At 32.7% G+C, this 72,089-nt stretch overlaps 2 protein-coding genes across 2 annotated transcripts in view; one reads left to right on the top strand and one right to left on the bottom strand.

The window, feature by feature from the left end:
• LOC133323412 (membrane-bound alkaline phosphatase-like) overlaps positions 1 to 1,634 on the bottom strand; it is a 1,659-nt gene extending 25 nt beyond the window's left edge. The window contains exons 1-2 of the mRNA XM_061532340.1: positions 390 to 1,634; positions 1 to 326 (exon numbers count right to left, since the gene is read on the bottom strand). The exon at positions 1 to 326 is cut by the window's left edge and continues 25 nt beyond it. Coding sequence (XP_061388324.1) covers positions 1 to 326; positions 390 to 1,634 — 1,571 coding nt within the window. The remainder of the gene's footprint in view (positions 327 to 389) is intronic.
• A 10,261-nt stretch (positions 1,635 to 11,895) lies between these two features.
• LOC133323410 (sodium/calcium exchanger 1-like) lies at positions 11,896 to 65,416 on the top strand. The gene is made up of 9 exons (XM_061532339.1): positions 11,896 to 11,915; positions 13,999 to 14,090; positions 24,722 to 24,769; positions 43,850 to 43,998; positions 58,963 to 59,062; positions 59,219 to 59,341; positions 62,794 to 62,952; positions 64,977 to 65,148; positions 65,212 to 65,416. Exons 1-9 carry the CDS (start codon positions 11,896 to 11,898, stop codon positions 65,414 to 65,416), a joined length of 1,068 nt encoding a protein of 355 aa, XP_061388323.1.
• Positions 65,417 to 72,089: the final 6,673 nt, after the last annotated feature.

The raw sequence follows: 72,089 nt of genomic DNA, 5'->3' as shown, positions 1-72,089 counted from the left end.
GTAAAACCGGAACCCAAACAGGCAGCATAACCCATCATATGTGGTATGGCATTTTGTTCATAGACACCGGTAAACAAATGTGACCATGGACCCGAAGCATACACGCCAACATCTTCACCACCATGGGTCTCATCTTCCAGAGGCAAGGTGGAGGGGAAACGATCATAACGATCTCCCTTTATTACAGTTGTGGGATCGACGCGTTCACCCTTCTCAACATCAAAGAACTGTTCATAACTGGGGCCATTGGCATAACTCAAGGTCATATAGGGCATCATGTCGTCGGGAGTGTTGGGTGTCTTGCCGAAGACATCATTGCCACGACGCTGGGGAAAAAGCAATGACTTTAATAATTTAATTCCTAATAAAATTCAAAATTCTAAGATTACCGGATATCCATTATAGGAAAATGAATGTGAATGATCGGCAGTAACCACAATCAAGGTGTCTTCCTCACTTGTCAATTCCCGGGCGGCAGCAATGGCTTTGGAAAATTCCACAGTCTCATCCAACGCCATACGTGCATAATTCTGATGATGGGCCAAATCGATGCGTCCACCCTCAATGAAAATGAAGTAGCCCTGTTCATTTTGTGATAAAAATTCAATGGCCTTGCGGGTCATCTCCTCCAATGTCGGTTGATTGGTGGTCTCATTCGTTTCCAAATGATACAACATATGATCATCTTGGTATAGACCAAATACACGATCGTAACTCTTCAAATCGGCCGCCATTAATTCATCACGTGTCTCAACATAGAGATTACGCGATCCAGCTTGATTTTTATATTGTTCCACGAGATTCAGACCATCACCACGGCGACCATTGTCATAGAGTTTCGAATCGATGAAATGTTTTTTACCACCACCCATAACGAAATTCAATTTACTACCAACTTCGCCATTTATTAGCTGATAGGCAATATCCTCGATATCCTTGCCAGCACCGCAAGCCTCCTTCACTTCTTGATCATTTTCCCAATCACGATGGGCAATGTGGGCATAAACACCCGAAGGTGAGGCATGGGTAATGCGTGTGGTGGTCACAACACCAGTACTTTTGCCAACATCCTGAGCCCATTTACCAATGGAATATACCCATTTGCTCTTATCTTGACCCTTTTCACAGCTGCCATATTCCACATCACCATTGACGCCAATGGTACCTTCTTGGGCCTTGACACCACACAAATACGCCGTAGCAGTACAGGCGGAATCGGGTACAATTTTATCCACAGAATAAGTCTTCGAAAGGCCAGTATAAGGGAAGTCATTAAAGGACAATTGTTTCTCCTCACCACCCAATAGATTGCGAGCTGCAGCCACCGTGGTCAGGCCCATACCATCACCCAAAAACATGATCACATTTTTGGCACGATTCTGATTGAAGGTTTGCGATAATTTCTTCTCAATGTGTTGTTTGCTCAAATTACGCCAATAATCGTTGGTATCTTCTCCAGTCACAGCACGTTTTCCACCCAACTGAGCAGATTCAGGCAAATCCGGATGCATATTGCGATCTTTACATTCTTCATCGTCCGCCTGGCATCTTGGTAGAGCATGAATATTTTGTACCAATATCACTGAAATGATTAGCCAAATGGCTAATTGGCGAACACCTGCCAACCGACACATGTTTATGAATTCAAGACCCCAGACTAACTGATCTAAGTGGGCTTTGTTAACACCATACGGAAAATCGAAAAGAAGTTATCTTTAGACTTTCTGTAGAATTGCATGGACAGGTCATAAACTATACACAACAATGGAAATCTCAATGCGATTGATTAGATTAAAGACCTTCGCGGTTCGATAATCGTTTACTACTTATCGGACGGGCGTGTGTGTGGTGGTCAAATGTGGTTACACTGTTTCCAAAAGGTGAGAAGTTTTTGGAAATGTCTAACAAAATTAAACATGGAGGAGAATCTATAAACAAAATCTCATCATCTCTTCTTGACTTCGCTTCTATTGGTCCATTGAAAAAATATTTTTAAAAAAATCCACGCCTCTATTGGCTTCTTGAAAAAATATGTTTTAAAAAATTCACGCCTCTATTGGTCCCTTGAAAAAATATTAAAAAAAAAATCACGCCTCTGTTGGCTTCTTGAAAAAATATTTAAAAAAAATCACGCCTCTATTGGCTTCTTGAAAAAATATTTTTTAAAAAAATCCACGCCGCTATTGGTCCCTTGAAAAAATATTTTTTTAAAAAAATCCACGCCTCTATTGGTCCCTTGAAAAAATATAGTTTAAAAAATCCACGCCTCTATTGGTCCCTTGAAAAAATATAGTTTAAAAAATCCACGCCTCTTTTGGTCCCTTGAAAGAAATATTTAAAAAAAAAATCCACGCTTCTGTTGGTCCCTTGAAAAAATATTGTTTAAAAAACCCACCCCTCTATTGGTCCCTTGAAAAAATATTGTTTAAAAAATCCACGCCTCTATTGGTCCCTTGAAAAAATATAGTTTAAAAAATCCACGCCTCTTTTGGTCCCTTGAAAGAAATATTTTTTAAAAAATCCACGCATCTTTTGGTCCCTTGAAAGAAATATTAAAAAAAATATCCACGCCTCTGTTGGTCCCTTGAAAAAATATTGTTTACAAAACCCACACCTCTATTGGTCCCTTGAAAAAATATTTTTAAAAAATCCACGCCTCTGTTGGTCCCTTGAAAAAAATATAGTTTAAAAAATCCACGCCTCTTTTGGTCCCTTGAAAGAAATATTTTTTAAAAAATCCACGCATCTTTTGGTCCCTTGAAAGAAATATTTAAAAAAAAAAATCCACGCCTCTGTTGGTCCCTTGAAAAAATATTGTTTAAAAAACCCACACCTCTATTGGTCCCTTGAAAAAATATTGTTTAAAAAATCCACGCCTCTGTTGGTCCCTTGAAAGAAATATTTTTAAAAAAAAATCCACGCCTCTGTTGGTCCCTTGAAAAAATATTGTTTAAAAAATCCACACCTCTGTTGGTCCCTTGAAAAAATATTGTTTAAAAAACCCACGCCTCTGTTGGTCCCTTGAAACAATATTGTTTAAAAAATTCACGCCTCTATTGGTCCCTTGAAAAAATATTGTTTAAAAAATCCACGCCTCTTTTGGTCCCTTGAAAGAAATATTTTTTAAAAAATCCACGCATCTTTTGGTCCCTTGAAAGAAATATTTAAAAAAAAATCCACGCCTCTGTTGGTCCCTTGAAAAAATATTGTTTAAAAAACCCACACCTCTATTGGTCCCTTGAAAAAATATTGTTTAAAAAATCCACGCCTCTATTGGTCCCTTGAAAGAAATATTGTTTAAAAAATCCACGCCTCTTTTGGTCCCTTGAAAGAAATATTTTTTAAAAAATCCACGCATCTTTTGGTCCCTTGAAAGAAATATTTAAAAAAAAATCCACGCCTCTGTTGGTCCCTTGAAAAAATATTGTTTAAAAAACCCACACCTCTATTGGTCCCTTGAAAAAATATTGTTTAAAAAATCCACGCCTCTATTGGTCCCTTGAAAGAAATATTGTTTAAAAAATCCACGCCTCTTTTGGTCCCTTGAAAGAAATATTTTTTTAAAAAATCCACGCCTCTTTTGGTCCTTGAAAGAAATATTTTTTTAAAAAATCCACGCCTCTTTTGGTCCCTTGAAAGAAATATTTTTTTAAAAAATCCACGCCTCTTTTGGTCCCTTGAAAGAAATATTTTTTAAAAAATCCACGCATCTTTTGGTCCCTTGAAAGAAATATTTAAAAAAAAAATCCACGCCTCTGTTGGTCCCTTGAAAGAAATATTTAAAAAAAAATCCACGCCTCTGTTGGTCCCTTGAAAAAATATTGTTTAAAAATATTGTTTAAAAAATCCACGCCTCTGTTGGTGCCTTGAAAAAATATTGTTTAAAAAACCCACACCTCTATTGGTCCCTTGAAAAAATATTGTTTAAAAAATCCACACCTCTATTGGTCCCTTGAAAAAATATTGTTTAAAAAATCCACGCCTCTATTGGTCCCTTGAAAGAAATATTGTTTAAAAAATCCACGCCTCTTTTGGTCCCTTGAAAGAAATATTTTTTTAAAAAATCCACGCCTCTTTTGGTCCTTGAAAGAAATATTTTTTTAAAAAATCCACGCCTCTTTTGGTCCCTTGAAAGAAATATTTTTTTAAAAAATCCACGCCTCTTTTGGTCCCTTGAAAGAAATATTTTTTAAAAAATCCACGCATCTTTTGGTCCCTTGAAAGAAATATTTAAAAAAAAAAATCCACGCCTCTGTTGGTCCCTTGAAAGAAATATTTAAAAAAAAATCCACGCCTCTGTTGGTCCCTTGAAAAAATATTGTTTAAAAATATTGTTTAAAAAATCCACGCCTCTGTTGGTGCCTTGAAAAAATATTGTTTAAAAAACCCACACCTCTATTGGTCCCTTGAAAAAATATTGTTTAAAAATATTGTTTAAAAAATCCACGCCTCTGTTGGTGCCTTGAAAAAATATTGTTTAAAAAACCCACACCTCTATTGGTCCCTTGAAAAAATATTGTTTAAAAAATCCACGCCTCTATTGGTCCCTTGAAAGAAATATTGTTTAAAAAACCCACGCCTCTATTGGTCCCTTGAAAAAATATTGTTTAAAAAATCCACGCCTCTATTGGTCCCTTGAAAGAAATATTGTTTAAAAAATCCACGCCTCTTTTGGTCCCTTGAAAGAAATATTTTTTTAAAAAATCCACGCCTCTTTTGGTCCTTGAAAGAAATATTTTTTTAAAAAATCCACGCCTCTTTTGGTCCCTTGAAAGAAATATTTTTTTAAAAAATCCACGCCTCTTTTGGTCCCTTGAAAGAAATATTTTTTTAAAAAATCCACGCCTCTTTTGGTCCCTTGAAAGAAATATTTTTTTAAAAAATCCACGTCTCTTTTGGTCCCTTGAAAGAAATATTTTTTTTAAAAAATCCACGCCTCTTTTGGTCCCTTGAAAGAAATATTTTTTTAAAAAATCCACGCCTGTTTTGGTCCCTTGAAAGAAATATTTTTTTAAAAAATCCACGCCTCTTTTGGTCCTTGAAAGAAATATTTTTTTAAAAAATCCACGCCACTATTGGTCCCTTGAAAAAATATTTTTTTTAAAAAACACCACACCTCTATTTTTTAAAATATCCACGCCAAAAAGGTCTACCAATTTTTTTTTTAGATCCACGCCTCATCTGGTCTACCAAAAAATTTTAGATCCACGCCTCTTCTGGTCTACCAAACATATTGTTTTTTAAATCCACGCTTGTTCTTGTCTACCAAAAAAAATTAGATCCACGCCTCTTCTGGTCTACCAAAAATATTATTTTTTAAATCCACGCTTGTTCTTGCCTACCAAAAAAAATTAGATCCACGCCTCTTCTGGTCTACCAAAAAAAAATTTTAGATCCACGCCTCTTCTGGTCTACCAAAAATATTGTTTTTTAAATCCACGCTTGTTCTTGTCTACCAAAAAAAAATTAGATCCACGCCTCTTCTGGTCTACCAAAAAAAAAATTTAGATCCACGCCTCTTCTGGTCTACCAAAAATATTATTTTTTAAATCCACGCTTGTTCTTGTCTACCACAAAAAAAAATAGATCCACGCCTCTTCTGGTCTACCAAAAATATTTTTTTTAAATACACGCTTCTTCTTGTCTACCAAAAAATTTTTTTTATAATCCACGCCTCTTCTGGTCTACCGACATGGATATTTAAAATATCCACACCTCCTCTGACAGAAAATGTAGTTGACGTTGGGCGCCAACTGCAATACTTGAATCAATTAGTTTGGACAATATTTTTTTCCAGTGTTCCAAACAAATCACTTCATATCTATGATAACTTTATTACATACCATAAAACCGATTATTACCTACCGATTTAATGGTTATCGCCCAACATGGCAAACGAAAATTATTGATTGAAACAAAGGTTGTAAAGAATATAGAAATATTGTTTAGGAATTTATCTAAATGTGGACTTAATAAAAAATGTTTTTTGCGACTATTATGTATACTAAAAATATATTTTATCACAAATATTTTTAAGTTTTTTAATTTATTATCTTCTAATACCAATTTTATTTCATTTATGTATGTGTTCCATTAAAATATAATCAAATCCCATTAAGACCCTTAAAAATGAAATCATTTACACCATCACGAAGTTATCTTCAAAAACAGACATTTGGATTTAATAAATCAATGATTATGCCTGTGATTATTATTTTTATACATAAACCCCATTCTGTTGACACATGTCAGATATTTGTTTCTTTATTCTATTCCAAATTATAACAACAATATTGACCATTGATTGTCATAAATTATTAATCACACCGTATGTACTGTATTTCTATTTCATGATTTTTGTGGTAGGGTGGTAGTTCTCGATTTATTTAACTTTGATAATAACTGATAATACGTTTTTTATTTAATTCACTGTTGTTTTTTTTCATATTATCTTTAACTGACAATAATCTACTGTTCATAATTCACACCATACAAAAAACGTAAAATAGAGTTGTTCACAACAATTAATGGACACAGTGGAACAGAATTTTTAAAGAATGACAAGATATTCTTTAAAAAATCCATGCCTCTAATGGTCTCTTAGATTTGGTTGACTGAAAAAAATTTTTTTTAAAAAAATCCACGCCTCTTTTGGTTGACTGAATTTTTTTTTTTTTTTTAAAATCCACGCCTCTTTTGTTTGACTGAATTTTTTTTTTTTTTTTTAAATCCACGCCTCTTTTGTTTGACTGAAAAAAATTTTTTTAAAAAATCCACGCCTCTTTTGGTTGACTGAAAAAAAATTTTTTAAAAAATCCACGCCTCTTTTGGTTGACTGAATTTTTTTTTTTTTACAAAATCCACCCTCTTTTGGTTGACTGATTTTTTTTTTTTTTTAAAAAAAATCCACGCCTCTTTTGGTCGACTGAGAAAAATATTCTTTAAAAAATCCACGCCTCTTTTGGTTGACTGAAAAAAAATTCTTTAAAAAATCCACGCCTCTTTTGGTTGACTGAAAAAATATTCTTTAAAAAATCCACGCCTCTTTTGGTTGACTGAAAAAATATTCTTTAAAAATCCACGCCTCTTTTGGTGTATGAAAAAATATTCTTTTAAAAATCCACGCCTCTTTTGGTTGACTGAAAAAATATTCTTTAAAAAAATCCACGCCTCCTTTGTTGTTCCGCCGTGTCCTAATTTGAAATACATACATTCTGATTGAGAAAATCAAGAGACGTATTGTATTGGATTTTTGTTTTGTCTGTGAATAAATTAATTGTGAATTGTGTGTGTGTGTTTCGTATTTGTTCTTATCGAGAATACTTGAAGAGTCATAGACTTCAAATTTATGACTAGAATAAAATTTCGTCGACAATAGCCAGCATCTTAAGTGTTCTCGACAATTTGTTATTGAATATGAAATGAGACAAATAAATTTCAGAATAAAATAATAATACGGATATGCGATTACAATTTATTAAATTTTCCAAATGAGAAATATTACTTCAAGTATTTAAATTTTTTAGTGATATTTCATAATTCTAAGCGAAGTAATAAATATGGTTCCATTATCGAAAAAAAAGGCTCCCAATGACATATCAATATAATCATGGTGATAGACGACCTCTTTGCTATTTATTTTCCAGCATATTTTACCCAACCTTGTTAACTACCTACATCCATTAGTCCCCACCGTTATAATCCCTTTCACATAAATTGTAAAAGTTTATGCCCCAAAATTTCTGTCAACCCTTATCAATGTCATCTGCAAACTCATAACCAGCCTCCACCAGGCTTTATAAAGTTAAATTGCAAAAAATTTAAGTTTTTAGATTTGTTTTCATATTTGCCCATTTTCATTTTTTGGAACAAACCACAACAACATGGCTAGCTCATATTCGGACAGAATATGTTAAATACATAAATTTATCAATTTATGTACGAATCCTTTTGATTATCCTGTTGTTGAGGCCACACACATAAACATCGCCAACACATTGAAAGTTCAACAACATCTGTGACCACATCCATATTTATATCCGTATCCGCATGATGTTGTGTATCATTAAACCATTTTGGTAAATCATTACATGCACACACACACATATGTATGTATATATCCTGAGGTTAAATTCACTTTAGCATATCGAACATGATTTCCTATTAATGAAATTAATACCATCAACATAATGAAGTGAATAAACATGCATACACATATACATACGTTGGTTGATGTAATGAAATTCAATTGGGAACAATTTTGGGTATTAAAATTACAAAAATGGTCCTTCGAGCAAATATTCTTAAAAAAAATCCACGCCTCTTTGGATCCACGCCTTTGTGGGATGCTTGAAAAAATATTTTTAAAAAATCCACGCCTCTTTTGGTCTCTTAGAAAAAGATTCTTTAAAAAATCCACGCCTCTATTGGTCTCTTAGAAAAAGATTCTTTGGTGCCTTAGAAAAATATTTTTTAAACAATCCACGCTTCTTTTGGTGCCTTGAAAAATATTCTTTAAAAAATCCACGCCTCTTTTGGTGCCTTAGAAAAATATTTTTTTAACAAACCACGCTTCTTTTGGTGCCGTAGAAAAATATTTTTTAAACAATCCACGCTTCTTTTGGTGCCTTGAAAAATATTCTTTAAAAAATCCACGCCTCTTTTGGTGCATTAGAAAAATATTCTTTAAAAAATCCAAGCCTCTATTGGTGCCTTAGAAAAATATTTTTTTAAACAATCCACGCCTCTATTAGTGCCTTAGAAAAATATTTTTTAAACAATCCACGCTTCTTTTGGTGCCTTAGAAAAATATTTAAAAAAAAATCCACTCTTCTTTTGGTGCCTTGGAAAAATATTCTTTAAAAAATCCACGCCTCTTTTGGTGTCTTAGAAAAATATTCCTTAAAAAATCCACTCCTTTTTTGGTCCGTTAGAAAAATATTCTTTAAAAATCCACGCCTCTTTTGGTCCTTTGAAAATATTCTTTAAAAAACCACGCCTTTTTTCGTCCGTTAGAAGAATATTCTTTAAAAATCCACGCCTCTTTTGGTCTCTTAGAAAAATATTCTTTTAAAAATCCACGCCTCTATTGGTGTCTTAGAAAAAAATATTCTTTAAAGAAATTTAAATTTTTAAAAATTCGACACCTCTCTTGGTCTCTTAAAAATAATTGGTACTATAAAAAATATATTTTTTAATACGCGCCACTTTTGGTATTTTGAAAAATATTTGTTAAAAATGCACGCTTCTTTTGGTTGTTGGAAATAAATCCAAGTCTTTTTTTAAATCCTTGCCTCCTTTCTTCCAATGAAAAATTAAAATTTCTATCCTGCACTTCATAAATCACTTTAAGTGTCTTCATTATATCGCCTCAATCCAAAATTTGTCAAAATATTGTAATTATCATATATTTCAACAGTTTGATTTATTAATCATTGAATATGTCAAATTATAATATTTGAGCGGTAATTTTTGTAAATTTATTGCTTACGCCATTGACAAATCTTGAACTTTAATTATGTAGCAATTAATCACTTGTGTTGAAATTTTAAATACCCTGATGAGATTAATTGTCAAAGGGATGGGTGAAAATTTATAAAAATATAAAATTTATTAGATTTAATTTGGATTTAATATCGCCGCAAAATACCAAAAAAATTTGGAGTACTGATGTTATATCAAAACGAGGTCAGATAGAGATAATTTTTGATAGGAAGATTTGACACCCAATGAGAATCTTAAACATCAAATATAAGCCAATTCGATGAAAATAATACCCAAAATATCGAATTATTGGAGGGTGGATATCCAGTAACTCTGGTCAATGTTGCTACTGTTTGATAGGAAATTTTTCTATCCAATATGAATTCAGGAAAAACAGCATTTTAGGAATTTCAAGTTAAAGGAAACTATACTCTACGATAAATTTCCTAAAAAATCTCCCCAAATAAATTGCATGCAAAATTAATATATAGCATCTAAAAGTTAGTTTCAATTTTGCTATAAAAAATAAACTCAAAATCTCCCTTTTAACACCCCTTTAAATAGTCGCTTAAATATTAACACTAGATTGCCGAAGGCGGTCATTTTGACCGCTTTTCAATTTCAAGTACAAAAACAACTGTGCATATAATAACATTTTTTTTTAAATTTGGTGACTTTTTGTACCACATAGAATTACGTTTATTATAAAAAAAGTCAACAAATTTTAAAAAGCTGGTCATTATATACACAGTTGCTTTTGTACTTGAAATTGAAAACCGGTCAAAATGACCGTCTTTGGCAATCTAGTGTTAAGGGCGAAAATATTCGACATCGAATATCCATGTAGATCATGTAACAAAAATGTACTCTAGGATTCATATATTCCTTTGAAAAAATGCTTTAACATTTGGTAAAAAACAACAAAATTAATTTTGCATTCGATAATTAGCTAAAATTTCCCAATTAACGTTCCTTTAAAAAAATCTACTATATATCACTGCATATAAGTATGGTGTAGAACTAATACGCTACCTGCGAAGATCCGATCCGAAACAAAAAAAAATATTTGGATTAATTTATACTGTATTCAGTTGAGAGCCAAATCTCGCATAAAACACCACTTTTCGAACATTATATTAAAGGAAAAATTACTCTACATCAAATTTCAAAAATGCTCTCCAAATATAAATATTTTGTAGTGCTAATAATTATCAACTAAAATCAGTATCAAGTTTAATATAAAAACAGATTACTTCTCCGAGAAAACTTCACTTTACGAAGTTGGTTTCACTATAGGTCGAAGAAGAAATCAAGACTCTAAAAATTATATATATATCTTTAAAATATCAGTAACGAAACTCGACTATGTTTTCTTTTGAACGATATTGTACCGTACAAATAAAAATAATATATGTTGGCCGATTTTGTATTAATTTCGGCTTGGGCCAAAATCTCCCATTAAACACTACCTTAGGGGGTTGGTATCAATGGAAAAAAATATTCCAAATCGAATTTTATTATGAATCGCAGAACAACAAAAACTTTTATATTAAAAATATATTCACAAAATTACAACAACAAATTTTAATATAAGAAGAAAATTACATATTTGGTATTTTCTGTCTAAATTAGTACCTCTCGTAGAATTGTGTTAAATTCTACCCTAGGTCACTGAATGCAAGTATTGTATAGAACTAATAGTTCTCCACGAAAAATCCGTATTAATTTTAGTATATAACCAAAAAAAAAACTTGATTTTGGAAGATTTTGCATTGTTTCGGTTATGGGTCAAAATCTCCTATAAATCACCACCCTAGGATTTTGATATTAATTGACAAAATATTTTACATAATATTCTAGTATAGGTCCCAGATTATAAATATTATACAAAATTAATATATCACCTCCAAAAAGAATTATCAATTTTCATCTACAAACCAAAAAATAATTTATGATAAATTTTGTATGATTTTATTATGGTCCAAAATCACCCATAGACCATTACTTTAGGAGGTTGGTACCAATGGAGAAAATATTTAGCATCACATTTTACTGAAATTCCCAGAACAACAAAAACATCCAAACATATCCACAAAAGTACAACAACAATTTAAAATATAATAAGCAAAATATATTTTTTGCATTCATTGGTTAAATTTGTATTCTTCTTGAAACTTAGCTAAAATCTCCACGAAAACAACACTTTACGAAGTTGGTGTCAATGAAAAAAATATTTTATATCTAATTTCACTATAGATTTGGGAATAAATCAAAACTCTATAAACAAAATATACATTCAAATTATAGGCAACGATAAACGAATATGAAAAATATTTATTCTTTTTATTTAATGACTTAATGTGTACTTTTTTCGCTATAGGTAGTAAACAAATCAAAACTTTATTTTTCGATATGAGCTTAGTGTTAACTGAGTGAGTGACTGACAGATCATCGCCCAGACGAAACGGCTGAAGCTAGAAGCTTGAAATTTTGAGTGTGAGTTGTTGTTGGTGTGTAGGTGTGAGATAAGGCTGGGTTTTTGGAAATTCAAATATGGTACCCTTGGTATTAGGCGAATGGGAAGAGCTAGAATTCTGATATTTGGAATGTGGGTCACAGATGGAAAGTTAGAAAGATGTGCAAAATGGTTTTTGGAAATTCGACCTATAAGTGTACTAAAAGTACTAAAATTTAGTTCCAATTGTATATACATATATTGAACATATATAGCTAGAATCTTAAGATTTTAAATGGAATACAGGCTGAGAAGTGGTGTTGATGCACGGAAATGGTTTATTTGCATTCAGTTGATTGTGTTGAGATGGAATCCTGATAATGGGAATTAGGACTACTATTGGAGTACAGGATTGAGGTAGCCTTAATAAATCGTACTTATTTGTACGAAAAGTACTAAATTGTACTAAATTTGGTGTAAGATGGATTTAGGTGAACAGATAAAGCTGGAGTCTTCAAATTGGGAATTAAAATGACTGTTGGAGTGTAGGACTGAGGTAGATTATGAAATTCGTAATTCTTGGTACGAAAGGTACTATATAGTACTAAATTTAGTACAATTTGGAAGGATAGAACCGAAAACCTGAAATTTGGAATTGAGACTTCTGTCGAAGATTGAGCTATAGATACATGTTTGTAAACTCGTATCTAAACGGCACTAGATTTGGTACAATTTGGATTTGGTTGAACGGAAAGAGCTGGAAACCTAAAATTTGGACTAATGGTTGATGTTGGAATATAGAATTGAGATATGGAAGCATAGTATTGGAATTTCGTACTTATGGATACGAGAAGCACAAAATGGTACTAAAAATGGTACAATTCGTTTTGTGTGAGCTGGAATCCTAAAATTGGAGTTAGTTTTAAAAATGCGTAATTATGTGTAATAACTGGTACGAAGTTTAGTACAATTTAGATTTGAGAGAACGGATAGAGATGGATGGATTTGAAAATAAAATTACTCTTATAGCAAAGAATTGAGACAGTGTTGGAAATTCGAACTCATAAGTACTACATGGTTCTAAATATGGTACAAGTTGGATCTATGTGAACGGATAGGGCTGTTATCCTGAAATTTATGACTAAAATTACTGTTTCAGTGTGGAATTGAGGCAGTTTTAGAAACTCGTATTTACGTCTACGAAAAGTAATAAATGGTACTAAAATTGTTGGTAAACGGATAGAGCTAGAATCTTTAAATGTATAATTTAGTGAACAGATAGATCTGAAATTCTTAAATTTGGACGTACGATTGAAAGCATGTTTGGAATATTGAGAGGTATATGGGCACGAAAATTACAGAATGGTACCAAATCTGGTATAATTTGGTTATTAATGAACAGACAGAGCTGGAAGTATTGAGGTACATTTGGAAATTTGAACTTATGAGTAAGTAAGTAAGATTACTTTTAGAGTGTAGGATTGATGTAGTATTGAGCTATGGAGACAACTTTGGAAACTCGGAGTTTTGTGTACCAGTAGTAAATAGAATAGAAAATTCACTAAATTTTGAACAATTTGGAATTGGGTAACGGAGAGAGCTGGAAACCTAAAATTTAGAATGTTCGTCACTGACAGAGAGTTAGAAAAAAAGACCAAGGGTTTTTGGTACTAATGAGTACTAAATTTAGTGGTGGTTTTGAAAATTTATATTCATGTGTTCGAAAAGTTCTAAATGGAATTACATGTGGAACCTGAACGTTTTTACTAAAGTGTGTAATGGAAATACGATATTTCGGAACATAGTGCTTATGTGTATGAAGAGTACTTAATGGTAATAAACTTGATATTAAATATAGGAATAGAGCTGGAATTCCGAACTGTAGTACAACAAATTATACAGTATTCACGATGAATCCCAGTTATTTGTTTTTTTATATTTATTATTTATACGCCAATAAATATGAGTCCAAACTTTGGTATATCTGCATTTTTCTTCAATAATTATTTTAATTATTTTTTTTACTTATTTATTTATTTTTTTTTCTTCTTGCTTTCCAGAAAAACCATAACGATAGGCATTATTGAGGAAGGCAGCTATGAGAAGGATGTTCTATTCTATGTCAACATTGGTGAACCCATTATGGCACCAGGTAAGCTTACAATTATTCCATATTATCAAAACGAAACAAAAAAAGCTAGTTTTTATAATGCTGTACAATATTTTCCAATATATATGTATATGTATTTATATGTTTATCACAAAAACAGTACAACAACTAGTTAGTATTTATTAATTTATATATATAAACATACAACAAATTTTTACTATATATAAACAAATTACTGCTAAATTGTTTTAATTTGATTTTTTTTCGAATTTATTTATTTTATGACAAACAAAAAGTCTTCTAAACATAAATATAGATTTTTTTGAGTACAAATACAACAACAACAAAAACATTCATAGGGATTATATATATATTTTTTTAATTTTTATATATATTTACATTTCCATCACACATACATACATTCATTATACATACATATAAAATTAGGTACACAACACATACATACAACACAATTACATTTTTTATTTAGCAAACAAACAACAACGAAATTCTCATCATTTTTCTCAATTCATTTTATATCCAAGTAAATCTGATCCCAAATTATCCTTAAATCCCATTATATATTGAAAAGAAAAAATAAAATAAAAGGAAATACCAATAGGGAAAAAAACTTTATAAGTTAGGCTAGTTTTTTTTTTATCTAGACAAAAAACCAGAATAAATTATATATTTTTATTCATTTCAATTTCCTCTTTTCCGTTACTCCCATTTCCGTATCTCCTTTAGACCATTGTGTTAAGTGATTTCTGTTTCTTATTTCTATGCCTTATTTTCCTGCCACCCCATCCCCCATCCTTCCTTTGCACAGCCCCAATTCAATACACATCACTTTTGAATCGTTATGTAATAGGAATACATGAAAAAAGAAAATTTGAATAATTTTCCATTGATTGGTTTGAAAAAACAAAAATTCATCTCTTCTCTTTTTTGCTCTCTTTTTTCTTTATATATTTTTTGGCTCTTACACCTATCCTGCTAAAAACCCGCCCTACTGCTGCTGCTGCTCCATATATTTTAATTTGCCCCTAAATAAATAAACCAAAAAAAAATAATTTTATAAAATTTAGCTTCCACCATGAATTTCAGTAAAAATTTAAATTTTCAAAATTCAAAAAAAAAAGTTTTTTTTATTAATCAAAAAAATAACTCCAAAAAAGTTTATTTTTATTTCTTTAACGGCTACAAAACGTGTTTGAGATTTTGATTGAAAATTAGCCCTTTTTTGGCATTGCCAATAGTAAAAAAAATCCAGGGATGGTCTGCAGTTTGCCTTTGTGTGTGTGCGTGCCTTGGAAAATCTTATAAATTATGCATTTCCCAAAACTAGGAAAATTGAATTTTCATTTAATTTTTCGATTTGAATAATTTACATAAGTTATATTTACACACAAAAATATGCCAGCTGTAGAAATTCTCACAAATTGTATATTTGCTAACTGGAAGATGTGTGGGTAGTTCGTTCGGATTAATTCTTGTATACAGAAGCCTTATTTTTATAATTTTAAAATTTATATTCAGTTTAAATGATGAAAAATGAATATGAAAATGAAAAGAAAATTTTAAGACTTCTTAAAGAGGGATTTTCAGATTTATTTCAATTTATCTATTTGTTTATATAGAAAATAATATTTGGATACGGAAATCCACAAAAAAACTTCACTTAAGTTGTCATTACGCCCTTCACAACTATGTTGTCAGGGTATTATAGCTTTGTGCAGTCCCAAGAGTTTGTAACGCCGCGAAATATTGGTCCTAGACCCAACTTTAAGTATACCGATCGTCATGTGTGTCCGTCCGTTCGTCCGTCTGTCTGTCCATTATAACTTAAACACGATACAGGCCACAGTTATGGACCAATCTTCACGAAATTTTGCATGTACGATGGGATCTGGCCAATGAAGACCCCTATAGTTTTTGGTAAAGATCGGTTAATATTTAGTGGGTGAAATGGACCAAAAACTTAATTTTGTCTGATTTTCTGGTCGCTCCAGAGGCCGCAATTATGGCCCAAACATGCCTCTTTTGATAAAGATCGGTCAATATTTAGCGGGTCAAATGGACCCTGACTTTTGTGTGAAAAATTACAAAATTTGTATTCTGTAGCGTATATATCTACCCCTGAATGACAGAGACCAAAGAAGTTGAAAATATATCCAATAGGAGTGGTTGGCCTTCAAATTGATACCAATTACATTGTCGTATGTACTCGGATGTGGGAGTTACACGTAAATATTTACAGGTGCTTACGTATTCAAATATTATTTAGTAAACCATTACCACTCTAGAAGGCGAAAATATAGCGCTGATCGCTTTGAGGACAACTCCTCTAATTTTCGGTGATGATCAGATAAAAATATTGGGATGAAGTGGACCGAAAACTTATTTTTTTTTTTTTTTTTTTTGGTTTTTTTCGCGCCATTCTATAGGCCACATGAAATCCGAACATAACAACACAATCCACGGTGGAAGTCAAGAGAGTGCAAATATTGCCCAAGATCAGAATATAGAACCACACAAAGTTAGATTTTTGTGGAAGTTGTGTAGGTTATCATATGGTCGGCCCCGTCCGACTATACTGCTCCGCTCACTGGTTTTTTATTGTGGCCAATTTCTACCTTAAAACTTCACTATAGAAAACTAGTGTCAATGAAAAAAATATTTTACATCGAATTTTATTATAAGTCACCTTATAAGATTAATACTTTACTTACTACTTAGCTGGCTTGTGACAGAACTTTCGTTCTATAAGCCGAGCTTAAAACAGATTTCCAGTCGCGTCTGTCTTTTGCGCAATTTTTCCAGTTTGGAAGATCATACTCGGCAATGTTGTCTTCCACTTGATCTTTCCATCTTATTCGTGGCCTTCCCCTTCTGCGTGAGCCGTGAGTTTTTATATGCCTTTTGGGCTGAGGCATCTTAATCCATTCTAACAACATGAAATAGCCAACGTAGTAGCTGCAGCTCAATACGTCTAACAATACCGATGTCCGAGAATAGCTGGTACAGCTCATGGTTCATTCGACGGCGATATTCACCGTCAACACCGATTGGCCCATAGATCTTTTGGAGAATTTTTCTCTCAAACACTCCAAGAGCTGCCTCATCTGCTTGCGTAAGTACCCATGCTTCAGATCCATATAATAGCACGAGTATCAGCGTCTTGTAGAGTGTGAGTTAGGTCTGGCGGGAGGTGGCCTTGTTTTTGAGTTGCTTACACAGACCATAGTGGAATCTGTTGGCCAACACTATTCTTCTCCGAATTTCAATACTGATGTCATTCGTTTTATTTAGGGCGGTACCAAGGTATATAAAATCTTTGACTACCACGACGCTGTTGTCAAGTTCCACAGTTGGTCCAAGTCTACTGGACGTCTTGCGCGTTGATACCATCAGCTTTGTCTTCTCGGCATTTACTGCCAGATCCACTTTGGCAGACTCCTTCTCAATTGGTTCCAAGGTGGCTGTTACCACTCGCAATGTTCGACCCATTATGTCGATGTCATCGGCGTAGGCGAGTAATTGGTGTTGTTTGGTATACAGAGCGCCATTTCTGTTCACCTTTGCCTCTCGCATGACCTTTTCCAGCAGGATGTTAAAAAGATTACACGACAAACTGTCACCTTGTCTGAATCCTCGTTCGGTATTAAAGGGCCCGTAGAGATCCTTTCCGACTTTAACTGCTGATCTTGTGCCAGTTAATGTTATCCTGCATAGCCATATTAATTTTGCAGGAATGCCAAACACAGACATGGCATTAAACAGATAGGGCTGTCGAATGCGGCTTTAAAGTCGACGAATAGGTGGAATGTGTCGATGTGTTTTTCATGGGGTTTTTCCAGGATTTGGTGCAGAGTGAAAATCTGGTCAATAGTGGATGTGCCAGGTCTGAAGCCGCATTGGTATGGTCCAATAATGTCATTGACCATTGGCTTCAATCGTTCACACAGCACACTGGATAGCACTTTATATGCGATGGGAAGGAGTCTTATTCCTCTATAGTTGGCACATATCGTCTTGTCTCCTTTTTTGTGCACGGGACACAGGATGCTGAAGTTCCAATCGTTGGGCATGCATTCTTCTAGTCAAATTGTACTAATAAGCTGGTGCATGCTCCTTACCAGCATCTGACCACAAGTCTTGAATAGTTCATCTCGCAACCCATCGTCACCTGCTGCTTTATTATTCTTCAGCCGATTGATTGCTGTTCTGACCTCATCTTAACTAGTTGGTATACACTCTATACCGTCATCTATATTATTGGTTCTGCGACATCCTCTTCACCGCTACTATATGATACCAGAAGTTTTTCAAAATGCTCCTTCCAGATCCTCAGCACGCTGTCTGTATTTGTCACCAGGTTTCCTTCTTCACCCCTACAGGAGGATATGCCTGCACCAAAGCCTTCGGTTTAGTGTTTTACTCGTTGGTAAAATTTCCGGACTTCATGCTGACTCCGGTACATCTCGATTTGCTCACGCTCAAGTTTTTCTTGTTCTTTCTTCTTTTTTCTGAAAATACGTTTCTCCTCTCGCCTTTTCTCCCGATAATTATCCATCGCATTACGTGTTGCTACTGTCTGCAGGGTTGCCATATACGTTGCGTTTTTCACATCAGTAGCATTACGACACCCCTGATGGTACCATGGATTTCTTGATGGTGGTTTTTGGTACTCAGGTGTTGTTTATTGCTGCAGTTTGTAGGGAGTGGGCAATTCTTTGCCATTATGCTTCTATACTATTATCGGGACAAGAAGTGTTTTCGTCAAGCTGGTGGGTAAGTTAAGCGGAGTAGGCCTCGGCTACCTGTTGTGTTTGCAGCTTGTCGACGTCGTGTTTCCGTGTTGTGTTAGATCACATCTTTGCTGTAACATTAAGACGAGTGCGAACCTTGGCTGCTACAAGGTAGTGGCCCGAATCGATATTCGCTCCTCGGATCGATCGGACGTCTAAAATACTGGATGAATGCCTTCCGTCTATCACAACATGATCGATTTGATTTCGATCGGGAGAAATCTAAGTGGCCTTGTGTATATAGAGATGCTTGAATCTGGTGCTGCTAACTGCCATGTTTTTTGCTGCCTCATGCCTTTGTCGGATGTTTCTTCATGAAGGCTGAATTTTCCGACGGTGGGGCCAAAGATATTTTCCCTTTTGATTTTTGCATTAAAATCTCCTGACAGAATTTTAATGCCATGGCCAGGGCAGCGATCATATGCTGTTTCTAGGCGCTCGTAAAATATGTCTTTGGTCTGATCATCTTTATCTTCGGTCGGAGCATGGACGCAAATGAGACTGATGTAGAAGAATTTCGCTTTTTAAAAGAATTTTGCAATTCGCTCATATACTGGACTGAATCTGAAGACTAGGTCTTTTATTCTCCTGTTAACCATAAATCCGCAGCCAAATTCATCTCTCGTTTCATGACAGCTATAATACAGGGCGTAATCGTCTGATTTACTTAGGCCTGTCCATTTCCATCGCATTTCCTGTAAGGCAATAATATCGGCTTTGTACTTCCTGAGTACATCTGCAAAGCGAACACTGTGCCTGTTCTGTACAACGTGCGCACATTCCAAGTGCATATTCGCAGATCGTGGTCATTTATACGTTTGCGGGGGTTGTCAACATTAGGGGGTTTGGTTTTGTTTTTCTTACCTTTTTCATAGTAGGAGGGGTGTTCCGAGTGTGGGCAACTAACCCGACGCCTCAACCCATTTTTTTATAGTTCTTATGGGTGAACTCGCGGCACATATTAGCTCACTATTTCATCGGGTGATGAGAATTGCTCCCCAGGTGGTACCGCGGGGAGGTCAGTGTTCACAATTGAGATGAAAGAGGGACCAAGATAAGCCTGGACTTCGCCATGTTAAAGCCAATCAGAGCCGTTGCTTGGTATCTAACATCCCCTACGCCACCCCATTTTTTTTTACTTTAGCAAATTTTGTCAAAATCTCAAACCATCGTTTTGTAGCCAGTTTTCCTTCGCGACTTTATGTTATGAAAAAAAACCACAACGATACTCAACATTTTTCTCAGAAACACAATCACTCAACACTTAAAATATTTCAAAACAATAAACGGAAATTTCAAAGGATAGAATTGATGAAAATGAGAATATCAAAACACTTTTTTTTAACAAACAAACAAATCAAGTCAAAAGTAATTTCAATATTAAAATTAAAATTATGAAGAAGAAGAAAAAAACGAAAACAAAATTGTGTACAAAAAAGTGCAACTAAATGGAATTTGTGTTAACAAAAACAATTATGATTTTTTTAATTATTTTTTTTTATGTAATTAATTATTAGCTTTTGTTATATATATTTTTTTATTTTTCTTTTTTGCATTGGCTTTAGTTTGTAGGCAAATTGTTCTTAATTTTTTTTAAATTGTAAATTACAATTTTTTGTTTTCAAATTGTGACAAATTTTATTGTTTTTATTATTTTAAAATTTTTGTTGTTTTTTTTTTAATTTTTTTTTTTCAAATTTAGTTTAGATTTGTTTCTAATTCAAACCGAAATCACACATTCCACCAAAGTTCCACATCTACCTTTGTTTTTAGACAACAACAACAATTTGTTTTTAACCTATCAATAAGATTCCAGTAGTTTATAGATTTGAATGACTTGATTTTACAATAAAAAATAACAACAACAAAAACATGGTAGTTAATTATAATCCTAGACAAAAATACAAATACATGTTCAATACACGTTCACCATAACAACAACAACATTAATATTAGTCCAGTCCAAAATCAATGTAATTATTTTCGTGTATAGTTTTTTTTTTTTAATTTAACATGTAAACAATTATCGATCGATGTGATTATGTGTGTATGTGTGCGTACGTTATTTGATTTTATATTTATTTCCATTTGTATTTAAACCAAACCCCCTCAACTGTATCCCACCCCTAAACTACCATTCTTTCTTTAGTAGAAAATCAACTCTAATTTTAGAAATCTGCACCAATTTCACATTTAATGGGGCTGCGTTCAAATTTCCCAAATAAAATTACAATTCAGCCAGGCTGAATTGAAAATTTCCTAAAGAAATTACTATTCAGCCAGGTTGAATTGAAAATTTCCTATAGAAATGATCATTCAGCCAGGCTGAATTGAAAATTTCTTATAGAAATTATCATTCAGCCAGGCTGAATTGAAAATTTCTTATAGAAATTATCATTCAGCCAGGCTGAATTGAAAATTTCCTATAGAAATTATCATTCAGCCAGGCTGAATTGAAAATTTCCTATAGAAATTATCATTCAGCCAGGCTGAATTGAAAATTTCCTATAGAAATTATCATTCAGCCAGGCTGAATTGAAAATTTCCTATAGAAATTATCATTCAGCCAGGCTGAATTGAAAATTTCCTATAAAAATTATCATTCAACCAGGCTGAATTGAAAATTTCCTATAGAAATTATCATTCAGCCAGGCTGAATTGAAAATTTCCTATAGAAATTATCATTCAGCCAGGCTGAATTGAAAATTGCCTATAGAAATTATCATTCAGCCAGGCTGAATTGAAAATTTCCTATAGAAATTATCATTCAGCCAGGCTGAATTGAAAATTTCCTATAGAAATTATCATTCAGCCAGGCTGAATTGAAAATTTCCTATAGAAATTATCATTCAGCCAGGCTGAATTGAAAATTTCCTATAGAAATTATCATTCAGCCAGGCTGAATTGAAAATTTCCTATAGAAATTATCATTCAGCCAGGCTGAATTGAAAATTTCCTATAGAAATTATCATTCAGCCAGGCTGAATTGAAAATTTCCTATAGAAATTATCATTCAGCCAGGCTGAATTGAAAATTTCCTATAGAAATTATCATTCAGCCAGGCTGAATTGAAAATTTTCTATGGAAATTATTATTCAGCCAGGCTGAATAGATAATTTCCTATGGAAATTAGCATTCAGCCAGGCTGAATTGAAAATTTCCTATGGAAATTAGCATTCAGCCAGGCTGAATTGAAAATTTCCTTTGGAAATTATCATTCAGCCAGGCTGAATTGAAAATTGCCTATGGAAATTAAAACTCAGCCATGCTGAATTGAAAATTTCCTATAGAAATTATCATTCAGCCAGGCTGAATTGAAAATTTCCTATAGAAATTATCATTCAGCATGGCTGAGTTTTAATTTCTTCTGGAAATTTTCAATTCAGCTTGGCTGAATATTAATTTCTCTAAGAAAGTTTCTATTCAGCTTGGCTGAATATTAATTTCTCTAAGAAATTTTCTATTCAGCTTGGCTGAATATGAAACTCTATAAGAAATTCGAAGTTTTCTTCCATTCCTCCCTTTTGAAAATGGTGTAGATTTGTTTAGATCGTGTAACTAATTTTGTTTAGAGGCAGCAACACAAGTAGAATAATGTTTTTTCATGTTACTGTAGTTTATAGTAAGTTCCAAGAAGTAAATAATTCTCGTATTAAGTAGGCGTAGTTCGTCAATATTCGTAAAAGCATTGCAGTAAGCATTAACTAAGTAGGCTGCTCAATAATAATGCTCCGAAGCACGTTCCTTATATTTGCCCTTTTAGCCTATTTTGTGTCCGTCCACATCATCCACCCTGTGAAATCCCGTATTTCATACATACATATAGACCTTCACCACCACCACACACACACTTATCAACCTGGTCATACATATGAAGAGTTCATTTGATCATCGTCATCCTACCTTCCAATCTGCCATTATGCATTCAATTATAATTTAATACCATACACAATATTTAATACATAAATAAATATAGCTAAAAGCGTTTTGCTAGCCCCATTATCACCTTCCCCTTACCCCCACCCAAGGCTCATACTTTCGAATTTACGAAAACGAAAAGAGCAAAAATGTCATTTTGAGGAATGCAGCAATAAATCTCTGTAGATAAACATTTTTAAACGAAGCATGTTCTGTATGGCTTAGAGAGAGCCGTATGTTATGCGGATGCCGCCGCACACACCCTCCCAGCCTCATCACCCAAATGCATTCCTTGTTTGCCTTCGTACATGCATACATACATAATATAATAAGTGTTAATCAGAAATATACCAACAACAACAACAATAATAAATAATTTTGGTTTTAAATGTGTTCTTGATTAGTTCACCCTTTAGATTATTGAAATTGATTGTTATTGTTATTTATTATTTGGCACAACCACATCTATGGACCAACCCAACCCACCACCACCACCCCATGCTTGTCATAGAATACTTCATAATTCATGTCCCTCAAAACAATAATCATTTTTTTATCAAAATATACAGGTGGAACTTTTTTGGATATATTGTAAACCAATATTGGCTGAATTGTGATTTCTAGAAAAAATCTTCAATTCAGCTCTGGCTGAATGGTAATTTCTATAGGAAATTTTCAATTCAGCCCCGGCTGAATGTTAATTTCTATAGAAAATTTTCAATTCAGCCTGGCTGAATGGTAATTTCTATAGGAAATTTTCAATTCAGCCCGGCTGAATTAGAATTTCTATAGCAAATTTTAAATTCAGCCCGGCTGAATTAGGATTTCTATAGGAAATTTTCAATTTAGTCTGGCTGAATGATAATTTCTATAGGAAATTTTCAATTCAGTCTGGCTGAATGATCATTTCTATAGGAAATTTTCAATTCAGCCTGACTGAATGATAATTTTTATACGAAATTTTCAATTCAGTCTGGCTGAATTAGTATTTCTATAGGAAATTTTCAATTCAGTCTGGCTGAATGATCATTTCTATAGGAAATTTTCAATTCAGCCCCGGCTGAATGTTAATTTCTATAGAAAATTTTCAATTCAGCCTGGCTGAATGGTAATTTCTATAGGAAATTTTCAATTCAGCCTGGCTGAATGGTAATTTCTATAGGAAATTTTCAATTCAGCCCGGCTGAATTAGAATTTCTATAGGAAATTTTCAATTCAGCCTGGCTGAATTAGAATTTCTATAGAAAATTTTCAATTCAGCCTTGCTGAATGATAATTTCTATAGGAAATTTTCAATTCAACCTGGCTGAATTGGAATTTCTATAGGAAATGTTCAATTCAGCCCGGCTGAATTGGAATTTCTATAGGAAATTTTCAATTCAGCCCGGCTGAATTGTAATTTCTATAGGAAATTTTCAATTCAGCCTGGCTGAATTAGAATTTCTATAGGAAATTTTCAATTCAGCCTGGCTGAATTAGAATTTCTATAGGAAATTTTCAATTCAGCCCGGCTGAATTAGAATTTCTATAGGAAATTTTCAATTCAGCCCGGCTGAATTAGAGTTTCTATAGGAAATTTTCAATTCAGCCCGGCTGAATTAGAATTTCTATAGGAAATTTTCAATTCAGCCCGGCTGAATTAGAATTTCTATAGGAATTTTTCAAATTATTCTTTAAAAAATCTTCAAAAAGTTCCACCTTTATTTAAAAATCTGCTCATCCCCATGATTTTCAGTTCAAATTAATATTCCTATCCAACCACCCACTCATCTTTCATGCCTATATAATATAAGCATTATTAGCTATAACCAACAAAATAATATATAACAGATTATTTTTTATTTTTATTATTATTTTTAATTTGATACCCTGTGTTTAAATAATCAAACAATCAATCAAACCAAAAAACAAATTCCCTCTTATTTTTTTACCTACCCCCTACAGATAATAAATCTAAAAAGGATGCATTTGTATTTTTGAACAAATTCTTTGGTATGTAACAAAAAAAAATGAAATGCAAAACTCAAAAAGAAAAAAAATTAATTTTTCTTTTTTTTCTCAATGTTTTGTGTGTGTGGCGTCGGAGTGGATGTAATCCAAAATTTCTTTCAATATATGTGTGTGTGTGTGTTTTCGTCCTTTTTTCTTTTGTATATAAATTTATATATTTGTGTGTGTGTATTTTTCTGTCTTCTATTTCCTGTCTTCGCTCTCTATGCTCCATTCCACATACATATATTTTGTGGATATAATCTCTTGTGTCGTTTTGTTTCTCTCTACTCTGTCTGTACATACATACTTCCATTATTTTTTTCTATAACATTTTCGCCAAATAAAAATCTTTTCTAATTTGTAAATATTTTTCAAAATGATTTTTTTTCTTTAAAAATTAATATTCAAAATATTAATATTGGCTTATAGAGATTAAAAAATATGCAAATTAAGAACCCATTGGTGGTTATTTGAAATTATGATTTAAAGTCTGAATATCTGTACCAGACTCAATTTTGGATATTTTTTTTTTTAATTTTGTGAAGGATTTCATATAGGTCCATATCCTGACATATTGTCCAATCTATAAATTCCCCTAAAAATGGTCTACCTTAAAGAAGCTTATTTCTATGCCCTATCATGATATTGAGGCCCGATTTTCTTTGATGTTGGGTATAAAATTACGAGCCTGTTGATTCAGAAAGTTTCTTTTCTGCACATTTTTCCTAAAAAATATATTGGCGAGCCCATAAAAATATGGACTTTTCTTAAATTTCTTGTAATCGATTCCAAATATCCGAGGAAATACAATTTCCATATCTCACATCCTGTGTGGGAATTTTTTTATTTTCAAAATTATTTATTTACAACCTTCTATCGTCGTCTATTTTGTTCCACTCTATATATTTTTTTACATTTTTATCGCATCGAAACGTATGTCAGTTGTGATTACTATGTTCGTATGTGCGTGTGTGTCTGTTTATACATTGTCATATAACATAAATCTACGTTTATTTTCTTCCTCAACAAAAAATCAATTATCTCAAATTTCTATTATTTTCAAAAAAATTTATTTTATACACTTCAATGAATATTTTTATATAATTCTGTTTATATAAATTTTTTATTTTGATTACATTGACTTTTAATTGGCAAATTTTATTCTATTGTATATGTGTGTGTGTGTACTGTAAAATCAAATGTATCATGTCTAAATTTTTATATTTAAAAAATCAAACAAAAATAATGAAATTCATTTTCTAAATATACACTCAAACTGCTCCTTGCTTACAATCAATATTTTTTTTTCAAATTATCATCTAGCAAATAGTTATAAAATAAATGAAGATATTGAAAATTAAATTATAAAAATATCATTAAAAAAATATTTTGTTTTTAATATTAATTATTATTTTTTTTAATATTTATTACTATTTCTGAGGATTTTTTTTGTATATTAATTAATAATAAAAAGAAGTTTTAACAAATGAAAAAAAGCGTTAAGTTCGGCGGGGCCGAACTTTGGATACCCTCCACCATAGGAATACTGACAGTTACGTGAAATGAAAATATAGGGAAACATACTAAAAAGTAGATCTATAACGACAATTCTACCACTCGATTGTTGCACATAATGTAGGCCATACCCAAATGTCAGCAACTTTAAGGGGGGGTTTTTCCTAAAAACTCAAAACCCAAAAATGTGGACATATATTATGAACGCATGGTAGGGTGAAACATGTGTATACAATTCTCAAAATAAACCAATTTAGAGGGCAAAGTTATATGAAGGGGTATTAATATTGACAGCATTGTGTAGGAATTAGCGAATATTTGTCGTTTTTATTACAATATGAAGGGTTTTGACTAATTAAGGACCGATATAGATCAATTTCGAAGCTAATATTTATACCCTTCACCACACTGTGGAACATGGTATTATGTTTTTGTGCATATGTTTGTTGCAGGCAAAAGAAAACGAGATACATGATACACGAGACACATGGTTCCTCTTGATAATATATATGCATATACTGAGTCGATTTATGTCCGTCTGTCTGTACATGTTAAATTGTAAACAAAGTACAGATCGCAGATCGCAGTTCACAGTTCATTTATTTGGCCTTAGGGCGAAACCAATTGAAAATTGGAAAAATCGGTTCAAACTTAAATATAGCTTCCATATATAGCTTTGTCCGATTTTAAGTAAATAGTGCACCAAAGTCTGCACAACATTGATCGTAGAATGACGTAGTAGCTTTTTGTAGAAGTATAGACATATTCCAACGGATGTCCGATTGGTATTTACTTGAAATCGATTTACATAATTTTGTGTTATTGTAAAAGAGGAATGATATGCTTATGGGTTGATCTTTGTCGGTTCACATTTATATAAAGATCACATAGTTTAGTCCATCCAATTTAATGTTAATGGTGCTTCAGAAATACGACGTCTGTTAGGATGTATCTGTTTAATATACCCATAGTGGTGAAGGGTATCATATAGTCAACACCGTCCGACTTTACTACTTTCCTTACGGGTATAGTTTTGTATCTCAATATCTTTCTTCCTATTAAATCGGTAGGTGGTTTTATATAAGGGATATGCCTAAATGCGGTTCGATATATTTCATTCTCGAACATGACTTTATAGTTTCTTATCGCGATATCCTCTAAAGGAAGAATGATAATAAAAGATGGCTCAATCGGCTACAACGTCTTAGAGTTCCATACTAGAATAGAATATCCCCCATACTATGGTGGAATACAGGTATATTGAGACTACCCCAAAACCCGGAACAAATCAGTTAACTATTTTAATATAAAAAGGGGGTTAAATGGGGACTACTACCAAAAGGGGGCGAATTTGTTACCAAATACGAATACAAAATACCAAATTGCAGACAATTCGGTTGAAAAACGCGCTCAAATACCCCAAAAAACAGAAACGGTGGACCTATATTTATATTTTTTTTGTGGAGAGATTTGGTACCCAATAAGAACACAATATACCAAATTTCAGCGCATTTGGTTGAAAAAATCGCTCAAGAACCCCAAAATACAAAAAATGGGGGGTACCCAATTATGGGAGCTACCCGAAAAAATGAACCTATATTTATAATATTTTGTGGAAAGCCAATAAGAGCTCAATATATTAAATTACAGCCAATTCGGTCGAAAAACGCGCGTAAAACCCCCAAAATACTGTAAATTGGCGGTAACATTATATGGGGGCTACCACAAATAGGGAACCGATATTTATAATTTTTAGTGTAGACATTTGGTACCCAAAAGGAACACAATGTACCAAATTTCTGGGAATTCGGTTGAAAAGCGTGGTCAAGAACCCCAAAATGTCGAAAATTAGCCGGTACCCTTATATGGGGGCTATGCCTAAACGTGGACCGATACAAACGGACGGACGGACGGACATGGCTAGATCGTCTTAGAATTTTACCCTGATCAAGAATATATATACTTTATAGGGTCGGAAATGAATATTTCGATGAGTTACAAACGGAATGACAAAATTAATATAAACTCCATACTATGGCGGAGGGTATACAATTTATAAAATTATTGAAATTAAAAAAAAATAAAAATTATAACAAACTATAAAAAATTATCACAATAAAAAACCAGTCAGCGGAGCAGTATAGTCGGACGGGGCCGTTGCGATGCCCAACACAACTACCACTGAACTCTAACTATCTGCGGATGTTTATTCCGAGCCTGGGCAATATTTCGTGATATTTGCACCCTCTTGCTCGATAAGAGGTCAACAGCACCTCTTCCTTACACTGACATATTTTCCGAATATTACTAATATTCAGTACAGCTCTTCTAATTACTTGGTCAGATTCCCTTCATCGTGGATTGCGTTCGGCTCATAATTGCTGCCTTCAGATCGACCCTAAAAAACACAAAAAATTTAATTTTCAGTCCACTTCATTCTAAAATTTTTTAGAGCTTATATTTAATATGCAGTTAGTAGTTAATTATTATTTTGATTTCATATGCCAAGTCCCGATTAAGGACGGCACATATCAAAAGAAAAATCAAATAAATTCTAAATTTTGCTAAAGTTATGAGCTTTTCAATATAGAGAAAAGCGTAAAATTGTGTACAGTACTAATTTGTGTATACAGTCCAAATCATTTAAATCGCTTGTAATTCAAATTGTACAAAATCTGCAGCCAGAATTATTTTTGATTCTTGTAAAAATGAATATAGAGAATTATTTTACAATTATTTTTCTGTCGATATTGCAATTGGTTTTCTTGATATTGGACATTAATTTTTCCGAAAGAATGTACTGTATCTCCCGAATGCAAGGATTTAACGGTGTCAAATTTTGTGCATATCCTATTTAGGATAGTTGCATTAAATCTGGAAACAGAAATTTGTTCTAAGATTGCGGAGAAAAATTCGGCGCTCAAAGGGTTAAAGGTTAACCACTCTTCTTGAATATACTACCAACTTCTCGGGCGTATGTCCTGCAGGAATAAATTTATACGCCATAAAATACAAGTTTTGTCATTTTTCACACAAAAGTAAGGGTCCACCATTTGATACGATAAATATTGACAGATCTTTATCAAAACAGGCATGCTTATTCTTTGGCCCGATTTCCTTCTCCATATAAAATTTCGCCAGATTAGAGTCATAATTGTGGCCTCCTCTAGGACGTCTAGAAAAACAGCCAAAAATAAAGTTGTTGGTCCATTTCATCACATAAATATTAAACGATTTTTACCAAAAACAATAGGGTTCTTCATTGGCCAGAACCGGACCTACATGCAAAATTTCGTGAAGATTGGTTCATAACTGTGGCCTGTATCGTGTTTAGCAATTAAAATGGACAGACGGACGGGGGGACAAACATATGTAGATGGACTCAGCTTGTCGAGGTATAACGATCGTGTACTTAAAGATGGGTCTACGACCAATATTTCGCGGCGTTACAAACTCTTGGGACTGCACAAAGCTATAATACCCTGACAACATAGTTGTGTAGGGTATAATTATAAAAGATATAAAAATTATAAGAATTATAAAATTATTGATATTATAAAAGTTTTAAGAGGAGTTATACAAATTATAAAAATTATAGAAATTAGAAAATTATAAAAATAATAAAAATTATATAAATTATAACAAATTTTAAAAAAATATTATAATAATAAAAAATTATTATAATTAAAAAAAATTAAGTTATATAATTGTAAATTATAAAAAATTATTATAATTATAAGAAATATAAACTTATAGAATTATAGAAATAATAAAAATTTGTAAGAGTTCTAAAAAATTATTACGAAATGAGTTACGAATATTATAAAAATAATAAAAATTATAACAATTTAAAAAAATATTATAAAAATAAAAAATATTTATAATATAATATTTTAATATAATAAATGTATATTATAGATAATAACATATTTTTATAATAACATAATAATTTTTATTTTTAGTTTTTTTTTTTAATTTATTTATATTTACTTTAAATTTTTTTTTTTTTTTTTTTTTTTTTTTTTTTTTTTTTTTTTTTGAAATTAAAATCAAATATCTTCATTTATATTATTCAAACTCCCAAATACCATTAGTGCTTTATCACCTATCAAATATCAATGTTTAGCGTATATAACCATTACATAAAAAATATATATTCAACACACTCTTATAGATATACACATGTATTTAAAATATTCCACATGTTTTTATATTATTCCTAAATCTCTAGTAGTCTATATATTTATTCCTCAAACCCAATATCTATATGTTATCATCTTGTTTTTACATTAAATGTATAAATAATAATTAATAATTCACCAAAAAAATGTCCAAATCATTATTAATCCACATTTGTGTGTATTGTTTTTTTTTCGTTTATTTCCACATTTTTTCTTTTTCACAGGCAAACGTAGTGAGTTTCACCATCAAATATTTGCAAAAAAAAAACCAAAACCAAAAACCATACCTCCAACATTCCAATTCAGACTGCAAAGCACTGCAAAAATAAAAAGGCTTGAATTGTTGAAAAATAAATCAAAACAAATTGTTTATATATAAAGTTTTTTTTAAATATTTTTTATATTATAATTTTAATTTTTCAAAATTTTAATTTCATTTTTTATTAGCATTTGTTTTTATTTTTCCTCAATTTTTTGTAATGCTTGATTGAGTTTCGATGTTTTTTAATAGAGAACTCCTCCCCTGGTTGTTTTATTAATTCCACCCCTCCCCATTTTGGTCTTGAAATATTAGAGCACTGTTTTGAGGATGTTGTTTTTTAAACTTTAGTTTAAGGAGAGTTCAATTTATTTATTCACAAGTTTTCTTTCCTTCCTACTTTCTTTTTTTAAATGTCACAACAACAAAAATTCCTTGCGCTTTTTTGCCAATTTTCCCAAAACTTTTTTTCTTACTTTAACGAGTACAAAAAACTCAATTTCTTCCACCAATTAACTTTAAAAAAAAGTACTTTATTTTTCTTAAAAAGAAAGACAATAAGAAAATTTAATTTTTCCACTGAAATTTATTTTATAAAAAAAAACTACAAATAAAACATAAAAAAATTTCCAATCATTAACAAATAAAAAGTAAAATTTCTTCACAAAAAAATATGAGGAGCATAAATGTCCATCAAGATCATCACTCATTTGGGGAGTTTTCTTTGGTAAACCAGCAAACTGAGGAACCTGTAACATTCCAGCTAGCCCACCAAACCAAAACCTCCTTTAAAAATCAACAGCTCGTGTAACAAGCAACAACTTTATACCAACTGCTTAATGACTAATGGCTAATAAACGACTGCTGCCACAAACAAACAGCTTAAATACTAACAACAACAAAATATATATTTTTAAAATTCGGAAATAACTGCTATAACTAAATACTATAACCAAAAACTATTTTTACAAACCAAACAAAAAGTTTACCCCCACCAAAAGCGACATCATAACTTTCGTGATCACATTAAAGGCTATTTTTCCTTTCTCTACTCGCAACAACCAACATACACACTCTCTACACACGTACACACTTCTACAACAACAGAGTCAACATTCACATCAAATTCCATTAACATCATGAAAAGATTTACGTGTACAGAATTCTAATTGACCGGAAATCACAACTATTTTTGCCAGACCACATAAAAACACAATTTACTAAATGTGTGTGTGTGTCTGTTTGTGTAGTAGTGTGTTGCAGACCAACACAGCCGTTACATGTGACAGAAACATTTGCGACACATAAATGTTATTTATTAACTGGCAAACAATTATCAAGATCCTTAAAAGCTTGACTAATAGATTTAAATGGAAGACTTTTCTGATAAAATGTTAGGTTAGATGTGATTTATTTTGGGTAGAAAAAAGTCAATAGAAAGATACTGGAACAGCTTTTTTGTCAAACCTATTAGGGTATGGCAATTTTTTTTACAACATATTCGGTTACAAAATTCATTTCGGAATTTTTAATATTAACTAAAATTTTACTTAAAAATCAATTTGTGAATTATCATATAATTTGTAGAAGGTAGAAGGTCCTTTAAGGGGACCCCCCATTCTCGGTGTCAAAGAATTTTATTTAGTTTTTCGAATCTACATTAATTCAAGAATGTCCCCACAAAATGTCAAGTGAAAATCTCAAGATCTCTTGAAGATATAGTCGATTTATTGTGTCAGCGTGAAGTGACGGCAAGAGTGACTCTCAAACTTTAAACGCATTTTTTTCGAATCTATATGGCGGGCACGATAACTCAAAAACTATTAACCCAATCGATTTCAAATTTTGGGACGTTTCTCTGTGAGTGTATAGCTATCGTATGAACTAGGATAAAGTCAATCGGTGAAGATCTTCCTTATTTTTATACCCTCCACCATAGTATGGAGGGTATATTAGTTTTGTTTTTCCGTTTGTAACGCAATTATTATCTGATCGCTCATAGCCAGCTCCCCGAAATAATAATTTCCGAACCTATAAAGTATATATATTCCTGATCAGCGTAAAATTCTATGACGATCTAAGCATGTGCGTCTGTCTGTTGTAATCACTTTAGCGTCTAAACGAATTGAGATAGAGTGCCAAAATTTTGCATACAGTCGTCTTTTGTCTGCAGGCAGGTCATGTTCGAATATGGGCTATATCGGTCCACGTTTAGGCATAGCTCCCATATAAGGGTACCCCCAAATTTTCAGTATTTTGGGGTTCTTGTGCGCGTTTTTCAACCGAATTCGCTGAAATTTAGTAAAATGGGTTCTTTTTGGATACCAAATTTATCCACTAAAAATTATAAATATAGGTCCACTTTTTCTGGTAGCCCCCATATAACGGTACCTCCCAATTTTCAGTTTTTGGGGGGTTTTGACCGGATTTTTTCACCGAATTGGCTGTAATTTAGTACTTTGAGTTCTTATTGGGTATCAAATCCCTCCACAAAAAATTATAAATATAGGTCCATTTTTTCGGGTAGCTCTCATATAAGGGTACCCCCAATTTTCGGTATTTTGGGGTTCTTGAGCGCGCTTTTCAACCGAATTCGCTGAAATTTGGTACTTTGAGTTCTTATTGCATAGCAAATCTCTCCACTAAAAATTATAGATATAGGTCCATTTTTTCGGACAGCCCCCATATAAGGGTACCCTCCCATTTTCGGTATTTTGGGGCTCTTGAGCACGGTTTTCAGTCGAATTCGCTGAAATTTGGTACTTTGAGTTCTTATTGCGTAGCAAATCCCTCCACTAAAAATTATAAATATAGGTCAATTTTTTCCGGTAGCCCCCATATAAGGGTACCCTCCAATTTTCGGTATTTTGGGGTTCTTGAGCACGGTTTTCAACCGAATTCGCTGTAATTTGGTATTTTGTAGTCGTATATGGTAACAAATCTCCCTATCAAAAATTATTAATATTTACCCCCTTTTAGGGGTAGTCCCCTTATAACCCCCTTTTTTATTTTAAAATAGTTAGCTGATTTTTTCCGTGTGTTGGGGTTATCCCATATAGCTGTATTCCACCATAGTAGGAGGGATATTCGGTAGACGAAATTTTCAGTTTATACCCCACATAGTATGGAATTCTAAAACGATTTATTTGATTTATCCATATGTTGTAATTATTTTTCTCACAGAGGATATCGACATAAAAACTAAAACGTGAGGTTTGAGAATGAACTGTATCGACCCGCATGTAGGACCAGGTCCTATATAAAATATCCTACATGTTTAATATTTAGCGTCATGGACGGTATGGGGATTCAAACTAAAATATTAGCTTGGAACTTGAGCTACATCGGCCCTTAATTAGGTCTAACCCCTTATATAATGAAAACACCAAGTAGTTGCTAATTCCTACACAATGTTGTCAATATTGGTCCCGCTTTAGTATGCCTCATATATAATATTGCCCTCTAAATTGGAGTATTTGCAGGATTTTATGCGTTAATAATATATTTCAACATTTTTGAGATTTTAGGAAAGCCCCCATTGAAATTGCTGAATTTTATATTTGGTTTACAACAATCGATTGGAAGAATTGTCGTTATATGTATGTTCCCTATGTTTTCAAAAATTTGTCAGTATTCTATGGTGGAGGGTATCCAAAGTTCGACCCGGCCGAACTTAACGCTTTTTTACTTACCTATCGAATAATCGACTTACCTATCGAATACGAGAGATGACTTCCTCGACTTCAGGTTTGTGATATATATAATCGAACAAATCTAATCACAGTCGCACACTTATGTCAGCTGTGCAGAACATTTTATATCCTTCGTCATTGAAATTAAATTTTCAAACGCATAGAAGACTATACTACAAATAAATTAACCTCTAACGGCAAAGTTTTATAAGACATCTTGTAACCCATTGAGCACAAGAATTAAAAAATTGCAGAACGTTTTTATGATATATATTCCTAAAATTTTCATCATAGGGCTACTGACATTTATTTGTAATGAACTTTCTAACCACATTGGAACTTACCAAAAAAGCAGTAAGGAAAAATCAAATGTCAAATGGGACCGACTATATACCCTTCACTACTTTGGGTACATACAATATATGCTTATATGTACAATATCCTGTAGATAGAACAGACGTAGCATATTCGGAGGACCATTGAAGTGGAATCGGGCGAAAATCTACATGGATAATTGAATTAATTTAAAATAACATCTGAAATCTATGAAAATTTACATGTCAGTCGGGCAGACTCGGGTTCTTTGGCGTACCATTTGTATGAAAGCAAAACGATGTATGGGAACTATATGTAAAACTAGACCAAATTGAGCAAAACTAGATCGGTTATACCTACATCTGCATACACTATACAAAGTCCAATACCCGTTATTCTACGTTCGATTTGGTACGCCATTTAGATGAAATCGGACGAAAATATATATGTGGAAGATATATTTATAACTGAACCAATTTTAACAAAATACAACACACAATATTCTATACTCAATTCAATACGCTATGCAAAATTATGTCTCAATCGAAAAAAAACAGTGGGGGCTTGGTTCACCATTAATATAAAATCGGACGAAACTATATATGGGAGCTATATCTAAATCTCTAACGATTTCAACAAAACTTCACGGACCTCAACCTATAGTGTTTTCCGTATGCTGTGTAAAATGTTATGTCCCTCGGCAAATATTGAGACTTTTTTTTTTAAATCGGATGAAACAATATATATAGGAGATATATCTTAATCTGAACCGGTTCCAACAAAACTTCGCATACATTTATCTGGACCTAATTCAGTACGCCGTGCTAAATTTTCAATCGGACAAATATTGAGAGTTTGGTGCATCATTTACTTTAAATCGGACAAAAATATATATGGGAGTTATATCTAAATCAACCTGCCCCAATTTTAATACGCTGTGCAAAAGTTTGTCTCAATCGGACACACCTTGGGAGTTTGACGCACCATTTACCTAAAACCGGACGAAATTATAAAAAATATTACAACGAACGGAGGAACTTTTATAGCTTCTTAAACAGAGGATATTCATCTGCATTTTTCACACAACATAAAATCTGATATAGCAAAAAATCTGTATCACGATTTTTGATTTATGCCGGTCTTGCAGCAAATGAGCGATTTATGATCTCAAACTTAAATTATTGAGTCACATCCTCCACTCCTATTGAGACACCAAGTCGATGTGGTCTATCGCTAATTCCCCTGAAAAGAGAGACCACATATTATAATCAATTTGCTTATATTTTTATTGAGGATCCATGGGAGTTATTTCAAAAAGTCCACTGACGACTCCCGGCTAGCGGGGAAAGACAATTCCATCTGAAAAACAAGTAAAAACAAAAGCCTTTCGGTTCGAAATACCAAACTACAGACGCTCAGATTGGCCTAGTACCTTGAACCTACCAATATTTACGCATGACGTTTGAAAAATATCTCAGCAATTCTCAAGATACCGAATGACAATAATTCACGTCATATGCGAGTTTTACAAAAGCGGGCGTAGATATTGATAATTTTTGATTTGATTCCGTTGAATCGCCTACCAACGTCCTCAGAGTACCGAATATTGGGTCGTACCATTATATGGAGGCTACCCCGAAACATGGGTCAATTGTAATAGTTTTTAGTATTGGGGTTCACTAAGAAATTGGAAACCAAAATACCAAATTATAGTCTATTTGGTTATAAATCGTGTCCAATATTCCCAAAATACACAATACTGTAAAAGTAACAGCTTTTATTACGGAGGTTCGCTATCTAACTAAATATTGTTTACAAAATATCTCAGAATTTTTTTCTTTTTGTGAAAATTTACAACATTTCTATTTTATGTCGTCTCATTGCCATTTAATGGATTAGCCTAACATCTATTGCTAACATCCCTTACAGCATATTTTTAGAATTTCATATACATACCTTTTTAATAGGTTTCAATATTTTTGTCTCCATATAGGCTAATAAATCGTAGTTATTTGTTTATATTGTTTGCTGTGCGAGGGCAGTTCGGAAAGTTCTTAGCCTAGCACAGAAAACGTGTTATAAACAGAAAAAGTTACGTTTTCTGGAAATTTCCTCTCTTTTATGAGCACATGTTAAATTTTGTTTGGATCTAGCAACTCCTTCATATAGAAACAGGTGTTCAAAAATAACGCATCCGCAATTTTTATTTACAATGAAAGCACGCATTTCTTGCTGATGCGTCTTTTTTGAACACCTGTTTCTATATAAAGGAGTTGCCAGATCGAAACAAAATTTAACATGTTTTCATAACAGAGAACACGTATATTTTTTCTGTTTATACCGCGCTTTCTTTGCTAGGCTAAGAACTTTCCGAACATTCCTTTCTGCCTCGTATCATCCCCCATAAGATGAAGTTTGCAAAACTTCTTTATCAGGATACATTAATTGTATGTCTAATTAGCAATGTCCGTGCATCTGTTGAAATCTCTGTAGAGCTCGCAATATTTAAGATAGATCATTAAATTGGACATATATATTTTTCAGTACTGATAAAATACCAATACTATAAAATTTATTCAAACTCAATATATTAAGGCGTCGAAGCCATCATCAAATAAATGAATTTTTGTTTTCAAAGCAACATTAAAATCCAATTTTTATTTTCGTACAAATTAATTTTAAATCTTGATAATTGATTGCCAATACTAAGAAAAACCCAAAACAGACACACATTTTCAAATACACTCCTTCGTTAACATTCAAGACATTTCGTCATTCTTCTATCCATCCATTCATCGTTTGGCTAATAAATTTCCAACTCCTCCTTTCATTTCATACAATTCTAGCTCAGCTACACTCTATATTTATTTTTACAAACTATTTCCGTCTATAAACTATTAATTCTTTCTATAAAACAAAAAAATCTAAAATACAACAACAAATCAACAAAACATTATTTTTTTATATTCTTCTAAACCAAAAAAAAACTCTTTTTCGGAATGCTATGAACAAAAAAATAAAATAAACAAAAAACGTTTAAAATAAAACAAATAAATGTTTTATAAAAAAATAAAAAAACCAAACAAATGAAATGCGTCTTGTGGAAAAATCCAAAAAAACCTAACAACAAAAACATGTGAATAAAAACAACAACAAACAATGTGTAAATAAAAAAATAACAACAAATAACAAATGAATAATTCAAATTGACTGATATCCATCGTTTTTTGGAAAAAAAAAATTCAAATATTTCTACGAATTTATTTATATATTTGAAAAACAAAATGAAATGAATTTAACGAACAATTTCGAATCGTCAATCAATCCATCGATTTTGTTTTTTTTTATTGATTTTCTGTATCCATATAAATATGCGTGTGTATCCGGCTTATGCTATGCGTTATATATTCTTAAACGTTTGTCCCTCTCAACAACAACTACTACCAATTAAAAAAAAAACTAAAAAATATATATACTTTTTGCCACCATTCTATATCTCTGTATTTTCCTGGCCTGGGCAAAATAAAATTTTTTTGTAAAAAAAAACACAACTTTTTGTAAGTAAACTTTTTGTTATGGCTGTGTGTATGTGTAAATTTTTTTTTTAAATTTTTTTTAGTTATTTTTTCCTTTTCTCCCAAATCCAATGTTAGTTGGAGTTTTTTTACCATGATTTTCCAGCATTTTCCTTTAAGTCCTTTGTGATGTTCTTCACTTCCCTATTTGTTTTTTTTTTTTTTGGTTATGTCCGTTTTCCTACTTTTTGGATTTACCAATTTTTCTCCATTTTAATATTTTTTTTATAAAAAAAAGTAGTGTTTTTCGGAAGATTAATTTTCTTTTTCCTGATTGACGTAGCTTGAATGTCCAGTCAGTCCTGTTTGATAAGAAAAACTAGTTAAAATCCCACACGTTTTTTTTTTCTTCACACATACAATGAACGAGGTTGTAAATATACCAGAAAGTTTCGAAAAATGTCATCCACAGCAATCAAACAAACCCGATATCCAGTAAAAAATACCCACAGGCTTTCATTATTTTTCGAGGAAAAAAATTCTGATTTTTCATTCTTCGTTATTTTCGGGATAAAATGTCAAATATTTAAATTGCATTTTTTAAAGAAATTAAAAAAAATAATTATTTTATTTTATGCAATTTTAATATAAAAATTATTTTTTTTTAATAAAAAATAATAAATTGAATTGTGTATTATTATTTTTTGACAGTTCCGAATTAAAAAAAAATATTCAAACTAATTTTAATTAATCCCGAATTAATTTCTGATTAATGATTATCTATCATAAAGTACAATTTTATTAATTTTTGGTTAAATTAATTTATTATTTTTTTAACTGAATTATAGTAAACTTTTAATATAAATTTATATATATTTTATTTAAAATTAAATTTTCTAAATGAATTGTTTGACATTTTTTTTTTAATTTCTTATCAAAATTAAAAAACAAATGTTAAATTTCGTTTCAATTAATTTAATAGGTTAAAAAATAATTTTTTAAATCACGAATTTTACAAAAAAATTAAATATAATTCAATTTATTAAGTGAAAATTGATTCAAAGAAAATTAACAATTCTTTATTCTATTTTTATGGTATTTATTTCGATTACCCCTAAAAGTATGCAACCAATTTCGATTGAAAAATGGAAGCATTTGACTTTATTTCTAAAAACAATGATTTGGCACCAAATTAAAAATAAAATTGTTCTATTCGTTATTTTTCGGAAATCAGGAGCTATTTAGGTCTATAGTCAAAATTCGGATACCGTTATATGAAAATATGAATTTGTAACCATCGACCTATGTTTGAGGTATTATTAAGATTTTAAAGAGTTCAAATGTCATCTCCCACTGGATTAGCTTTAATTTGGTTCATCATTAGAAGAGTCAGATGTGCTTAGAGTACGTGGGTACCTACCTTACGGTCTTACCCGCCAACACCAACTGCCAGGCTAGATCCGCAGACCTAGGGGCCCTGGCACCCGTGCAACCAAAACCTTCGGTCAGGTTTATAGCCGAAGCTATTACCAGTAGAACCTCAAACATTTCGAGACTGGTCACTCACAGACTATAGCCTCTGCCACACTTCATAGCCAAATCTACTACCATTAGGACTAGAGAGCCTGCATCTACAATGAAACAATCGCTGAAAGGGGATACAATGCAAAAGTGACCACCAATATCTCACGATATTAGTAGCCACCATGCATCTCACCCCTCCGAACAATTGCTCCAGGAATGGCCCGCCACAGACTAACCTCTGCACGTTTCCGTAGCCGAAACTACTACCATTTGAACTAATAACTGTAGGCTTTCCACAATGGAATGACCATTAAGAGAGGATGAAAAACAGATGCAAAAACCAACACCTCTCGATGCTAATTCCCACACCGTCTTCATCCTCACCCAACGATCATTCCACAAGCCCACAAAGTTCGGGATTGGTGACCCTACTAGTTTCGATCCATGATCCGGGACTAGTAAACGCAAAGGCACAACCAGAAGAGTTGATAGACAATTCTAGATATAAGTTTAAGTTGTAATACTGGTCCATGTAAGGATCATTTCGTAAAATTTTATGTCTATTTATACGTGTCCGTCTGTGTGTCTGTTGAAATCACGATAATGATCGCAATATTTAAGATAGAGCTGTGAAATTTCACACAGTTATTGCTAGTACTCCTTGAATATTTGGTATTGCAAATGGGATATATCGATTCACGATTTGGTGTAGCTCCCATATAAGTGTAAACCCAAAATTCGGTATTTGGATGATTTTCGAAACGTGTTTCAATCGAATTGGCTGTAATTTTGCATTTTGGGTTTTCATTGTATTATAGTACGAGTCCATACTAAAAACTATTGACCCAAATTTCAGATTAGATCCCATATAACTGTAACCCCAATTTTGGAAACATTTTTTAACCAAATTGGCTGTAATTTGGTATATTGAGTTCAATTTTCGTTGCACATCTCCGTACTAAAAAAAAAATATTTATATTGACCCAAGTTGCAGGGTAGCCCCCATATAACGGTAACCCCAAAATTCGGTATTTTGGGGATTTTCAACACCTTTTCTACCGCATTGGCAGTAATTCTGTATTTTGCGTTCTCTTTGTATAGTACGTGTCCGTATGAAAAACTATTAATATTGACCCAAGTTTCAGGGTAGTACCCACACAACGGCACCGCCAAATGGTCTGCATTTACGGGATTTTGGACACGTTTTTCAATCGAATTAATCGGACGCAAATATATATCGGAGCTATATCTGAATGTAAACCAATTTTCACAAAACTTAGTACACATCTTTGTAGACTTAATTCCATACTCCGTGCCAAATTTCGTGCAAATCGAAAGATATATCGGGATTTTGGTGCACCATTTACATTAAATCGGACGTAAATATATATGGGAGTTATATCTAAATCTGAACCGATTTCCACTAAACTTAGCATATCTAATTCTGGACTCAATTCAGTACTCTGTGCCACCATTTACATAAAATCGGACGAAAATATATATGGGAGCTTGATCTAAATCTGAACCGATTTTCTCAAAATTTAACACACATCATTCTAGGCTTAATTCAGTACGCCATGCCAAATTTCGTGCAAATCGAAAGATATATAGAGACTTAGGGGGCACCATTTACATTAAATCGGGCGAAAATATATATGGGAGCTATATCTAAATCTGAACCGATCTTCACCAATTTCAATAGGTTTTGTTCTTGGGCCAAATAAATGAGCTGTGCCAAATTTCGTGGAAATCAAAAGATTTATCGGCACTTTGGTGCGCATCCAATTCGGATCATGCGATTCGAAAATGCGATTTACAATTTACAGACGGACAGATGCATAAATCGACTCAGAAAGTAATTCTATGCATATTCTCAAAAGGAACCATATGTCTATCTCGTTTCCTTTTGCCTATTACAAGCATATGCACAAAGACACTACACTCTGTACCACAGTGTGGTGAAGGTATAAAAATCGATTTTTTGAAACCAATAACGGCTTTGTATGTGATCAGAAGGAAGGTATAATTTCTTTCAAAAATAAGACCTTGCTACTAACCGATTCTCAATATCGTTTCTTTTGAATCTATTTTTCTGAGGTATCATTTTTTTCAAAAATAACTCCATGCTGCTAACCGATTTTTAATATCTTTCCTTTGAAATCTATTTTTCTGTAGAAAAATTTTTAGATGCCCAATTCTGGAAAAAAATAAAACAATTCCTATTTCACCTAAGAGGACCTTATAACCAGAATATTCGTCTACCTACTTTCGTCTTAAAGGCAATTGCATCTATAGGCCCTTAAAGTTTTTTTCACTTATTTAACATATTTTTTTAAGGTTACTTACCCTCGCATTTTTGATAATTGAAATAAAGAAGACTATCATCCGAGACAACCTTTTTAACATCTTACATACAAATTTATGTTGTTCTAAGACCGTAATATAACAAGGAAATGACCTACGTCTTTCTCTTACCCTTCCATGTCGCCCCCTTCCCCCTCGACCTCTCAAAAACATGTGGCACTCCACATTTAATAATGTATAGACCACTTTACAAGCATACAAAATAAGTATTATGATGAAGCAACATGTGCACACACACACATACAGCTTAGATGTGTGTGACACCATACATCGAAAATGTAAATGTGTGTGTGTGTGTGCATTTTGCCATGTCAAAACAATGTCACCCAATAAACAACCAAAAAAATAGAAATATTTTTGCCAAAACGAAAAAAAAGGATCTGCCTAATAAAAACAAGTATTTATGTAAATGTAACAAAAACTTCACAACTACACATGCATAGAACAGTGTGTGTAGTCGCGTGTGTGTTTAATAGTGTCAACCATACGTCACGTACTCAACCATGAAATTTTTGCAACAACACTATACCACGTTCAACTAGTTAATCAAATATGTAAAAAGGGGAAGCTTTGCCTATTCTCCATGTACATATATGTGTTTTTCTATATATGTATATGTGTGTGTTTGTGTTTTCTTCATTTATACGTTACAAACCACCCGTTGTCATTCATTATTTGCCTTTATTCCCCATTGTGTAAATAAATGTTAGAGTGTATGTGTGTGTGTTTTGCACGTGAGTGCATTTTCCACGATCTTAAGCTCACACACACACACACAAGGAAAAAAATTAACTCACTTTCTGTTGGCTGCTGCTTTTATCTTTCACTAGCTTCTATGCAAACTTCATACGCTTACATTTTCTTCCCAACTTTATTTTATGTCTGTCGGTGTGTCAGCCATGCCTGCATGCATGCATATGTGGCATCGCACAAATACATGTTCAATGACAACAATTATTATTAGACATACACCATACAACAACACTACCCCAGCAACATATGACACCTTTTCTTACCACGACCACCACCACTACTACTACAACTACTGTTACTAATACAAAAACTAAGCTCCTTGGCATGTGTTAGTGTGATATCCTTTATAATTTCTGCTTCTTGATTCCCATATCAGCCCCTTCTACCTTTCTCTCTCACTCTCTGTGTATATTTGTGTGCGTCTGTGTTTTTTATTTTCTTTTCTTAATAATATTTTCTGTTGCCTTTGTGTCTGCCCGTAGCTGGTTTTTATGTGTGCATGTGTGTGTATATATTTGTGTCTGTGTGTGCCTTTAATGTTGTTTCTGTTGCGCCCCAGTAGTTTTCTGAATGTTTTCTTTTTATAATTGAATGTGTGCCGCCTATAAATAGTTGCTTATTATTAATTTTTTGTTGTAGTCGTTTTTATTTTAATTATTTTTTTTTTAATTTTTTGTTATAATTGTTTTAATTTAATTTTTATTTTTTTTTTTTATATTTTTGGTTTAATTTCACATCATTTGTCTATATCTCATTTTTTTTGATTTTGGTGTATATTATTATCATCATATTTTCTTATTCTATTTTGAGACATTTTTTTATTTAATTTTTTTTCTGTTCTGGTGTTTTGGTCTTTAATTTTTAATTATTTTCTTTATTCCCCCTTCATGAGGGACCCAAATGAATTATGTTTTTAATTTTCAAATATTTTTTTTAAATTAATTTAAAAAATCCCCTCGCAGACGATGAATTGGCAGGACTTATACAGGAAGCTGAAAATAAGCCACCGGAAGAGTTGACCGAAGAAGATAAAATGGCTCTATTGGGACGTCCCAAGAATGGTGATGTTGTTCGCGCACAATTGCGCATCAAGGAGAGTAAAGAATTTAAGGTAAGTGGACATTTTTTTATTATAAAACATTAAAAAAAGTATAGAAATTAAAACAAAATTTTAAATCAAATTTTATAATAAAAAATTATAATAAAAAATAAACATGAGATACATACAAATAAAGAACTGCCAGTCGTTGCCAACAGATTTATACTCTCAGCCTATAACACTCATACTGACTTTTGCACACTATTTTGGTTTTGCGGAGATGTACGGAACATCCGTGCAAAATTTTTTTAATAAAATTTATAATTTTTCAATATTATGAGTTTAGACAATACAAAATTCACCATTTATTTAAGGCATTTGTCTTAATTAATGAGTACCTGAATAAGTAGTCCTTTAGAACCCATTTAATATAGGTTTGTTAAAAATATTACGATGTAATAGCAAGGGATCAATGATTTGTATACTCCATTTGCTTCGTATGAAATGTACAGCGATTCTATTCTTTTATTGGAGGTACTAGGAAGATTGGATTCCATTTTCATTTTCGATCTGTGTTTGGCCAAAAATATTAGAAATAAATCGAATCGGTTACTCCAATAGTTTCATATAAAAATTTCAAAATTGTAATACCTTGAAGTACTGAACCGATGGATCCCATCTACGAACTAGGATTGGTAAAAATATTACAATGTGCAAAGTTTGTATTAAATCGGACACTCAATACGAATAATATGAGGTTTACAAATTTTCAAAATGTTGGCCCTTTGTGGGGAAGGCATTGGAAAGAGTGAACCGATGGGTCGCATCTTTGGACTCCATGAATCCAATCTTTGGTTTTGTATTAAAGGGATCAAATCGGATACTCCATTGGCTTTATATACAATTTTTAAATTCAAACACTTAGAGAGGAGCCAGACAAAATGGACCCTTCACCACTTTGGGTATATTCAACATATCGAATGAAATTAAACATGTAAATCTGTCATCTTCCAAATTTTGGTGAAAAATTGTAAGAAGTGTCACTTATATGGATGAAAAATTGACACATTTAAAGCAAAATATCACATCATAAGAGATTTACAAAATGATGACCATTTTATGGGTACAGGTACTTTCAATGTTTTGTGCATTCGGATAATGCCCATAAATAAAGGCATATAAAACCATTTCGGCAAATCGTAGGATATATAGAGACTTTGGTGCACTTTTTACCAAAAATTTGGGTATATTCAACATATATATGAAATTAAACATCAAAATCTGCAACTATTTTCAAATTTTGCACATCTTTCTATACTCAATTCAGTACGATGTGCCAAAATTTGTAAATAAATATATAAAGCAAAATATTTGGTCTAAACCGATTTCATAAAATCGTCACATTATATATGGTTACACTTATTTCAGTATGTTTTGTGCATTCGGATACATTTTGAGTTCTACATTTACTTATAAAACCAAATTTCGTGCAAATCGAAGGATATATTGGTGCACTATTTACCTAAAATCGGACGAAAATATATATGGGACCTGTACTTAAATCTGAACTGATTTTCACGAAATTTAACACATATCATTTTAGACTTAATTCAGTACGTTGCGCCAATTTTCGTGCAAATCGAAGGATATATGGGGACTTTGGTGCACTATTTACCTAAAATCGGACGAAAATATATATGGAGCTATACCTAAATCTGAACCGATTTTCACAAAATTTTGCGCACATCTTTCTAGACTTAATTCAGTACGCTGTGCCAAATTTCGAGCACATCGAAGGATATATAGGGACTTTGGTGCACTATTTACCTAAAATCGGACGAAAATATATATGGGAGCTATATCTATATCTGAACCGATTTTCAGGAAATTTAATACACATCATTCTAGACTTAATTCAGTACGCTGTGCCAAATTTCGTGCAAATCGAAAGATATATAAGGACTTTTGTACACCATTTACATTAAATCGGACGAAAATATATATGGGAGCTATACCTAAATCTGATCCGATTTTCTTCAATTTCAGTAGGGTTCGTCCTTGGGCCCAATAATTGACATTTACCAAATTTTATCCAAATGGGATCATAAATGCGACCTGTACTTAGTTTACAATTTAACATCTACAGACGGACGGGCGGACATGCATAAATCGACTCTGAAAGTGATTCTATGCATATTCTCAAAAGTAACCATATCTAGTTTCCTTTTGCCTGTTACAAACATATGCACAAAGATATAATACCCTATACCACATTGTGGTTTAAAAAGGTTAAAAAACATAAAAAATCTGTCGGAATTGGCGATAGATATGTACATTACACAACTATGCTGTTAGGGTATTATAGTTTTGTGCAACCTAGACTGCCCTTTAAGTATATCGATCTTTAACTTTTCTGTGAAAAAGGCCAACATTTGCATATGTATATATTTACTTCTGAAGGACATAGACCGGGAAAGTTTACGGTATATCCTAGATGAGTGGTTAACCCTTAAATTTGATACCAATTTTATTGTTCTATCGAGTCAGATATGGAAGTTGTTCTTAAACAGTCATAGGTATCTACGTATTCTGATATTGTTTAGTATTACCATTACCACATTCGAGGGTATACATTTCCAATAATTTTCAATTATGACGATAAGATAATTTCTGAAGGATCGTAAAGAAAATGAGAAATGTTTCGGTGGAGGGTATAAAAATATCCACTTTATGAAAATATTGGTCATAGGTAGCGTATGTTTATTGTCAACACTTATACGCCACCTGTTGGGAACCGAAATATAGATTGAGAACAACAAGGCGTAGATTTTTTAAAGAATAATTTTTCAAGGCCCTTACAAGGCGTAGATTTTTTAAAGAATACTTTTTAAAGGACCCTTGCTAGACGTGAATTTTTAAAGAATATTTTTCAAGGATCCTTACAAGCCGTAGATTTTTTAAAGAATATTTCAAGGCTCCTTACAAGGCGTAGAATTTTTAAAGACATTTTTGAAGGCCTTACCCAAGACGTATATTTGTTAATTCTTTTTTCGATGCTTTAAACAAAGCAAATATTTTTAATTTTTAAAGGCCTAGGCTTTATAATTTTGCATTACCCAAGTCGTAGAAAAAATTCAAGACTTTAACCAAGGCGTAGATTTTTAATCTGTTTAATGCCTTAACCAATGTGTAGATGTAAAAAAAAATCAAAGCTTTACAAAAGTCGATTTTTTTAAATGTTGTTTCAAGGTCTTACCCATGGCGTAGATTTGTTTTAATGTTTTTATGCCTTACACAGTGGGTAGATATATAATTAAATCAAAACTTTACATAAGTCGGCGATTCTATTTTTAAATGTTGTTTCAAGGCCTTAATCAAGGCGTAGAATTTTTATTCCACGTTTTTTAAGACCATAACCAAGTCGTAGATTTGTAAAAAAAATGTCCTATGTATTGCTTAAAGCTATGATTTTTTTTTAAATTTTTTTTCGACGCCTTATCCTAGTTTAAAAAAAAACAATTTAAGGCCTTAACCAGGGCGTACATTTTTTAGAATGTTTTTCCAAGGCTTTACCCAAGGCGTAGATTTTTAAAAACATTTTTTCTAGGCCTTACTGAAGGCATAGATTTTCCTAAGACAAGGACCGCCACAATTACAAGCAATACATTACAAATATCCCATGGGGAAGGCGATCTGGCAACTAATCAATATATAGCGGGAAATGGGCCAAAACTTTTTTTGGTAAATTTTACTCGGGCAGAACATGATTCGGAAAAGACAGGCTGTTGACATCTGATCGGTCATGGGACTCGGAATATAAATCCGCTGAAACTCGGAATATAAATTCGCTGAAACGTAGAGGTTAGTGGTTTTTATTAAATTTATAATTGTTCGAAATTTTAACGAGTTGTGGAGGAGTTACCGGAGATGATGAACCTATATACCCTATAGTTGCACTAAATATATGTTCAGTATAAGTATAAAGGGCTGCTAATGTAAGACCATACAGTACTCACCACATATGTTGGTACCTTGTAATTTCAATAGATAACATCGGATGCTCAATTTCTTTCATATGAATTTTTAGATGGGGTTATATCAAAACTTGGACATATATATATATATATATATATATCAGCCTTCCAAAACCCTTTATACCAAATTACAGCCCCATCTGTTGGAGAATGCGGCTGAAGTCCTCAAAATAACGAAAATCGGATGGTTCGGTTCTATGTGAGCTAAACCAAAACGTAAACTAATAGAATTTAATAAATCAAATTAGAGCGAATTCGGTTGAAAAAAATGCCCAAATACCGAATAATGGGTGCTACCCGAAAACATGGACCAATATTGATAATTTTTGGTAGGGAGGTTTTCAACTCAATGAAAATCCAAAATATAGAATTACAGCTATTTCGGTTAAATCACGTGTCCAAGCTTCCTAAATCACCGGCCAATATTGATCATGTTTAGTTGGAAGATTGGAAACCCCATGAGAATCTGAAAAATAAAATTAAAGTCAATTCGGTAAAAAAAAGTGTTCAAACCCCTCAAAATGCCGAATAATGGGGTTACCATTATATGGAGGCTACCCGAAAGCATGAGCCAATGCTGATAATTTTTGGTAGGGAGATTTTCAACTCAATGACAATCCAAAATTTGAAATTAAAGCTATTTTGGTTGAAGCACATACTCAAGCTCCCCAAAATACCGATCTCTAGGGTGTAGCGTTAATAGGATTTTTATTACCATTCCCCAACCTAAAATAACAAATTGATTCTGTTGAAAATGTGTATAAAACCCCGCAAAATACCATATAATGTTGGTACCGTTGTATGTGGGCTACCCTAAAAAGTTGACCAATATTGATCATATTAGGTAGGATGATTTGATACCCAATGAGAATCAAATGTAACAAATTATAGCCAATTTGGTTTGAAAAACGAGTCCATAATTCCTATAATACCGAATATTTGGGGGTACCGTTATATCGGAGAAATGATTGATGTTGACAACAACTGAACTGTTTGATGATAGCAATTGACCATAAAGGCCCAGCACTGGCTAACAGGAGAGATGTTCTGTTCCACCTGTACAACGCTAGGCCACACACATCTACAGTGACTCGCCAGAAACTTCGAGAGCTTGGTTGGGAAGTTTTAATGCATACGGCATTCAGTTCGGACTTGTCACCAATTATGAAGTTGCCTTTAAAATGGCAACAAATCATACAACGAAACGGGGCTTATTATGCCCAAATCGTACATTCTGAAGCATGTTAAATAAAGTAAAATAATTCATATAAAAATAATGGATTTCTTTTATCCAACTTAACATATAAACTTTATGGGTTCTCCGGTGAATATTTCGATGTGTTACAAACGGAACGACATATTTAATATACACTCATCACCCACACTTTTGAAAACACGTAATGGATAACCCTTTATTAAAGTTGTGCACACTTTGGTTCAATTAGGACACTCCGATCGCATGATATTATAACATAAATTTCCAGTAATAGTTTGACCACCAGTCAGAACATTTTTAAAACAACAAATTTCCTGCTCCTTATTAGTTATAAGGCTGATGGTATAAATAAGTCATAAAGAGAAATCGAAACCAAAAGTTAACAAATCCGTTTTCTTAGTGGAGTTTAGAAGGCATGTTCAACTATTGGTTTCGGTTGGGAAAAATTTTAAATCGAGATTTTATGGGCGCTATTCAAAGGTATCTCACGTTCAATGGTGGCCCCTCTCCCCTATATGTTGATGTTATCCATATGCCTTCTTATTAAAATAGAAAAATATTCTAATTATTTTCAATTGCCCCAAGATCTTGACATTACTTTCAAAAAACTTCATCGAGTATGCGTAATATTAATTTTCAATATTACATTATTCATCATACGCACAGAGGTACTCATCTATTTGTGGTTTTATGAGTACCTCTATACGTATGATGAATAATATAATATCGAAAATTCGATTGTGTTTTCATACGCATACTTACAACAATCTTTCCTATACTTCCTTACTTCAATGAATACTTAAAAACTTTTTTATAACTTATTCAATACAATCTGAGCCCTTTTAGTACCCCTTCTTCCCTTCCTCCTCTTGAGATGCTGTGTAACCAAAATTTCTGCTACCACAAAAAGTTTATTTTTGGAAAAGTATTGCCGTTGTTGTTGTCGTTACTTCTTCATCATGTAATTACATTAAAAATTTATTTTCCTAATAGAAACCTTAATTTGATTATAAATGTTCCTCTCGACCCAGTCGTCCAACTTCATTTTCTCTTTGATTGTTTTTGTTGTTTGCTTATACACACACACACACATTGTGATTGAAGTGTTCGGGGAATTTTGGTCCATATAATGGCCATAAAATAGTGTGTGATATTTATAGTTGGCAACAACAGAATAAATATTTAAAAATTAAAATATTTTGATGTCATAAATGTAATTAAATCCAATATATAAGTAATTTAATCCATATATGAAGTGTGCCATATTTCAAGCAAAATGACCCATATTCTGCACCTTGATTTCACAAAAATCAATATTGGTATACTTTTTAGAGGGCTTAATATAATGGTAGGCCCCAAATTTCATTATTTTTGAGTGTATCCTCCTTGGTTAGAATATCTCCATATCTAAAACCAGTAAGGAAAGTAGTAAAGTCGGACTGGGCCGACTATATGATACCCTTCACCACTTTGGTTACATTCTACCTATGTATCTTACCAGACGAATATATATAGGAGGTGTATGTAAATATATATAGGAGGTGTATGTAAATCTGAACCGATTTTTACGAAACTTAACACACATCATTCTCGAGTTAAATCAGTACGCTATACCAAAATTCGTGCAAATCGAAAGATATATATGGTCTTTGGTGCACCAATTACCTTAAATCGGACGAAAACATATATGGTAGCTATATGTAAATCTGAACCGATTTTCACGGAACTTACCACCATGATCTTAGACTTAATTCAGTACGCTATGCCAAAATTCGTGCAAATCGAAAGATTTTCAGGGACTTTGGTGCACCATTTACATAAAATCGGACGAAAATAAAAATGGGAGCTATATCTAAATCTGAACCGATCTTCACGAAACTTAGCACATATCATTCTAAACTTAATTCAGCGGGCTATGCTAAATTTCGTGCAAATCGAAAGATATATAGGGACATTGGTGCTCCATTTACATAAAATCGGAAGAAAATATATATGAGAGTTATATCTAAATTTGAACCGATGTTCACGAAACTTAGCACAGATCGTTCTAAACTTAATTCAGTACGCTAAATCAAATTTCGTGCAAATCGAATAATTTTCAGGGACTTTGGTGCACCATTTACCGAAAATCGGGCGAAACTATATATGGGAGCTATATCTAAATCTGAACCGATTTTCACGAAACTTAACATACGTTATTCTATACCTAATTCAGTACGCTATGCCAAAATTCGTGCAAATCGAATGATTTTCAGGGACTTTGGTCCACCATTTACCTAAAATCGGGCGAAACTATATATGGGAGCTATATCTAAATCTAAACCGATTTTCACTAAACTTAGCACACATCATTCTGGACTAAATTCAGTAGGTTATATGAAATTTCGTGCAAATCGAAAGATATATAGGGACTTTGGAACACCATTTACCTAAAATCGGGCGAAACTATATATGGGAGCTATATCCAAATCTGAACCGATTTCCACGAAACTTAGCACACATCATTCTAGACCTAAGTCAGTGGACTATATCAAATTTCGTGCAAATGTAAAGATGTATAGGACTTTGGTACACCATTTACCTAAAATTGGACGAAACTATATATGGGAGCTATATCTAAATCTCAGCCGATTGCCACGAAACTTAGCACAAATCATTCTAGGCCTTATTCAGTAGGCTATACGAAATTTCGTGCAAATCGAAAGATTTATAGGGACTTTGGTACACCATTTACCTAAAATCGGGCGAAACTATATATGGGAGGTATATCTAAATCTGAACCGATTTTTCCCAATTTCAATGGGGTTCGTCCTTGGGCCAAATAAGTGAGCTGTGCCAAATTTCATCCAAATCGGATCATAAATGCGACCTGTACTTTGTTTACAATTTAACATCAACAGACGGACGGACGGACGACTCAGAAAGTGATTCTATGCATATTCTCAAAAGGAACCATGGGTCTATCTCGATTCCTTTTGCCTGTTGCAAACATATGCACAAAGACATAATACCCTGTACCACAGTGTGGTGAAGGGTATAATTAACTAAATTTTCTAGGTAAGCTCTATACAACGGAATACCCATTATTGTCATTTTAGGTATTTTCGGCAAGTTCATCAACCAAATTGACTTGAATTTAACTGGAACTTTAATACCCAAATGAAATTTTCCTCACTTCGTCTGGCCTCGAAATCCTTGTCCACTCATAATTGGAAAGATATGTCATTCATCTGTTTTTGTCATATGGACATGTTATTTTTTTGGTTTAGCCACTCTTTTGGATTATTATCCTGCATAGTCTTTGGGACAGGGTCTACAAATTGTTATTACAATAGATGTTGCTTTACATGCCACATTTGGAAGTGTGAGATTCTCATAAATGTATGTAACTTCAGACATCATCATGTAGTCATAAGGCTTATCAGGAAGTGAACTTTAATGTTTCATGTTGTACAAACAAGAACAACAACAATAACAGCATCAACAACAACAACCACTGTAATGACAACATTAATAACAACATTAACAACATGTGAAGAGTCATAAAGTTCTCAACTTTGTACTCATAGCGATGAAATAAGGACTGTTCCTGAAAATTTTTTAATTTCTCTGTGCGACTAGATGTTTGGAGGTGTAAAATTCGTATTGGGGATAAACGACTCTTTTGAGTATTTTTCCTTCTGAAATAAATTTCATGGAAAAAATAATCGGTTTTCTAAATTTTTGAACCGGATATTCAGTTAACAAAACTGGTTCAATAAATGTAGCGTTTTGTTTACTAGCTTTCTAATGATATGCATATAAGATATTGAAACCGGTTTTATTATCTGAATATCCGGTTCAAAAATTTAGAAACCCGGTTCTTTTTTCCTATGAAATTATTTATTTATTTATTTATTTTTTTTTTTTTTTTGCTTATTTGGCATAACTATATATGTTTTTAGAAAATAATTTTTTTAAGGAATGTATACTGAAAATACATACATATGGGGCTTTAGTGACATGAATTGGGTAAAATTGAGAATAGACCAATAAAACGTTCCAATATCGATTTCTCGTCTTTGAGGACCCCATCTAAAATCGTATGAGCAATATTTTTGTAGAATATTGTGAGGATAAAAAATCACATCTTGTGATAATTGGGATGGAATTAGGGATGAAAAAGACGCACATGGAATCGAATTAGAAGGACGAAATGTTCTACAAAAAAATGTTCTACATACAATAGTTACAAATCAAGATATGAAGCTATCTCTTCTAGTATAATAGGGTCGGCACTAAAAAAATGATAAGTCATATCTCCGAAACTTTCACCCATGTCGAATTTTTCTTCTGGGGGTTTTCATATACTCACCAAGGTCTTTCATCCCCCCACAATAAGGTGGAGTGTAAAATAAATTGGCCATTTCGTTAGAAACACCTGTTCCTGGACCCTTTTGAGGGGGCGGCGAAGTTGGTATAATTGTTATAAGCAATATAAAGCAAAAAGCATATCTGCTTGTGTAACCATCGTTTTAAATGAATATGTCGTTAAACGATTTCAACTGTATATTTGTGAAATTTGATGACGCTTTACCTATACCAATCACTCTTCTTAAATCACGACAGAGCTTTAAAATTTAATACGAATATATCGGACCACGGCTGCCTTCTTTTCTTTATATTGAAGGTTTCGGACGCATTCCTCGCAAACAATTTTAATATAAGTCAATTTTTTGGCATATCTCTCTCACATAAAAAAATCCCGGCGCATTTCTTCAGGCGATGTGGCTGTTATAAGGCCTTTCCGATTTCAGGGGATAAATAACCTCTCGGCAGACATATTTTTAACACAGGTCGATGTTTATCATTTTTAATATTTGGAAGATCTTATGGCAAGTTAAATTTTTGAAATTTCAATCTTTTCATTAAATATTTAAACCGTAACAGTCCTTAGAAATAAATACCCTTCATTTTATGGCATAAATATGTTCACATACACATATATGTGAGTATTTGTGTGTGTTGCAGGAAAAAGTTTCTATTTCAGATCATTAAACACAAACATATGAATAAACATTTACCATTACCATTTTCCAACGTAATACCATTTCTAGTTATTTCATCCCCTCTCAGCAAGGATAATTTTTATTTGAAGAAACTTCAAACTTTGTTGGGATTTAAGTAGCTTTTGTACGAATTGAAATTGCTACCTAATAGTACAATAAATATAATATGACAAAAATTTCAAAAATAATTACATGGCACATTACAATGTTTTGTCATATTTCACTTCAATGGGACAAATAAAAATTTATTTAAAATATTTGCGAATTTTTTCTGGGTTCTGTAATAGTAAGAGAATAGACTAAAGTGAATAAAATTAAGGGAAACCAGTAAAGAAAGCAGTAAAGTTGGATGGGGCCGACTATATGATACTTTGGGTATATTCAACAGATGCATTCTAACAGACGTCGCATTTTCGAAGGACCATTGACATGAAAGCCAATCTCAATCGGACACTCATTGATTATATGAAATCCAATAAGCATGAAGTCGGTCGAATATACGGGCTATATCTTATAGTCTACACTCAATTTTGTGCGTTGTGCAAAATTTCGCGTCAATCTCCCAAAAATGAGGAGTTTGGGCACCATTTACTAAAATCGGATGAATCGGATTGGTCACATGTTAGTTTATACTAATTTCAGCACGTTTTGTGCATTATTTACTTAAAATCGGAGCTATATCCAAATCTGAAGCGATTTGAACGAAACATGCCACAAGTTAGACTATACTAACTTCAGTACGTTGTGCAAAATTTTGTGTATATCGGCCATATTTTGGGTCCTTGGTGCTTCATTTACATAAAATCGGAGGAAAATATATATACATCTGAAGCGATTCCAACAAAATATGACACACGTTGGACTACACTAACTTCAGTAGGGAGTGTAAACTTTTGTGCCAATCTACCTAATATTGGGTCTTTGTTGCAACACTTACTTAAAATCGGGCATAACAATGTATGGGAGCTATATCTGATCCGATTTCGACGTAACTTTCCATACATTATACATACATACATTTGGACCTAGTTCAGTATGCAGTGCAAAATTTTGTGGCAATCGGCTAAAATAGGGTATTTGATGTACCATTTACTTAAAATCCGGCAATACTATATATGGGAGCTATAACTAAATCTAAACCTATTACAACGAAACTTGTCACAGGTTAGGTTATACTAATTTCAGTACATTTTGTGCCTATCGGCCAAATGTTGGGTTCTTGGTGCATAACTTACTTAAAATCGGAGAAAAATATATATAGGAGCTATATCCAAACCTGAACCGATTTTCACGAAACTTAACACAAATCATTCTGGACTTAATTCAGTACGCTATGCCAAATTTCGTGCAAATCGAAAGATATATAGGGAATTTGGTGCACCATTTACCTTAAATCGGTCGAAAATATATATGGGAGCTATATCTAAATCTGAATCGATTTTCACGAAACTTAGCACACATCATGCTAGACTCAATTCAGTACTCTACGCCAAATTTCGTGCGAATCGAAAGATATATAGGGACTTTGGTGCACCATTTACCTAAACTCGGACGAAAATATATATGGGAGCTATATCTAAATCTAAACCGATTTTTCCCAATTTCCATAGGGTTCGTCCTTGGGCCAAACAGATAAGCTGTACCAAATGTCATCCAAATCGGATTATTAACCCTTTGAACCCCGAATTTTTTTCCGTAATCATAGAACAATTTTCTGTTCACAGATTTAATGCAACTATCCTAGATAGGATATGTACAAAATTTTACATCGCTACATCCTTGCAGTCGGGAGATACAGTACATTCTTTCTGAAAAATAAAACCCCAATATCCAGAAATCCAAATGCAAAATCGACGAAAAAATAATTTTAAATTATTCTCTATATTCTGTTTTACAAGAATCAAAAATAATTCTGAAGGCAGAATTCGTACATTTCGAATACGAAGCGATTTAAAATATTTGGACTGTATACAAAAATTAGTACTCTACAAATTTTTTCCCTCTTCTCTAAATTGAAAAGCTCATAACTTTAACAAAAATTTGAATTTTTTAGATTTTTCTTTTGATATGTGTCGTCCATAATTAGGTCTTGACGTATGAAATCCAAAAAATATATATCTACTAGCTACATATTAAATATAAGCTCTAAAACATTTTGTTGCCTGTGGGCAACATTGGGCCACAAAGGGTTAGTGCTACCTGTACTTTGTTTGCAATTTAACATCAACAGACGGACGGACGGACATGCATAAATCGACATGCATATTGCTATGTCAGCAGACAGACGGACAGACAGAGAGAACAAAATCGACATAGAAATATATTGTAGTCAACACTGTAAATAATTTATTGGGTCCAAATGAATTTAATAGATCATTCACCTTAGTCTGCCAGAAAAAATGTGTTATAGGCTGAGAATATATATCAGTCCGCAACATCGTCGGAAGAATATGTCGAGTTTTAAAGGGTATTCAATAGGACACGCATGCACAAGATATGAAGAAGTTAGAAGTGACATCTTGAGATTGGTCTCCCTATACTTCTAGGAATTCTGTGTTTTAGGGGAAGATCTTTAGTCTATTAAAATCACATCTAACCGTGTCCCACCCCATGGTCACGCCATAAAGGATCAAATGGACACGCACTCAAATTTGAAAAAAATAAAAGTAACATCTTGCTCTTCTTATACTATTAGGAGTTCTGTGTTCTTAGTGAAGGCCCTCAGACTTTTCAAATCACCACCCCTCATCATTCATGTAGTCATTTAGGACTAGAAAAATATAAGTTCGCAATTATTGGATTGGAAGGTTTGAAATAGTTGGACAATTGCATTGCAAATGTTTCAATATTACGTTGACTTCCCCACATCTGCGGTTTCCGAGGCTTTCAGTCACCTGTAAGTGTGGCTGAAAACTAAAAGGTCCTGTGAGAATACCTACCAGTTTGTTGGAGTACCCAATTTGATCTATGGATTACGTATCGTAATATTTTTAACGAAACTAAATATAATCCAATTGTAGGGGTCTATTGGGCCCCAGCTTCTGGCACCTCCCTCAATGATGGTCCCAATTTTTATTATTTTAGGGGTTTGGCTTGATTTTCAACCGAATTAGCTTCTAATCTCCCTACCAAAAATTACCAGTGTCAGTCTACTGTTTGGAATAGCTTCCATAGAACCGAACCATCCCATTTTCCGTATTTTGACGACTTAAGCCGCATTTTCCAATCGATGGGGTATCAATTTAAAGGTCAACCACTCCTCTTGGATATGCTATTAACTTCTCGGGTCAGGACATATATGCGCAATAGAACACAAATTTTGTAATTTTTCACACAAAAGTCAGGGTTCATTTGGCCCGCTAAATATTGACCGATCTTTATCAAAACAGGCATGCTTATTCTTTGGCCCAATCCCCTTCACCATGTAAAATTTCGCGATGTTTTTGGCCATAATTGCGACCTCTGGAGAGACCAGAAAAACGGAGAAAAATTAAGTATTTGGTTCATTTCATCCCCTAAATATTAATCAATTTTTCCCAAAAACAATAGGGGTCTTCATTGGCCAGAACCCATCCTGCATGCAAAATTTCGTGAAGATTGGTCCATAACTGTGGCCTGTATCGTGTTTACAAATTATAATGGACAGGCGGTAGGACGGACGGACACACATGTCTAGATCGACTCAGCTAGTCGAGATATGACGATCGGTATACTTAATGGTGGGTCTAGGACCAATATTTCGCGGCGTTGCAAACTCTTGGGGCTGCACAAAGCTATAATACCCTGACAACATAGTTGTGTAGAGTGTCTGTAATTTGGAACACAAGTTTTTTTTCGGAGCATGAACAACCTACTATCACATATTAATATTAATGTCCCGATCGACTTCAGAAATTTTGAATGCACGCCACTTGGTGGAGGGTATAAAAATGTCGACCCGGTCGAACTTAACGACTTTTCCTCTTGATCTTTATGCCAATGATTCCTGTGTAACCCTGTATCTATATGGTTCATACGAGATCGGAAAAAAACCTTTTAACAAAACATTTCGTTCCTTGTAGTGAAGGGTGTAAAAAAGTCCGGCCCGTACACACATATCTTCATAATATCTGTTAAAGATACTACATGGAGCTCCTGCCCTATACGATATCTCCCAAAAGTTGTGTTAAAAATTGTATATCTGACGAATTTCGTATATCTCATCTGCAATTTATTCCATGTTCTCTGAACTACAATTTCAACATCAAATTCCGAAAAATGTCCCCACACATCATATCATCAAAAACATACGTTGCACTCAGCATGAACTTCGTCGATGTCACGTACATACGTGACTCAAAATAAAATATGTAAACATGACGTGTAAGTGAAGTCAGCGTGCAAATGTATTTGGAATAAATTTATGTTGGTATGAGGGTGACCAATCATAGTTGATGACGATGATATCTTTCGAAATTTATTTGAAAACAGCAAAACATATGTTGTTCGATACTGTCGTACATTTATTGCAAATAATTTAAACAGAAATGGAAAATTTTGAAGAAAAAATAACGGCAAATATTTCTTTAAAAAATTTTGGTTTCTTTTCCATATATTTTTTCCAAACCTGATTTTCTTCTCAATTAAATTTTGTATCCATAACTTTTCCATCAATACTGGTTTATGTAATCAATCTTATGTATATGTTTTTCATCTTTTCTTTATCTCTTGTTTCCCCCTCCTCTTCCTTTCTTTACAGAATACTGTAGACAAACTTGTACAAAGAGCCAATGCATCTCTCGTGATTGGAACATCCTCATGGAAGGAACAATTTGTTGAAGCCCTCACAGTAAATCCCGGTAAGTAACAACAATCTGAACAACAGCAACAACAAGTTAACATGAAAGGGATGTGGGAAAGGGAAAATTACAAAAAAAAATGGGAAAATCTACTAAACGTCCTCGTTGACATTGCCTTTCATTTAAAATGTGTTTTTTTTTCATCCTTTCTTCCAGGCGATGATGATGATGGTGAAGAGGGTGAAGATGGTGTGGCTTCCACGCCATCATGTTTCGATTATGTGATGCATTTCTTAACATTATTCTGGAAACTATTATTTGCATTCATCCCACCAACAGGTAAGAAGAGATATCTGAATCGTTTATTTTGAAAGTAGATTAAGTCAATTTTTTCTTATATTAATATATTTTAAGGTTTTGGTTTGATTTGTTTCAAAATAATTGTTAAGTGGTATTAATTTGATTTGTAAAGTTAGAGTAAATTGACTGGCTGACTGACTTAATGTTGCATCAACGTCCGAAATTCGTACTAAAACGGCACGAAAAGTACTAAAATGTACATTTGTATATGGCGAACCAGAATTAGAGTCACTGATGGAGTGAGAATAGATGTATCAAAGGGTTTTTTTCTGAAAATTCGAATTATAAGTATCCGAAAATAGTACTAAAATGTACAAAATTTTGTACAATTTCGTATCATGTGATAGAGCTAAAAACCTGAATTGTGGAATGCGAATCAAATTTGAGAAATATAGTCGATAAAGGGAGGTGGTTTTCAAAAGTATGTACACATGTATACGAAAAGTACTAAACAGTATTAAATTTGGTACAAATTGATATTGAAGAAACTGATGGAACTCTGAAATTTGAAATTAACATTACCGTCGCAGTGTAGAATTGGAATATGTACGTAGTTTTGGAAATTGTTTACATACGTATACGAAAAGTACTACATGCTTCTAAATACGGTACAATTTTAATTGTTGGTGAATCGATAGGCTGAAACACGGGAATTTGGAAATAAGATTATTATTGCATTGTATTGAAGTGTGTAGGTAATTTTGGAAATTCGTACTAATGGGTACTAAATTTGGTACAATTTAAATTTTTGATGAACCGATAGAGCTGGAATCCTGACATTTGCAGTTAGGATCACAGTAGGATTGGGGTATATATGAAGTTTTTGGAAATTCGTATTAACGTGTACTAAATTTGGTACGAATTGGATTTGAGTGAACCGATATGGCTTGAATCCTGAAATTTGGAGTAAGGATCACTGTTAGGATGTTGAATTGCGGTATGTACGAAGTTTTGGAAATTCCTAGCAAAGTCTACGAAAAGTACTAAATGGTAATAAATTTGATACAATTTGGATTTACGCCTAACCTAATGTGTACTAAATTTGTTACAAAATCGATTTGGGTGAACCGATACAGCTTGAATCTGAAACTTGTTGCTAGTAATGAAAATTTGTACGGATGTGTACTTCCCTGAGCTGTTCTTCCAAATCGACTATAAGAACTCCTTCCAACTCGCCAATAAACATAGCCTCTTGTTTGCCTGTGAAAACTAGCTACTACTCGTCCCTTCTGCTCTTCTGTAAAGACGGCCTTCAGCTCGTCTATAAATACCCCCTTCAGCTCATTTATAGAGAATCTCTTCAACTCGTCTGCAGTGACTTCCTTTAGATCGTCTACGAAAGACTCCCTTCAGCTCGTCTATAAGGATTAAGTTCAGATTGCTTATAAAATACTCCCATCAGCTCATCTGTATAAAAACTCCATTCAACTCGCCTATAAGGACACCCCTCAGCTCGTCGGTAGGTATTCTGTTCAGCTCGTCTATGAAAGACTCCGTTCAGTTCGTCTATGAAATATTCCATTAGGCCTCCTCCCTTAAGACTCCTTTCACCTCGTCTATGAAAGACTCCCTTCAGTTCATCTATAAATACTCCTTAAAGCTTGTCTTCAGAGAATCCCTTCAGCTCGTCTATGAAAGGCTCCCTTCAGGCCGTCTATGAAAGACTCTCTTCAGCTCGTCTATAAAGAATCCCTACAACTCGTCTAGAAAAGTTTCCCCTTTAGCTCGTCTGTAAAGACGTTCTTCAGCTCGTCTATAAAAACTCCCTTCAGCCGGTATATGGAGACTTTCAACAACTCATCTATCAATACTCTGTATATTCGGTTCGTCTATAGAGACCTTCTTCAGCTCGTCTATAGAGACTTCCTTCAGCTCGTCTATAGAGACTCCCTTCAGCTCGTCTATAAAAATCCTCTTTAGGTTGTCTATAAAATCCCTTCAGCTCGCCTATAAAATAATATTCCATTAAGCCTTCTCCCTTAAAACTCTTTTCCCCTCGACAATGCAAGACTCTCTTCAGCCCGTCTATGAAAGACTCCCTTCAGCTTGTCTATAAAGAATCCCTACAGCTCGTCTGTAAAGACTTTCATCAGATCGTCTATAAAGACTCCCTTCAACCCGTCTATAAAGATGTCTATGTAAGACCCCCTTCTGTTCGTCTATAGACCCTCCGTTTAGCTCGTCTATGAAAGACTCCTCTCAGATCGTCTAAAATACTCAAACCAGCTCGTCAATAAAACCTCCTCTCGTCTATTAAAATTCCGTTTGTCTATGAAAGACTCCTTTTAGCTCCCCTATAGATACTCACTTCAGCTCGTCTAAAGAGACTATCTTCACCCCGTCTATAAAGATTCCCTCCATATCTCCATAAAGACTTCCTCCCTCTCTGTTTACAAAGACTTCCTTCTTCACTAATCTATAAAGTCTACCTCCAACTCGTCTATGAAAGAATCCCTTCAGCTCGTCTATAGAGACACTCTTAGCTCTTCTATAGAGACCCCTCTAGCTCTCCTACAAATACTTCCTCAAGTTCCTCTAAATGTACTTCCCTCTTGATCCTTCCTCCCTCCAACCTTCCAACTAAATCGCGTGCCACTTACTTAACTTATCCAAATTAAATTTCCATTATAAAATAAAAGTTGTTTTTGTTGTTGAAGTAGAAAAAAAAAACAAAAAAGCTGCTAGAAATTAAATTAAAAACAAAAGTGAAGATAAAAGCAGAACTTCAACAGAGTGAAAGTGCCACTTGAAATAAAAAAAAAAAAACAGAAACAACAACTCGAGGAAATATTTTGTGCCATGGTGCCAACAACGACACCAAATCCATGCAGGGCAACAGCACCACCACCACCATTACCTGCAGCAACAACAACAGGTGTTGTCATGTCAAAGTTATTTGCTGTACATCCTGTCGTTTTAGTTTCGCTTGTATGTGTCGTTGTTGTCGCTGGTGTTGTAGTTGTTGTTGTAATTGTTGTTTTTAATTTTGTTTCCTTTATTTTTACTCCCCGTGTTCACTTTCACTTTGACTAACAACTTTTAAATGACTGCCGCAGGGCTTGTTATGCGGTTTGCCACAACGACAGCGGCAACAACAAAAACAATAATTGTAATAACAGCAACAACAACAACAAAACCATAGAGTCACACGATATTTTTCCTATTTGGATTTAGCGGCAGCAATAAAAATTTTCCTCGCTATGAAAGTAACTTAAATAAGATAAGTTTTAAGAAGCTTCAATGGATTCGATTGGGTTCGAAGTTTATTAGACACCCACTTGATCAGCTGATTATTTTTTAACAATTTAATCTTTATTATTTAAAGAAAATATTTTATATATAAATTTGTAATATTTATTTTTTATTTATCAATTTGTATTTATTTATTTTTTATTTTTTAATTTGTCATCCGTTTGTTTTTTTCTTTTCAGATATTGCCGGCGGCTATCTGTGTTTCGTTGTGTCGATATTCTGCATTGGTGTAGTAACAGCCGTTATTGGTGATATTGCCTCATATTTCGGTTGTACATTGGGCATCAAGGATGCCGTCACTGCCATTTGTTTCGTTGCTTTGGGTACCAGTATACCAGGTAAGTGCGAAAGGCTGGCTGCATGGCTGGCTAGCTGGTCGTAACGCCAAACTACAACAATTTATTTAAAAAATAAAATATGTAGTCATAAAACAACAAAAATTTATTTTAAAATATACATTCAAAATGAACGGAATATCTATCCAATGGAAAACTTCAATCAAGGCCATATTGATGGTTACCAAAGAGAAACTTTGAAATATTTTTTTATAGCCACTCATGTGGAAGTTGATGGGCGAAATATTCAAATTTGTGAAAGGGAATAAATCAAAAAATACACATTTCGATGAATTTAATATTGAGAAAAATATTTAAAAAAATCTAAAGAACTTTTCTATATAGCTGGTCTATAAAGACACTCTTCAGCTGGTCTATAAAGACACCCTTCAGCTCGTCTGTAAAGACTCCCTTTAGTTCGACTATGAAGGACTGCCTTCAGCTCATCTATGAAAGACCCCCTTCAGCTCTACCATGAAAGACTCCCTTCAGCTCTACTATGAAAGACTCCCTGCTTCAGCTCGTCTATAAAAGACTCCCTTCAGCTCATCTATGAAAGACTCCATCCTATGAAATACTCTCTTCTTCGAGTCTATAACGGCTCCCTTCCTTTTGGTCTATAAACAATCCCGTCACTTCGTCGATAAAGACTTTCTTCACTTCGTCTATAAAAGGCTTCCTTTAGCTCGTCTAAAAGTCTCCCTTCAACTTGTCTATGAAATATTCCCTTCAGCTCGTCAAAAGTCTTATAAAGATTCTCTTCAACTCGTCTATAAAGGCTCCCTTTCTGATCGCCTATAAAAATCCATTCTGTTCGCCTATAAAAAATCCCTTTAGTCCCTCTATAAAGATCACCTTCATCTCGTCTAAATGTCTCCGTCCACCACGTCTATGAAAGACTCCCTTCAGTTCGTCTATAAATACACCTTCCAACTCGTCTATGAAAGACTCCCTGCTGCAGCTCGTCTATGAAAGACTCCCTGCTGCAGCTCGTCTATGAAAGACTCCCTGCTGCAGCTCGTCTATGAAAGACTCCCTGCTGCAGCTCGTCTATGAAAGACTCCATGCTGCAGCTCGTCTATGAAAGACTCCATGCTGCAGCTCGTCTATGAAAGACTCCCTACTGCAGCTCGTCTATGAAAGACTCCCTGCTGCAGCTCGTTTATGAAAGACTCCCTGCTGCAGCTCGTCTATGAAAGACTCCCAGCTGCAGCTCGTCTATGAAAGACTCCCTGCTGCAGCTCGTCTATGAAAGACTCCCTGCTGCAGCTCGTCTATGAAAGACTCCCTTCAGCTCGACCCCCTTCAGCTCATTTATGAAAGACTCCCTTCAGCTCTCTGTTAAGGCGCTCCTCTGCTCGTCTTTGAAAGACTCCCTTCAACTTGTCTTTGAAAGACTCCTTTCACCTCGTCTTTGAAAGACTCCCTGTTTCAGCTCGTCTACAAAGTCTCCATCTAACTCTTCTATAAAGACTCCCTTCAGCTCTTTAAAGACTCCCTTTCATTCGTCTCGAAAGACTCCCTGCTTCAGCTCGTCTATGAAAGACTCCCTGCTTCAGCTCGTCTATGAAAGACTCCCTGTTTCAGCTCGTCTATGAAAGACTCCCTGCTGCAGCTCGTCTATGAAAGACTCCCTTCACCTGGTCTATGAAAGACTCCCTTCAGCTCGACCCCCTTCAGTTCGTTTATGAAAGACTCCCTTCAGCTCTCTGTTAAGGCGCTCCTCAGCTCGTCTTTGAAAGACTCCCTTCAACTTGTCTTTGAAAGACTCCTTTCACCTCGTCTTTGAAAGACTCCCTGTTTCAGCTCGTCTATAAAGTCTCCATCTAACTCTTCTATAAAGACTCCCTTCAGCTCTTTAAAGACTCCCTTTCATTCGTCTCGAAAGAATCCCTCTTCAGCTCGTCTATAAAGCCTCCCACCCCCTGGCCCTTAAACTCGTCTAAAATTCATGTCAAATGTTTTTAACGTTTTTTTTATTTATTTTTTTTTATTTATTCATATTTTCTTTTATTGTCATCTTCCAGATACTTTTGCCAGTAAAGTCGCTGCCATCCAAGATAAATATGCCGACGCCAGTGTGGGCAATGTAACCGGTAGTAATGCTGTCAATGTCTTCCTTGGTATTGGTGTTGCGTGGTCTCTGGCCGCCATTGTGCACGAGGCCAAGGGCACCGTCTATGCAGTGGAACCGGGAACGTAAGTCCTTGAAAATTTGTGAAATTGGAATAGATAAATTATTAATCTCATTTGTATTTTTAGTATTGCCTTCTCGGTGACGCTGTTCTGTTCAGAGGCATTAATTGCCATTTTAATACTCATGTTGAGACGTAGTAAAAAAGTGGGCGGTGAATTGGGTGGCCCGAAGAAAATCAAATACATCAGCAGTGGTATTATGTTCAGTTTATGGGTTATCTATTTGCTTGTGAGCACCCTGGAGGCATATGGTGTCATCGAAGGATTCTAAATGCCAGCAGGATCTAATCCAGCAGACTTCCAAAAATTTACTACACTCACACATACACACGTACATACATACATAACGATAAACACAAACAAAAGATCTACATCTTCTGCAACTACTGCAAAGCAACTGAAAAAGAAGAAGATGAAGAAAAAAAGTAGCAACAGAAAGGATAACAACAACAACCACATTACAACAACTACAGCATTACTATTTGTAAACAACAACAAGAAAAACCCAATCTTTTTTATATTTAATTACTACTACAACAACAATCTATCTATCTAATCTAACTATCTTTCAATCTATCTACATACCTACATATGTATACAAAAAAACATACAAACATTTCACTACTACTACAACAACAACAAACAAAACCAACTTGAACTATAGCTACAACTATTGTTATAAAATTTAGAAGAACAGGAAATAAAGAAAAGAAGAAGATTAAGGAAAAAAGGATGAAGCAGGAAAAAAACCAAAACCAAAAAAAAATTAGATCATGAAAGACGGCAATATAAGCCCTAATTAATTTTAGACTTACTTCTACTTCTAATATTACTACTACAACTACACTTACTGTTAGATCGACCTTAAACAAAAAACCAAAATCTAGTAACGAAAGAGAGGGAACCAAAGAAAATTAACTTTGTTGTTGGTGTTCATATATATCTAAACATATAAGCCAGCAAACAAATCTCTTTTAAAAGAAAAGCCAAAAAATCGAAAAAAAAAATATTTCAATAAAAAAAAAAAACAAAAAACAAATCTACAGAAATGCATGAATGGATCTTTGTACAGGACTATGTCTATGTCTGTGTCTGTTCCAATTTAAAAATGGCCACCAAATGGAATTTTTTATATTCCATTTGGTCCACCACACACAGTCCAGTCAATGTTAGTTAAACTAGCTAATATATAACCTAACCTAAAAAAACACAAAAAAAAATAAAATAAATAAATTATGTAAACAAAAAAAATCAAGCAAAATTTAATGCAACTAAGTACTTTAAACAAAATGAAAAACCTAAGAAAAAAACAACAACAAAAAACATACATTTATTCTTAAACTTACGATTACTATAAGCGAAAACACCCCCTACCCTGCCCCCCCTTAAATAATGTCCTGATTTCCCTCTGGGGAATCATGAATATATTGGAGAAATTCCCAAATATGTAACTGTGTTTTTTCTACTAATTCATTTGGTGAACTCCTAAAAGTATGCTTCAAAATTAAAGGTTTTTTATAATTGCTCTGTCTCTCTCCCTCTCTTGGTGTGCTGTTTTCACAATGGGGGATATATTTCTCATGAATTTTCCCTGTACTTAATTCTGAAATAAATGAATAGATAAATAATCGATAAACATAAATCGATAAATTATCGATAAAAAAACGAACATATTTTTGTCTATGGTAATATATAAAGTTACAAAAAATATACATTTTCTTAATATGGAATAAATCCAAAACTTGTGGTTGTATTAAAAATCGATAGATTATTGTTATCGATAATGTAGACATCAACATATTTTGGTCTATGGTAATTAATGAAATTAAATAAAAAAGAAATAAATAAATTATCTTGGCATGGAAAATATCCCAAAATTGTGGTTGTATTATAAATCGATAAATTATAGTTATCGATAATATTGACATAACATAGTTTGGTTTATTGCAATTTGTAATAATAACTAAAAATAAATAAATTATCATGGCATGGAAAAAACACCAAATTGTGGCTATGTTATAAATCGATAAATTGTCGTTATCGATAATATAGACATCTACATAATTAGGTTTATTGAAATTTGTAATGTTAAAAAAATAAATAAATTATCATGTCATGGACATAATAAGAAATTGTTGTTGCATTATAAATCGATAAATTATAGATACCGATAAAATAAAATATCGATAAAAGAATAATATTTTGGTCAATGGTAATTTATAATATTAAACAATACAAATAGTATTGGCATGGCAAAAAGTCAAAAACTGTTGTATCGATAAATTATTTATGTCGATAAGTTATCGATAATATAGATATCCACAATATCTATAGCAATATTAAAAAATATAAATTATTTTCTTACGGAAAAAAGTAACCAAATTGTGGTTGTATATTTTGTCGATAATTTTTTTAATTTCGATAAATTGTCGATATCGATAAATATTGGAAACAAAAATATATTCGTCTATGGAAATTTAACAAATTGAAACTGATTTTCTACGGAAAAATCAATAAATTGTTGTTGTATTATAAATCGATAAACTTGTTTGTGTCGATAAATTATGGATATCGACGGAAATGGACACAAAACATTTTAGTCTATGGAAATTCTGAAAATTAGAAAAATGTAAACATACTTGCTTTGGAAAAATCTCCAAAATTTGGTTTTATGATAAATCGATAAATTATCGATATCGATTAAAATAGAGACAAAAATATTTCATATTATGAACATTTGTAATATTAAAAAAAATATGCAAAAAATATTTTTTGCATGAAAAAAGTCAGCATATTTTGATTGCATGATAAGTCGTTAATTTTTCATATCGATAAATTATCGAAAATATAAAAATTAATAAATTTCGGTCTATGGTAATTTATAAAATTAAATAAAAACATATAAATTATCTTGCTATAAAAATCACCAAAATGTGATTGTATTATAAATCGATAAATTATTGATATTGATAAGTATGGAGATGGAAATATTTTTGTTATCGAACAAATTTACTTGCAAACAGTCTGTTCTATGGAAATGTTCAACAAAAAAAAATTAAAATAAATTGTCTTGCTATGGAAAAATCACTAAATTACATACACACATTTCGATAACAATTGATAAAAAACTGATCAAACAATCGCATTTCGATAACAATCGAACAATTAAAAATTCTGGGATATTTATTTCAATATCATAATTTCAAGTTCCAGAAAGAATTTGTATTAATTTCATGGTCATAATAAAATAAACACACTTTCGATAAATATCGATATAGTCAATTTTCTGGCAATTTTTCAAAAATAAAGAAAATAACACCATTTTTCTAAATTCTCAGAACTGTTTTTATATTCTCGGGATATTTCTCCATATTTTAATGATTTTGTTTTCATAAAAGCCAAATTTCGATAACAATCGATAAAAATATTTGTGTTGTGATTTATCATAATTTTATAACAACTTCATGCCAAAATAAAAATCTAAATGATTTTTTTCATAAATAACATCAAAATTAAAGGAAACTACATTTCGATAAATATCGATAAAATTTAGTTTGAAAGCAACTTTATAAAAACAGTGAATTTTTGGTAGAGTTTTTCCATATATCCATTGTATACCATTTAACATGACGTTTATCTATTATTCGTATGTATATTTTTCATTTCGATAAGTATCGATATAACGCATATTTATTCAGAAAAAATATTAATTTTTATCGTTTTTATATATGTGTTTAACGTATGTAAACAACTATATTTAAATATTATATATATGTGCATTATTTTCTGATATTATATGGTTTATCGATATGGTTATGGTTTATCGATATTTATCGAAATGAAAATTGGTATTTTTGTAAATCTAACTATTATCTATGGCTTGTAAACAAATCATTTTTGTCTATACAATAAATTTTAATAGATATTTTATCGATATAAGCAAAAAATACCATCGATAATTATATGGATAAGAAGTTTTGTATTCAAATAATAGCCAATGATATATCGATAAAATACTTTGTATTCATTGAAATAATGTCCAATGATTTTAATTGTAAATAGTTTGTTATCGATTTGTATAATTTTTGTGTTCAATATAACATTTTGATTTTTTTTTTCTTTGGATTTCGATAAATTTTATTAATCGAGATTGATTTCGATTTTTATCAATAATAATGTTAAAATGTTTTATAGATTTTTTTAATATAAATTCACTACCACTAAAAACGTTACCAATAAAATCAGTTATTTTTGCCACACATGGTTATCGATAATTTAACATATTATCGATAAAACAGTGTAATTAATATTGAATATTTTTAAATGCAATTTTTTTGTTAATACTATAATAAAAAACACTCTATCGATGGAAAATATCTATCGATAACATGTGTTATCGGAATCTAGAAATATTTAAATATAAAAAAATAGATTAGTTTGTAAATTAAAATTATCAATGAGATAAAAAATATCGATAAAACTCGATTATAATACAACAACAATTACAAATTGTATTTCCTAATTGAAAGTTATCGATAAAATTCGATTATAATGCAACTACAATTAGTAATTATAAGTGAAAAAATGTACTTACATTTTTTGTAAATTTCAAAATTATCGATAAAAATTTCAAAATTCGATTATAATACAACACAAAAACTATTTTCAAATATTTTGATTTATAAAAACAAGTACAGGGAAAGAGAGTTTACCCCCATTATATCTGTCCAAATAGTCCCCATTTTATATATATATAAAATAAATTATTGTGTATAGTCCAAAAATTAAAACAAAAATAAAAATTATACATTTTTATAGCCATCGAAGAAATAACAACAACATAGGCAACAACAAAACGCCAAGTAATAAAACAAATAATTGTTAATTTTTTAAAAAATATATATTAAAATTCTCCTGGGAAATTTCCGTTGCAAAAGGTGTATTAGCGATAACAAAGAAATTATTTTAATTTAAAAAAAAAAATATTTAAAAAATTATTTATTTATTAAAAACAACCATAAATCCTAAGAACCTTTCCTTCCCCCACAATACAAAAAAAAACAAAGAAGGACATAAGTCAAGAATTTATTACAACAAAAAACTAGGAAATTTATAAAAAAAATCTTAATATTATTTAAAGAAGAAGAAGAAGAGATGAAAAACCTATTATTATATTTAAAAAAACATTTATTATTTAAGTTATAGCAAATTAATTAAAAAAAGAAATGTTTTGTTTTTTGTAATTTATTGAAAAGAAAAAAAATAATTTGTTCTTAGTTTAAAAAAAAATCAATGAACCAACCAACCAACAAAATGGAAAACAACAACTTATTATAGTTTTTGTTTGTTTTTCCTTTAATGCCATAATTTTAAGTTTTAATTTCTACTTTTCCTTGTCTTTATTTATCTTTCTTTTTTGTAAAAATAAAACAAAAAAAAAATTTTAAACATTTTAAATTAAAAAAAATAAATAAATATATTGTAAGTCTTAAGTTCTCTCTTTCCATATTTATTGTTGTATTTCCTTTTATTTTAATTTTTTTGTTTGTTTTTGCTTTTGTAATTATTTGTTTATGTAAGTTTCTATTTATAATTTAATGTTTGTTTATTTTTGTTAATAAAGAAATAAAGTATCAAAAAAAAACTAAGAAAAAAATATGAGAGTACGGATGTTTGGAAGAAATCTAATGATTAATTTGATTTGAAATTTTTATAGAGATTCCTAAATGATTTCCAGAATTTTATAAATAAATCCTTATCAGTATCCTCGGAGCAAAAACCTTAAAAATACCTGAAATGAATTGGGACTTTCTTTATACGGGGGCTATATCAAAAATTGACCTACATCGGAAATTTTCGGCAGAAATATTTTTTATCATCATTCAAAAACACAGAATGCCAATTCAACCTTCAAAAAGTGGGGGAACATTTAAATGGAGGAAAATGCCAAACGTGATTTGAATATTTCCCGCTCAGATGTTTTTCAATCTCCAAAAACAGAAATTTCGGCGAAAGAAGAAGTCGGCTACTAAAACTTTAGAGAACCCGGCACAATGTTCTGGGTCTTTTTATTATCAAATATACAACAACAACAACATGGTGACGTTCAGTGCCAATGTCGTTGTTATATTATCGATAATAAATTACATGACAAAAGGCTCAACGCAATCATTTTGGCCTTAAGAGCATCAAAAATCATGCGTAGGGTCAAAATTTAGACTTATATTTAAAACATTTTCTGCAAAAATGCCTTTTACCCTCCATGAACCCTGAATGCCAACCTAAAGCCACTTGAGAGGCTAAACCTTTAAAAAAATCCAATAATGGAGCGGTACATTTGTACATGGATCTATATTGGTACATGGATCTATATTGATAATTATCTGCATATATGTATTTATGGTAGCCTTCAAAACCCGTAATGCCACAATGCGGCTAGAAAAATAAAATAACGAAAATGGGTCGGTACCTGCACCAAAACGTGAACTGAACTAAATTCCGTTAAAAAATGTACCCAAAATATCGAAAACTTGGACCAATGTTGATAATTTTTGGCACCAATAAAAATCGAAAATACCAAAATGTGCCAAAAAGTCCCAAAATACAGAATAACAGGGTAAAAAACTCAAAATATAAAATTGAAGCGAAATAGGTTGAAACACTTTAAACACTCTAAAGTCACCAAAAATTCCGAATATGGGCGGCTGCTACCCGGAATCTTGGTACAATATGGATTATTTTTAATAGCCCAATACCCAATGAGAACCAAAAACACCAAATCACGACCAAAGATTTTGAAAATATACCCAAAAGCTTTAAAATACCGAATATGAGGGGTAACGTTATATGGATCTACCAAAACAAAACCTTTGTTTTGTCACGACCATATTTTCCTTATAATATTTCACATGGTTGGCAACATTGCACATCAAATTCAAATAGAA

This window comes from Musca vetustissima, unplaced genomic scaffold, assembly GCF_032173495.1.
Source record: "Musca vetustissima isolate MV318-11 ecotype Yass unplaced genomic scaffold, APGP_CSIRO_Mvet_v1 utg60940, whole genome shotgun sequence".
In the NCBI taxonomy this organism is placed as follows: domain Eukaryota; kingdom Metazoa; phylum Arthropoda; class Insecta; order Diptera; family Muscidae; genus Musca; species Musca vetustissima.
Note: the sequence above shows the minus strand (reverse complement) of the source record. Positions and strands in the feature narration are given on the sequence as shown.

Coding starts and splice junctions, on each gene's coding strand:
- LOC133323410 (XM_061532339.1), top strand. CDS start 11,896: ATGAGCTTAGTGTTAACTGA. Junction 24,770..43,849: donor ATTTTTGAACAAATTCTTTG/GTATGTAACAAA, acceptor ATCCCCTCGCAG/ACGATGAATTGGCAGGACTT. Junction 59,342..62,793: donor TGCATTCATCCCACCAACAG/GTAAGAAGAGAT, acceptor TTTTCTTTTCAG/ATATTGCCGGCGGCTATCTG.